Source organism: Hibiscus syriacus, unplaced genomic scaffold, assembly GCF_006381635.1.
Source record: "Hibiscus syriacus cultivar Baekdansim isolate YM2019G1 unplaced genomic scaffold, ASM638163v2 tig00110733_pilon, whole genome shotgun sequence".
Lineage (NCBI taxonomy): Eukaryota > Viridiplantae > Streptophyta > Magnoliopsida > Malvales > Malvaceae > Hibiscus > Hibiscus syriacus.
The window spans coordinates 1,863,914-1,936,002 of record NW_024062845.1 but is presented as its reverse complement, the minus strand read 5'-3'; the positions used below and the strand labels follow the sequence as shown (position 1 = coordinate 1,936,002).

At 34.1% G+C, this 72,089-nt stretch overlaps 2 protein-coding genes and 2 pseudogenes across 2 annotated transcripts; 3 read left to right on the top strand and 1 right to left on the bottom strand.

The window, feature by feature from the left end:
- The first annotated feature begins 44,500 nt into the window (after positions 1 to 44,500).
- LOC120139253 (phosphatidylinositol/phosphatidylcholine transfer protein SFH12-like) lies at positions 44,501 to 45,319 on the top strand. The gene is made up of 4 exons (XM_039154549.1): positions 44,501 to 44,536; positions 44,707 to 44,753; positions 44,930 to 45,190; positions 45,312 to 45,319. The coding sequence occupies exons 2-4, from the start codon at positions 44,726 to 44,728 to the stop codon at positions 45,317 to 45,319; spliced, it is 297 nt and encodes a 98-aa protein (XP_039010480.1). The 5' UTR covers positions 44,501 to 44,536; positions 44,707 to 44,725.
- LOC120139252 (phosphatidylinositol/phosphatidylcholine transfer protein SFH12-like) lies at positions 45,318 to 48,192 on the top strand. Its single transcript, XM_039154548.1, has 11 exons — positions 45,318 to 45,411; positions 45,550 to 45,816; positions 45,992 to 46,069; positions 46,165 to 46,266; positions 46,344 to 46,393; positions 46,519 to 46,618; positions 46,715 to 46,810; positions 46,937 to 47,020; positions 47,290 to 47,383; positions 47,513 to 47,931; positions 48,103 to 48,192. The coding sequence occupies exons 1-11, from the start codon at positions 45,355 to 45,357 to the stop codon at positions 48,190 to 48,192; spliced, it is 1,437 nt and encodes a 478-aa protein (XP_039010479.1). The 5' UTR covers positions 45,318 to 45,354.
- Positions 48,193 to 55,985: 7,793 nt separating this feature from the next.
- Positions 55,986 to 59,988, top strand: LOC120139251 (annotated as a pseudogene).
- Positions 59,989 to 61,139: 1,151 nt separating this feature from the next.
- LOC120139223 lies at positions 61,140 to 62,402 on the bottom strand (annotated as a pseudogene).
- Between the last annotated feature and the right edge of the window lie 9,687 nt (positions 62,403 to 72,089).

Here is a 72,089-nt window from a genome sequence, read left to right as displayed (position 1 = left end):
GGAAGGCTCAGAAAAGAGGATAGTTGTTATATGGTCCTCCTGGCACGGGGAAATCCAGTTTGGTTGTCGCCATGGCTAATTATCTCAAGTTTCGACATATATGATTTTGGGGCTCACCAGTTTGGGGCTAATCATCTCAAATTTTCATAAAATTATGATTAGATTTGATTACCCGATTTTTGTACCGAATTTTATCGAAAATATAATTATTAAGAATATTCTAGTTTTAGACCAAACTGTTCATTTAAGGGATAAAATATATAACTTTTAAATTACATTTTTTGTCCCTGAGCTTTTCAAAGTTTATACTTTAACACCAAACTTTCAAAACATACATTTTAGTCACTAACCAAAATTTAGGATATTACAACTTTCTTCTTCCTTCCATTTTTTTTATTTTTCCTTGCTTTTTTTTTGTTTTTTTCCTGTTCGAACACTTTTTTCAAAGTAAACTTTTTTTGAATGCCTCTTCTTCCTTCTCTTGATTTGTGTTGTTCTTGGAACAAATTTATCTCTGTCATGACATAGGTGATAAAAGAGTGGGAAAATAAAATAAAAGGTTTTGGGTTTTATAATGTGGTGAAAACAAAGAAAGGGATAAAGGCATAAAATTGGTTCACTAATGGAAAAAATAAATGGGTAGAGAAGTGAGTTAATCCGAAGTGCCCTAATCATTTTAAAGCATTAAGTTTAATATGTGGTGTCAATTTGTATTTATAACAAGTTATAGAATATCAAAATTAATTTGGCGCACTCATTCAAATAAATGAGCAAGAATAAGAAGATATGCTCGTTTAGTCTCAAATCTCACAAAAATGGGTAATGTGTATCGAGTCAAGAAACATATCAACCAACTGATTCATGGAATATCAAGCAAAAAATTTTAAGGAAAAATAAAAATCATGTCGTTTTTACTATAATGCAACTTAAATTTGATAAAAGCGTGATCATAAACTTATAAGGTAATCAATGAAACAAAACAATATTCAAGATTAATAACAAGAAATTTCAACAAATCAATCGAGGCAACTCAATTTCAAGTATATAAACAAGCGAGAAATAATTTGATGCAAGTGTTCTCTAAGTTCTCTACCCCCACTTAAAGCATATTGTCTCAATATGTTAAATTAAAACATAGGAGAAGGAATAGATATACTGTAACACAAGGAATAGATATACTGTAACACCCCCAACCCGTATCCGACCCGAATCCAAGTCCGAGGTGTCACATTGACTTCTCAAAGCTTTCTCCTTTACAAATTGGTTAAAATTTAAATTCATAATTCAAGAAAATGAATATTTTACATTAATTAAATCAATTGGTTTTACAAAATAAAACAGAGCTTATACAATTCAAATCTTTAGACTACATGCCAACTACATTCTATGAAACAAATACATGTATTCAAATACATTTCTGATATAATCTTTGGAAAGGAGAATCTGACCTTTCTTACTCCTCTTCACTCCATAATCTCGTCGAAACCCACGTGTGAAACATTCACACGCTAAGTCTATGACTTAGCGAGGCATAAAAAAATGTAATGTAAACTCTAATTCATATCAATGCATAAATAATAATACTATCATATCATATAAAAGCATATATCCTTTCATATAACAAATACACACATGCACATATATCATCATCTTCATTCTTAGCATAATCAATAATTCCTTTTATCATATGATCTTATACTTATCATTTATACACATCATATATCACATATATCACTTCACAAGGAAGTAAACATATTATCATATCAAGTTTATTTATATTATCTCTTTATTAGCCCATGCACATATGTGAGAACTAAAGATATGCGAGTACATAGAGGTTGTGCATATATTCTGTCACCACAGCTCGTATAATTCCCACTAGGGGCACATAGAATTTGTCCCGAAGGACCACATAAAACCCTCGACTATTGGCATGCCAACTATACCCCTAGTATAACAACCCCAACCCGTAGCCAACCCAGATACAAGTCTGAGGTGTCACATTGACTTTTCAACTTTGACTCTTAAAGAAAATCAAGGAAATTTTGAACTTTCATTACAATAAAAGTTGCTGACTTACAAAAGTTTGACCAAAACAATACAAAACCGATCAGAGCATTTGTAATTAACAAATTGTTTACATGCCAACACACTAAATACAACAAAACACATACTTTGCCAATTACTTCTGATATGTTCTTCTAGTAATGTTGTTGTCCTTGCCATTCCTAATTCTGATCTTCTGGTTTCTTGGTACCTACGTGTAAATCACTTACACGCTAAGTCACAGACTTAGTGAGGCATGAACTAAACATTTAACAATAAAATCATGAACATGTACTACTATCAATCTCTTATGACAATGCAATGTACATGTATATACTACACTACAACATATATAAATATGATATGCACAATTGAACTTTAATTTCTTATAAGAGTTTTCATTCAATTATCTTTGAAAACCCATGTACATTATTGAGAACAGGAGGTACGTGAGTACATTGAGGTTGTGCACAATGTTGTCACCACATCTCAAATAATTCCCACCAGGGGCACTGAATATTTGTCCCGAAGAACCACTGATAATCCCTCGACTCTTGGCATGCCAATTATACCTGCAGCTCTCATATGATATAACATGGGCTTAATTATAAGTATTTGTCACATTTAAATCACTTCTATCTTTCTCATATAACACATCACATGCACATATATGTTTCTTTAATCTTTTCATACATAGCTTAAGATTATCCTTTGATGATATCATTCATTACACATATTGTCATATTATAACATGGATGACTTATGCATGTAATCACTATAACCAATATATATATATATCTATGTATGCATGTACATGAATATGAAATCAGGAATTCAACTATAAGAGATAAACTTATCGCAAGTCTTATCTCCATACGCTCTATCTAGAATGTGCACTCACCTTAGCCTTGCTTGCTTTGACATGATCCTAATTCTTTGATTGTTCCGGAACATGATTACGTTCTATACCTACATAATAATGCATTGATACATATCAATATTCTAATTGGTATATTATAATCTTTCATCTCTTAAACTAAAAGAAAAACTACTTTCATATCTTATTTAAGGTAGGTATCGGTACACTCTATAGTGTATCGGTACACTCTATAGTGTATCAGTACATCCCTTAACGGGTGTATCGATACACTACTTGTGTATTAGTACCCAAATTACATTCGAAGTTTTCATTTTAAAGGGTATCGATACACTGCCTAGGTATCGATACCCAAATTACACTTGAAATTTTCCCGTTTCAAGGGGGTATCGATACACTCCTAAAGGTATCTGTACCCTTTGAATATTTGTCTGTATTTTTCTTCTTATATATCGGTACCTGTTGTATGAGTACCGATACACCCTAGCCCATAATTACATTTTGAGAATGAAAATCACTTTATTTCAGCTCAACACTTCCTATTTCATTCCTTACATATTCTTAGCCCACCTACTCATGTTTAAACTCATTTCTACTCAATACTCACCTCTTTAACCTCAAAATCCTATCATTCATATGTAATTCAAGAATTACACCAACTCTATAACAAGTTCTAATTCTAATTCTAATACTTTATATATCTTAATTGAGTTGATGACAAGTCAAATTTAATTTCCAATTCTAGTCATGAACTCTATTCCAAGATTTCATTCAAGAACTCCTACTCTTTAATCTCTCCTAACTCCCTCATCCTTTGAATTTTAGATTACTTAAACATTCCTTAAGCTTATTTATCATCTAATGATTATAAACCAACCTTGAATTCATTAAGAAATTAACTAACCATGAACTCACCTTTGATCTTGGGACCTTCACGCACAAAGAAGAAAGGAGGAGAAGATAACTCTGGAAACCTTGTTTTTGTTTCCTTCACTTCCACATGGTTAATATATAACCATAATTTAATTATTTCCTTGCAATTTACCATTTTCTCCTTCTATTCCTCCTTCTTTTCAATTCAACCCTACATAACATTTCCCATATAAGTCCTTGAACTATTCAATTATTCTACTTTAATAACCAAATTCTGAAACTTTACAATTTAGTCACTAACCCGGTATTGAGGATGTTACACCTAGCTCTCATATCACATAACATGGGCAATATCATTTATTCTTATCATATATTCACATACACTAGTAGAAAAAACCCCTTTAATGACGCGCATTGCGCGTCATCTATGGGTGCGGATGACACATTTGCCTGTCGTTGAAGCCACCGACATTAATTTAAGATAACGCGCAACTGTGCGTCATAAATTTATGATGCACATTTATGACGCGCATTTATGATGCTCATTGCGCGTCATTGAAGCCCCCATCATAAATGAAGACGACACACATTCGTGTGTCATAAATTTATGACACGCATGTATGACTTACATTGCGTGTCATTGAAGCACATGCCATTAAAAAAGATGACACACATTCATGTGGCGTGATTGTATTTCGTAAATTATTATATATATATATATATATATATATATATATATTGTAGATTGACAAATAATCAAACTAAATCACATTTAATGCCTCATAATACTAAATATATATATATCATATTATATATAAGCAATCCATTTGCATACAATATATTCACATTAAGTTACAAACATAATATCCATCACATATGGCTATTTGAAAACAAAAAACCAAGAATGTTCTCAGATTATCACAAGAAGATACTAATAGATTATAAGATCTTAGCATATTAATTTTACTAAAATGGTGTTAAACGATATGTGCATAGATCAACCTGAGCAAGGTCACCAACAACATAGTCTCAGAACAACATAGATCAACCTCTGGGTATGTAGCAATTAGAGGGAATACAACATTTCCAGCACCACAACCAACCTGATTACCAAGGTCACATTAGTTATATAATATATAGAAACCTTACATGAGAATTTAAGAACCTTAGACAGGAAGGGGAACTACTTAACACACACTATAAGGAACAATAAAGTCAAGTTCATATAGGTAGCATATATGTTTTTTCCATGACATTAAGTGCAAACACGCTTAGGAACAAGACCTTTAAGATTTCTTGTTTTGAAAGTATGGGTTTGAATTTGATATTTTAATTATTTTGATCAAATCGAAGCACCACAAGGCAACAAGCTGATTAAGTACCTGTTGTAAATCAAGAAGCATCTTCTCCAAATCTCGTACAGCATTGTGATACTCTTGAATTTCAAACACGATTCTCATTATCTGCAAACGAACCAAAAATTAATTTACCATAACCAATTTCTTCTAGTCACGGACAGTCCCTGTTTGAGATAGTATTAGAAGAGATTACCGAAACCAAGCAGTCAAATAAAAGTTCAATTTAAAAATATTTAAAATATATATATATATATATATATATATATCTGACCATTCCAATAAAGTCTACAAAACAAAAGGAAGGGTGTAGGGATCAAAAACAAGTATTATCTACTATTAGTATAAAGGATGAAATAAAGAAAATTAAGTCAAACCTGGCCCTGTTCCTGCTCCTGAATTGCTTTCTCGAATATTTGTTTGCTATCTCCAGTTGCAATCAATCTTTCAATTGTCTGTACAATGTTCAACAATCAGGCATAGGCTAAATAGGACAGAGAGTCACTGATAACATAGCAAGGGAAGTATACCTCTTCATCTGGTCTTGTGCCTGTCACTAGGAATCATAATAACCAGTGCAGATTAATATTAGCTATCATACACTATTATAGCAACTAATAGTATCATATGAACGTATTAACCTGTGAAAATACGTCGCTCAACAACCTCCCGATACTCTTTCTGGATTCTTTCCCTAAGAATCTGAAATGGCAGGTACATAGACCCTAGTAAGATTAAGAAAATGAGAGTAAAATACATCTTAAAATATCTAAATCTGACCAACCTAAAACTCATCTAGTTTTTCTTTCAACTTCTTTTTCACGGCACTAGCAAAAACATGGAACACAAATTCAAGTCAGGGGACGAGTACAAATTATTAACCGAGGAACACAAATTCACATAGTCTGAAGCCGAAAGGAAAAAAAACAATTACGACCCTCGAATAAGGAACAAAGAAACTTTTCGAGTGGGTACAAGTAGTGAGGCAATGGACATTGAAACACAAGGTTCCGAGGATGGTACAAATTAGAAAGAGACAATTACTATCAATAACATGAAAAATAGCAGGCCTCAAGAGCAAGTAACGACCACTGGGAGATAAATCACATGACTGAACAAATGGAAATAGGAATGAAAAATACCAATAATATTTTGAATACTCACGAGAGTAACGATCCTGGTCCTCAGGAGACACCAATAATGAAATGATACAATGAAAGCGATCACTTGGAACTGCAGAAGAGTGAGAAATTGTGAATTTGTCAACAATTACAGAGATCTTACAAGAAATGAAAGACCCAACGTCATAAGTCTCTTAGAGACGAAAGCTACCGTAAGGGCTGGTGAAATGTTAAAGAAATTAAACATTGATGAGCACTTTGAAGTCTCTGCTCAAGGGATACGTGGATGTATCGTCATATTATGGAACTCGAATGAAATAAAAGTCAGAATTTGTCAAAATACTGATCAATTTGTGCACTGCGAAGTTCAAGAAGATGATAAAAGTTGAGTAACTACTTTTGCCTATGTTCAACCTCACACAAATAAAAACATGTCGTGGATTATGATGGGAGACTTTAACGACATTGCGTCCATAGAGAAAGAGAATGATTTAATACAGATTACATTGATTGCATAATTCAGTTTAGAGAAAGGTGGAACAGATGGATGCAGGCTGGATAGGCGCTAAATTACTTGGATTAGACGTATCCAGGGGAAATTGACTCTTCAAGAGAGACTAGACAGAACACTCCACAATGCTGAACTTTTGGATTTTTTTTCCGAACATTCATATGGTTAATCTTCCAAGACTCTATTTGGACCACAATCCAATCATGGTAAATACTACTTTAAACATACAAATGGAAAAAGAGAAACGCCCTTTTAGATTTGAGGCACTATGGCTTACCCACTGAAAGTTTTATTTTGTTTTTAACAAGGCTTGAAAAAGCAAGAAGGATTCGATTGTGGAAGCTATTGAAGAAACCAATAAAGAGCTAAGGAATTGGAAGGTCTCAGCTTTTGAAAATATTTTTTAGACAGAAACGTCAGTTGTAAAATATATTAAAAGGTATCCAAAGAGTCCTCGATTACATTAACTCCAAGCGTTTACAAGATCTCGTGAATCATTTAAATGAAGAGTACCAAGAAAAATCAACCAGGAAGAGATACTTTGGCTCCAGAAATGAAATATCTAAATCTCAAAATCAACAACCATTGAAGAAGAAAAAAATCAAATAGAGAAAATAACAAGAGTTAACATTCGACGAGCAAAGCAGGAAAGAGCTTGACGAGTTCATCAGTAGACATATCCAAGAGAGCATCGAGATCGACACCTCTGAAACTAAACTTCTTGAACGTTCTCTTTTTCGGTACCCCTGGTGCGGCGTGAACTTTGTTATTAAGGGGAAGAAGCGAGAAAGGGTGAAAATAATGGGGGGGGGAATTAAAATACGAATTTTATAGATGACACAATTAAAAGTGTACTTCGTGTTTTTGCAAATTTTTTGGATTATGACTATTAAATATGACACACATTATTGTAAGTCATAAATTGTTCAGATTTTAAAAAACATGACATTTTTTATGACACACCTATTTTGCAAGTCATAAATTAGCGTGTGTCATCGTTCGTGTATCATTAAAGGTATATTTTATTGTAGTGATAGTTACACAAATCATCACATAACTTATAACGTTTCACATGTACTCGCATGGGTCATATCTCATAGCATATATCACATAGTTCATGTAACATTTTTATGTGCTCACTTAGATCATTATCTTATAACACATATCACATAATATAATTTATCCTTTATTCTCTTATGATCACCTTTCAACTCATATAATTTAAGAATATACTCTTATGCATATTTAATATAACCCTAATATCAATACAATATAACTTATCTTACCGATTTTCATAATCATCTATATCATATAAAATTTATACTAGTTTCATATATTTACTTAATTCATCTTCACATATTTTATTACCTAAACATGTATTCACATATGATTTCCTATATAATTATTATACAACTAATATTAAATGTTAGTATTATAACTTATGTCAGTATTTCCTAGTTTACATCTGATTCTCATTTTATTATCATATATATATATATCAATGCTACTCAACTTATCTCAGTCTTCATTTAATCACATAATCCATCTCATTAGTTCACATAGATCTAATTTATATAACTTATACTTTGTTATCATATTTTACCTAAATCATTATCATACAATAGACTATATGCCATTTAGTTCCCTTAAATGTAGAACATTCCCTAGGGTTCTTATTCACTTAATACATATTCACATAAGTACTTAAGTTTGATAACACATAAATACATTAATTCTTATTCCATAGTTTACCTATTGTTTTTATCTGTTCTCATAGTCATATAGTCATATAGACACATAGATCCTCATTACCTAACCTATATTACATGTCCATATAATCATTGGTATTTATACCGCAAAGTTTATACCACTTCCCCTTGTTATTACTTAAGTCTAATTTATTTACATAGTTCATGATCACGTAACTTATATCACAAAGTCACATCATCACATAAATCATATCACATAGCAAAGAACATAATAATATAAATTCACCTAATATAGTTATCAACTATACTTATTTTTAATGCATTCATAAAATCCCAAAACATGGAAATAGACTCATCGCAAGTCTATTCTTCATATAATCATATACTATAATCATATGAACTCACCTGAGCCTCACTAGTCAATACAAACACTTATGTATCTTTCACATTCTTGTAGCTTCAAATCATCTTAAACTTGTCTTCAATCGATATCTACACGAATAGATGACTTATATGAATATTGAAGTTCGAATTGCTTATAACCAAATCAATATAACATAAGCTCAAATAAACACTTAACTTAGAATTTTATACTCAATAGTATCGGTACTCCCCATATAGTACTGATACTACTCTTCTATGGTATCGATACCCCTCCTCGGTACCGATACCATTTTGACATTCGAAAACTAGAATTTGATAATGGTATCGATACTAGATACTTGGTATCAATACTAGATACTTGGTATCAATACCCCTTCAACCAATACCGATACCACTTTTTAGGTATCGATACTTCTTAAAGATTTCGTCTGATTTTATCATAGGGTATCGATACTGAAGGATCAGTATCGATACCCCAAGCTAAATTTCTACTCATTATGCTTTGAAGTATCGGTACTTGATGATTGGTATCGATACTCCATGCCCAGAATTTACTTATTTTACTTGAAAATCTTCCAAAACTTACTGAATTTCCACTCTACTAACTTCTTCCAATTAATCAAACTCAAATATACTTACTCAAACCATCTTATATCACTTTAACACCTCCAAACATCCAATATCTCATTAGAACACTTGAAACTAAAAATCTTACCAATTATTCAACATGTTCTTAATTCAATTCTATCACTTTGAATCTCTTATTTCAATTCATGACAAGTCAAATTCAACTTCAAAATCCATTTACTCTTTCTTTTTCAACAATTCACTCAAAAACTTATTTTACTTAATCTCCTATAACTTGTCCATCTTTTAGTTTTTACTTATCTTTAAGATTTCTTAAGCTTTCTTAATACCCAATGAATCAAAACCAATCTTAAAATAAAATGAATAATAAATAAGAAGTATAGTCACCTTATACCAAAAACCCACGGTGGAGAGGAAGAAGAAAGCTGAAGAAGGCTCTAGATACTCTTTCTCTCATCCCACGTGTTTAATATCTCCTAAAGAGGGAAGATAAAAAAATCTTTCATTTGCCAAGACCATAATACCCTTCCAATAATCCAACTTTGATGTCAAGTCCCAAACAAAGTTTCTAAAATATATCCTTAAACTTTTGAAGTTATTCTAATTAAACCACTAAATTTTTGAATTCTTATAATTTGGTCACTGACCCTGTTTTTGGGATGTTACAAATCTCCCCTCCTTTAAGAAAATTCATCCTCAAAATTTCACTGCACCAGTAGATGAAGATATTGTCTACTCATATTCTATTCATATTCTCATGTTGCCTCCTCAATTTCATCTTTCATGTTATCATTAATAAACTTGGCTTTCATTACTTCAATTATTCATGTATCTTTTTCCTTATACATCTATATTATGTCACTTATCATATAGACAGTAACATCAATTCTTATTACTCAAAATCATAAATTAATCAATTTCCTCGTCAATCTCTGATTACCTTGCAATAATAAACAAACTTTTATTCCATCATTATTTAAAAATAGCACATATGTCCTTAACAACTTGATCAAGAGAGTATAATCATTCGACTGCATCTTAAAATTCCTTAATACTTATAAATCATCCATTATCTCTCTGAATACATCTACTTAGCCAATAAACATAACCTTAAACCTTCATCATAAATGATTAAGACATACACTTTGTAAAATCAAACAATCTTTCATACCACCTAACGTACATTTCTTACTTCTAATCAAACTTATAATCTATACTTCAATATAATCCTTGTCATACATGATCCTTTAAACTCCATCTTTTACTTTCCTTATTCTATTATTTTTCCATAAATCAAAATCTCCTTATAACATATGTCGTATCTTTTCCTTCATACTCCCGTACTCTTTTCATATCACTTATACTTATCTCTAATTACCAATCTTTATCACATCTTCTTAACTTGATAATCCACTTTACCTACACAACACCTTATTCTTATATATATTCCCTTTTAATATCTTTAACTTTTCTATCCATCTGTATCTTCTTTCAGACATATGAATCCTTATTTCCTTCACTCTATCACATTTTCATTATCAAAATACACAATCATATCTAAATCCACACCATAATTGGTTAGCTTACCCTGACATCATCTTCTAAACCTTTAACTCTAATACACTTACTATCACATAACTTTGTCAGTCAACACCAATTTTTCCAATCTAGAGCGTAAACCTTCATCGAACCATTCATATACATCTTTTCCAGTCGGAATTAACCCATCAATAATTTAATTAACTTATCAAATCCACATCCTTTCTCATACACCATACAATTTCCTTTGTTCAAACTTAACATTCCAACTTCCTTTATCTTATAAACTAATCACTGATGTACCTATTCTTAAACTCTTCTGAAATAATATCCACATTACTAAATCTTCTGTTATTCTCATGATAACATCTGTTCACTATACTTTAACTCGACCGTATAGTAACTAAACTACTTCATCTAACATTTCCACTTTGGAACAATGGAGATCATCTAACACTATTCGAATGCGTTTTAAATTTTCTGAAAACAATCCTTAACTTTTACAAAGGCACTCCCTGAGGTGTCCGCTTATCATCCTGCCTGGTCAAGGCAGGTGAATTACTACCACCATCAGGTCTATCACCTTCTCACTTTGTTTCGAAACTCTCAATATCATACTTTATTATAACGTAATAATCTAATTCTATTAGCAAGACATCACAATCCTTACACTATAAGATCAAAAATATTCACTTTATGTTGGCATGTACATATTTTAAAGCTTGTTTGACTTCGGTTCAGGCCTAGAATCGGCTAAACCATAGCTTTGATACCATTAAATATAAAACCCCCAACCCGTATCCGACCTAGATTCGAGTCTGAGGTGTCACATTGACTTTTCAAAGTGTTATCCTTTACAAATTGGTTATCCTTTACAAATTGGTTAAATTTTAAATTCACAATTCAAGAAAAGGAATATTTTACATTAATTAAAATCAATTTGTTTTACAAAACATATCACAACTTATACAATTCAACTCTTTAGACTACATGCCAACTGCATTCTATGTAGCAAAATACACTTATTCAAATACATTTATGATCTGATCTTTGGAAATGAGAGTCTGACATGCCTTGCTCCTCTTCACTCAATAATCTCGTCGAAACCTAAGTGAAACATTCACATGCTAAGACTATGACTTATTGAGGCATAAAAACATGTAATGTAAACTCTAATTCATATCAATGCATAAACAATTAATATTATCATATCATATAAAAGCATATATCCTTTCATATAACAAATACACACATGCACATATATCATCATCTTCATTCTTAGCATAATCAATAATTCCTTTTATCATATTATCCTATACTTATCATTTATACACATAATATATCACACATATCACTTCACAAGGAAACAAACATATTATCATATCAAGTTTATTTATATTATCTCTTTATTAACTCATGCACATATGTGAGAACTAAAGATATGTGAGTACATAAAGGTTATTCACATATGCTATCACCAATAAGGCACATAGGATTTCTCCTGAAGGACCACATATTTTTCCCGAAGGACCACATAGAACCCTCGACTCTTGGTATGCCAACTATACCCCTAGGTCTCATATCACATAACGTGGGCATTATCATTTATTCTTATCACATATTTACATAGTTACACAATATCATCACATAACTTATAACATTTCACATGTACTCATATGGGTCATATCTCATAGCATATATCACATGGTTTATGTAGCATTTTTATGTGCTCACTTAGATCATTATCTTATAACACATATCACATAAGTTCATATCTCATACCATATAATGTTAACAAGGTGTATTAATACACACATGTAATCACATATCTTATATTATATAATTTATCCTTTATTCTCTTATGATCACCTTTCAAGTCATATAATTTAAGCATATACACTTATGCATATTTAATATAACCCTTATATCAATACAATATAACTTATCTTACCAATTTTCATAATCATCTATATCATATAAAGTTAATACTAGTTTCATATATTTACTTAATTCATCTTTACATATTTTATTACCTAAACATGCATTCACATATGATTTCCTATATAATTATTATACAACTAATATTAAATGTTAGTATAATAACTTATGCCAGTATTTCCTAGTTTACATCTGATTCTCATTTTATTATCATATATATATATATATATATATATATATATCAATGCTACTCAACTTATCAGTCTTCATTTAATCACATAAGCCTATCACATTAGTTCACATAGATCTAATTTATATAACTTATACTTTGTTATCATATTTCACCTAAATCATTATCATACAATATACTATATGCCATTTAGTTCCCTTAAACTTAGAACAATCCATAGGGTTTGTATTCACTTATCACATAATCACATAAGTATTTAAGTTTAATAACACATAAATACGTAAATTCTTATTCCATAGTTTACCTATTGTTTTTATCTGTTCTCATAGTCATATAGTCATATAAACACATAGATCCTCATTACCTAACCTATATTACATGTCCATATAATCATTGGTATTTATACTACAAAGCTTATACCACTTCCTCTTGTTATTACTTAAGTCTTTGTTATCTACATAGTTCATGATCACGTAACTTATTCCACAAAGTCACATAATTAAATAAATCATATCACATAGAAAAGAACATAAAAATACAAACTCACCTAATACAGTTATCAACTATACTTATTTTTAATGCATTCATAAAATCCCAAAACATGAAAATAGACTCATCGCAAGTCTAATCTCCATATAATCATATATATAATCATATCCACTCACCCTAGCCTCACTAGTCAATACAAACACTTATGTATTTTTCACATTCTTGTAGCTTCGAATCATCTTAAAGTTGTCTTCAATTGATATCTAGATGAATATACGACTTATATGAATATCGAAGTTCAAATTGTTTATAACCAAATCAATATAACATAAGCTGAAATAAACACTTAACTTAGCATTTTATACTCAATATCATCAATACTCCATATATAGTAACAATACTACTCTTCTATGGTATCGATACCCCTCATCGGGTACCGATACCATTTTTACATTCGATATCTACAATTTGATAATGGTATCGATACTAGATACTTGGTATCGATACCCTTTCAACCAGTACCGATACCACTTTTTAGGTATCGATACTTCTTAAAGATTTTGCTCGATTTTATCATATGGTATCGATACTGTTCCTTCAGTATCGATACCCCAAGCTAAATTTCTAATCATTACGCTTTGAAGTATCGGTACTGGATGAACAATACCTCTACCCTATGCCCAGAATTTACTTATTTTACTCGAGAATCTTCCAAAACTTACTGAATTTCCACTCTACTAACTTCTTCCAATTAATCAAACTCAAATATACTTACTCAAACCATCTTATATCACTTTAACACCTCCAAACATTCAATATCTCATTAGAACACTTGGAACTAAAAATCTTACCAATTACTCAACATGTTCTTAATTCATTTATATCACTTTGAATCTCTGATTTAAACTCATGACAAGTCAAATTCAACTTCAAAATCCATTTACTCTTTCTTTTTCAACAATTCACTCAAAAACTTATTTTACTTAATCTCCTATAACTTGTTCATCTTTTAGTTTTTACTTATCTTTAGGGGTTTTTAAGCTTTCTTAAGAATCAAAACCAATCTTAAAATGAAAAGAATAATAAATAATAAGTATACTCAACTTATACCAAAAACCCAAGGTAGAGAGGAAGAAGAAAGCTAAAGAAGGCTCTGGATACTTTTTCTCTTATCCCACATGTTTAATATCTCCTAAAGATGGAAGATAATCTTTCATTTGTAAATACCATAATACCCTTCCAATAATCCAAATTTGATATCAAGACCAAACAAAGTTTCCAAAATAGATCCTTGAACTTTTCAAGCTATTCTAATTAAACCACTAAATTTTTGAATTCTTACAATTTGGTCATTGACCCTATTTTTGGGATATTACATATACTCCCCATGTTTAGTGATGGCTACGACTGTGACCTCAGCGAGGGGTACTCGTTTGGGTTTGATTGCCTAAACGAGAAGCTGTCAGAGTACGGATCGATGTGGAAGTTTCATTGGATATGAAAGATCGACAAACAAAATGATATGTGATGACCAATTTTGCAGATTCTTTAGGTACATAAATATATAAAGAAAAATAAACAATAAAAATAAATAAATAAAAATAAAGTAAATAGTAAAAAATGGTTGTCTCCCATTAGAGCGCTTTTATTTAATGTTGTTAGCTCAACGATCTGGTTCAGACTACATGTTTTGACAGATATACTTCCTCCACTTCGTGCATTTTTTCCATCGAAGAAATTACTTATGGGAAGTTATGCAATCATATGATTTCTTTTATCCTTGTAGATTTTATTATTCTCGCAAGCTTTTGTTCGGATCTTTTTTAGCTTTAGAAGTTTACCTGAACTAGATAAATTATCTCATTCACCTAAAAATGGGTTCTTCAAGTGTTCTGAAAGCGATCTTTTTTCCAACTTTAATGCTTGCAAAACATATGGAAAAAATTTAGATTGAGAAGGCATCAAATTTAAATTCTTACCTACCTTTTCTCCTGATGACTGTAAGTCCACGTTAAAAGCAATATATGTTTCAACCTTTAAATTCCTATACAACTCCCAAAGAAATTATGTTCAACATGTTCATTCACGAAAGGTTTAATTATATCGACAAAGCTAACATTAGCCACAGAGTGAGAATGTTTCATTACCTTATAAACATCAAATTTCACCACTTCACCATCAAACTACATAGTGAGATTTCTTCTTCTAATGTTAATTTTAATGTTAGTCATGCTTAAGAATGGACGGTCAAGAAGGATTTCAAAAAAGGTGTTGGTGCGGTCATTTTCCATGTCGATAACATAGAAATCTGCCAAAAAAGTTAACTAATTTACCTTAACGAGTATGTTTTCAAGAAGTACATCAGGATAGATAATGGATCTATCAGTGAGTTGAACTGTCACCCTAGTTTCCTTCAAAGGCTCAGCAGAAAATGAGTTGTAAACAGAAAGAGACATAACATTAATTGAAGCATCAAGATCACATATAGCATGTTTACTTCGTACTTTGTCGATTTTGTAGGTTATAGCAAACATACCTTGGTCCTTTACTTTAGGTGGAAATTTACATTGGAAAACAACTGAGACATTTTCTCCTAAATTTACTATTTTATTCCCGGTAAGTCTCCTTTTGTTCATGCAAAGATCTTTAAAAAATATAGCATATCTTGGTACATTTTGGATTACCTCTAGAAGTGGTATATTAATTTCCACCTTTTATAAAACATCAAGAATCTCTTTTTCCTTGGCTTATTTTTCGCGTTTTACTAACCACGAGAGAAATGGAGGTAGCGTGGCATAAAAGGATATTTTTGGAGAAGTTGGTGATGATTCTTTCTTTTTCCTTTGGGGTCATACATTAATTTCCTCTTTTTCCTCGTGAAAGTTTTATTTTCTTTTTCTTCCTATCCTACGCCAACCTCTTCTCGATTTCTCTTAGATATAGGTTCTTTATTTTTTTTCTTTATTTGGGTTTGTGACAATTTTTTAGGGATTTTCGTCATCACGGTGCCACTCTGAAGGGTGATGACACTAACGTTTTATCATAGGTTCGCCTCAATTTTAGATGGTTGCTTTCCCTACGATTTTATACGTCTCATGCTCTGAGCTAGTTGACTCATTTGCTTATCAAATTCCTGAAGATATGCTTCAGTTCGATTTGAAACTTCTTTTGAGAAGGTACCAACTTTTTAATAATGGATTCAGTGAGGGTTTTGATGGTTGGTACTGTTGTTGTTGAGGTGGCCTCGGTTGATATGGTTGTTGTTGAGGAGGCCTTTGGTTATGCACATACCTGATGTTTGAATGGTCCCTCTACTACAGAATATAGGTATTTGCGTTTGGATTGTATTGTCTTTGGGGAGGTCCTGGAAAATTTCTAACTACATTGACTTGTGCAGTAGAGTCTTCTTGTAACATTGGACAATAATTCGTGGAATGGTATGATATTATGTATATTCCGTAAAGTCTAGCTGTAGTCATTTTAACTGAAATGAGATATTGAACAATATCAGATAATTCTCAATTTTATTTTTAATGAAATTGTACTTATCTCATGAACCCATCGAGTGGGTTCATTCGTAGAGCCAATTGGTGAAAGTTAGCAGTTATAGTTTAGATTAGATTTTTGGCTGCATTAGGATTCATATTAGCGAGTGCTCCTCTACTAGCTACGTCAATTATCTTCATCTCCAAAGAAAGTAAACCTTCTTAAAAGTTTTGAAGAAGCAAACCCGACAGTCTATATTGAAGGTAGCTGGCATAGAGTTTCTTGAATCATTCCCAGTAATCATATAATGATTCTCCATTTGTTTGTTGTACCCCTAAGATTTGCCTTCTTAATTCACTTGTTTTTTTTAGTGAAAAACCTGTTATGAAAAAGACAAGCCATGTCATCCCATGTATTAAGAGAATTAGGAGCTAAATAAAATAACCAATCTTTAGCTGAGTAGGCTAAAGAAAAAATTGCAAAATTTAATTTGATCATCAGATACTCCATGTGGTTTCATGATAGAACAAACCAGATGAAACTTAGTAATATTTTTTTGAGACCTTTCTCTGAGAAATAGGGAGAATATGGATCAAACCCGCTTTCAGCTCAAATGAAATCTTTCCCTGAGGGAAGACAATGCATAATGACTGTTGTTTGGAAGGTACCACAACTAATTCTTGAATTGTCTGTTCCGCCATTGGAATCAGTTCTTCAAAGTCTTCTTCAGCGTCAAAGGATATTTTCATATTAGTTCTGGATTTGATTCGTATTGTTATTGTTCTTATTGTTGCTTCACCTTTCTCATACTGTAAGTGCATGTATTTTTGGACTAGTGCTTCGTTTTTAGGTATCTAATCTACTAGTTCGCCTGGATTTTTCTTGGTCATCAATCAAAACAAACTTTAATCAGTAACTTTTTCGTGAATCTCCGGCAACGACGCCAATTTGACAAGCATAGTAATTGTCAAATAAATAATCCATTTTTCTTAGATAAGTATGCTATAAATGCAGAAAGGGAAGAAGGGGCCTGTCTATAGGGATTCATAAATTCCTAATTTAGATTTGATTTGATGCTAACCAAGAAACATGTAAAATAAAAGAATTAAAAAGAAAGGGATTTTGAATAATCAAGTAAATAAATAAATAAAATAAAACTAAATGAAAGAAATAAAAATAAGAAAAGTAAACTGTAGAAAATTAATTAAGATGAGAAATAGCCTCCAGCTTCGCCTTACCTCAATCCATCTCGATCACTGAAATATATTTTACTTCGCATACCTATCGAGTATAGTCTACAAGGCCTAACCCTTGTAATTTGCTCTTCTCTCCGGTGAACTAATTTCTAAAGCTAATCCTTGAAATTTATCCCTTGTTTAGATTAATAGCGACTATCGATATTAACGCCAACGCTGGTTTAGGATCTAGAAAAGTCCGCACTTAGATTATGGTGTCTCAACGAGAATCAAACCCGATTTTGATTTTCCTTAGTGGATCATTAATAAGTTTGTTCTTAGGGAATTGAATTTACTACAAGCCAACTCTCCTCCCCAACATTAGATCATAATGTCGATCTAGCCAATGCGCACTCTTTATATTGAAGATATTGAGATGCTTGAAGAAAGGCCGATTGTCTTTCGGTGTCTGTCAAAAATTAAGAAAGAAACTGAAGATGTGAATCATTTTTGTAATTCTCAAAAGATCGGATCAAGTCGTAGCTTAGCTATCAGCTAAGAAAAAATTTAGCCAAGTATGATAGAATTCATACTTGGTGTGTGAAAGAGAGAAAATATGAAGAAGAAAATAATTTTATTTAAAGAAACTAAAACAAAGAAAAAGCCATAATCAATTCTATACTAAATTCTGGACATGTTCTCTCAAGCTTCACCCCTAGAGGGTATTTGTAGCTTTGAGATAATCCTAATGAAAATAAAATACCAACTCTCAAGAAAATTAAAACACTTAATTCCTAATTAATTGTAAACTAAAAGTCCTAATAATAAATAATTAAAATCCTAACTGGAATTCTAAGCAAATTAAAATCCTAAATAAATAAATAATAAAATCTAATATGTTTGAATTTAATTAAAACTTTTAATTCCTAAAGAATTGTGGTCTGCCCAAAATTTCTCCTTTGATCTTGTTGACTGGATTATTCAATTGAAGTTGGCGTCTACTTGGCTGTTTAATTGGAGTTGGTGTCAACTACTCCCAAAAAATATGAAAATTTGTTTAGTTTGTCCTTTAATTGTTGTTTCTAAGAAAATAGAGTGATGCATAGATTCGAACATAAATAACCCAAATTATCACTATAAAAAGAGTAACAAGGATTAACTAATAACTAAATGTTAGCAAAATAAAGCACTCATTAGGGCTTCAAAAATAAATCAAAGGAAAAATATCCAATTATTTTTTATGAGTGCAAAAAGCTCGGGCATATTAAATTTGAATGCCCACTATTGAAGAAGAAATGACCCTCCAAGAAGAAAAACAAGGCACGTATAGCTACATGGAGTGATGATAAGTTCTCCAATAAAAAAGAAAAAGAAGTAACCAACTTGTGTCTCATGGGCATAGAAGGTGGTTCTAAGGTAACCTCTAATTCATCTATTTTGAATGAGTATTATTTTGATGAATTGTAAGAGGCTTATCATTAATTAGCCTTAGAATTTGAGAACATAATTTCTAAGCATAAGAAAAATATTTCAAAATTGAAAGATGAAAATGTTCTTTTTTCTAAAACTAATCTGAAACTTGGAAGTCAAGTCCAAGATATGAAAACCAAACTTGAAGAATTTGAAAAGAAAAATCAAGACTTGCATACTTCCTTTTAAAAGTTCATATGATTATCAAAAGATGCTTGATGGTTTTAAAGCTTCTTGTACTATGTTGGAACAAAAAGGTTTTAAAAAGGTGAATGTTCAAAACTCAACTATGTTAAAAATAGCTTTAATTATTACAAACATAGAGGTCCTCAAAGATCCTCATATAGAAAAATAATTAGAAGCATATGGGTCCCTAAAGGACTCATTACTACTAATGATAAGTATATCACTAAAAAATGAATACCGGAGGGGACAAAATTATTAGGAACTAATGTTAATAGACCCAAAAGATTTGGGTACAAAAATCAAAACTTGATCCATATCTATAGGTGGAGTAGCATTGCTACAAGTCATAAAGAAAAAGTTTAAGTCATGGTACCTTGATAGTGGATGCTCAAGAAACATGACCAATGATAAAAGCTGGTTCTTAGAGCTTAAAGCTAAAAGTGGAGGAGTAGTAATCTTTGGTGACAACTCAAAAGGTCACATTAAAGGAATTGGTTATATTGGTAACAACTCTTCTATTCTTATTGAAAATGTTTTATATGTGAATTGGTTTAAGCATAATCTACTTAGTATTAGTAAATTATGTGATAAGGGATTCAATGTATTGTTTGAGTCTAATGGTTGTAAAATTGTTGACATTTTCAAGAAATATGATTATCCTTGTTGGTCATAGGCTAGGAAATATTTACATGGTGCATTTAGATAATATTGACATTTCAACGTATGTTTGGTTGCTAAATATGAGCATAATTGTTAGTTGTAACATAGGAAACTTGGACATCCTAGCATGAGTGTTTTATAAAAAACTTGTTAAAAGCAATTTATTAAGAGATTTGCCTAAGATAAAATATGATCTTGATAAGATTTGTTATGCATGTGCTACGGAAAACACAAAAAAAACTTCCTTTAAACCTATTAATGATGTATCATCTAGTAGAGTATTGCAATTGATCCATGATCTTTTCATGCTTATTAAAACTACTAGCTTGGGTGAAAAATAATATGCATTTGTTTTAATGCCCCAAATCTTGGGTTAGGAGTTTCGGGCTAACCTCAGATGGGCATTGAATAAATTTTTTAGCTTGTAGGAAGCCTTGACCCAAGATTTAGTAAAATTGGGCTTGCATGAGCCTAATAGTGGTGAAAAGAGGCATTTTTAGTTTACAACCAAAATTAGGAGGACCAAGGAAGTAATTATACCATTCTTTAAAAATAAAGATGAAAACCAACTAATATTGGTGGAATCACGTCTGATTTCTCTCATTTATCTTTTACATCACTATTCTCTTGTTCCTCTATTTTTCCTTTCACTCGGTTCCATTGTAGCTTAAGAAATGTAGAAACTTTATCATATTCTGACCCCAATCAATATTCTAAAGATAAAAATCAAACTTAACACCTTTAGAGCTTCCATTTGAGACCCCAAGATCAATCTTAACACCTCTAGAGATTCCATTTGAGACCCCAAGATCAAGTTTTGGCCATGGTTGGAAAAAACGCGTTTGTAGGGGGTTGGAAGAACTAGTTGGTTTTAAGTCTTTTTTTAGATAATTCAAGCCTTATGAAGTATTTTTAAACCCTTCCTAACCTTTAAATTCAGTTAGTAATTAATCATTTGATTCTTACTTAGTGAGGAAAGTTGGAGAAAACTCCAAATTCAAAGGGAAAGAGAAGATCACCTTGGGTTGAACCATGGATGTTTCCAACAGCCTATATTAGCAAGCTAACTCACCTATAACTCAACTATACCACATGTAGCTCATTAACTAAGTTTTGGTAAGTTGCATAAGCAAGCATGTTCATGGTAGAATTCACTTTTTTATGTTATATCATGTTTAAAAGACTTTTTATGACCCAAATAAACTCTCACAAGACTTAAATATCAGTTGGGACCCTCAATAGGGTATCTTGGGGAAAAAGTTGGCATCTCTTTCCTGGCTAAAACAAGGTATTTTTGATTAAGGATACTGATACTAGATTAACAATACTGATAATGTTTCTTAGCCATTGTAAAAATAGCCTAGTTTTAGAGAGGGAGTATCGATACTCATTGGGGAGTATATGTACTGCAAAGTCAGTTTCGATACTTATAGGGTGGTATCGATACTGGAGACACGAATCATATTCCATAATACCATTTTGGTATCGATACTGAGGCCATTATCGATACCCCAACCACAGAGTATCGATAGTCAGCTAGGAGTATCAATACTACCCTTCCCAATCAGCCTTTGTTAAGTAGTCAGTATCGATACCAACAGGTGGGTATCGATAATTGCTATCGATACTTAGGGTTGGTATCGATACTTAAGGGTTAATATTGATACCCATGAACAATTTTGGATAGATAATCCAAGTGTTAATGTTTTAGACTTGAGGGGTCCAAATACATCAGTATAACAGTTGATAAAAGTACAATTGAGAACAGTAATTAATATTATGACAGAAGAAATATTAATAGTTAGGATTACATAAAACTAGCCTTGTTTGATATAAGGGAAACAACCATGAGACTCGAGTCTCTCTTTAGCAGATTAAGACAGTCAATTAGATATCCAAGTTAGTGCCAAGACACTACAGACTCGATAGAGTAAGTTAGTTAGGTGTATGTTTCCAATGTATTTTCCGATCTCACCCCAGAGTATCCAAGGGTATTTCAACACTCTAGAGGGGTACGTTAGCTCTGAGATACAGGACCCTCAGCCGTACCAAGATGCCTGCCACAACTTTGTAAATCGGTATTTTGCATGTTTTAGACCTGTGCCACTAGCCTGCTCATTAAGTGAATGCATGTAGTATAATACAATTATATGTAAAGCACTGAGCTCATAAGCTTAACGTATGGAATGTATTTCTGTACGCAAGTTCTTAGGTGGTCGGTTCAAGAGCATTATTGTTGACAACAATTCTTGTTCAGTGGAGGCACCAAAATACGTATAGCATTACTTTTAGAGGGCATATATTAATATATATCCCCTTTTGTTGTATTTAGTCCTAACTCTATTTTGTTGTAAACTCAACATTGTATTATTCGAATATTTTTTGGAGCTCCCCCATATTGTAAACTTAATTAATATGTTATTTTATTTTCTATGGATAAACCATTATTTTTGTTTTATAAATTAGTTTTAAAGAAGAAAATTTTTTGTAGCCATTTTAGTCGCCCGTGTGACATTGTAATCCATGGATCTTCGGGTCGGACTAGGTTAGGGTGTTACATTTAGTGGTAACAAAACGTTCTGGTTTAGTCATTCCTATGATTCGTGGGTTAGAGTCAGTGTATATACTTGTACATGCCTCTAGAGAGTCAAGAGTACTAAAATGACTAGAATGATGATAATTACCTCCCTTTTCTTTCTAATTTCAGACAAACCTATGGCAGATGACCTAATATATTGTCCGAATGGCAGATACGAGATCAATACCTCATTAGTAGTAGATATAGGTGATGAGTTCATCCTGGATACATCTCAGTAGGAGGTTCCTATAAATGCAGGGGTTGAGGAGGGAATCTTATTAAAGGACCTTGCCTTTGTACTTAGATAGAACACTAGGTCTCTACCTAGTTCTTCACCTACACTAGCTCCCCCACCAGTACTCCCAGCTCTGCCAGTGACCACCCTCCATGAGTCCCCAGTAGAGTGGCTCCTTAGATATAATACCATAGAGTTCTTCGATTCAGGGGATGATGATCCCATAGCAGCAGACTAGTTGCTTAGAGAGAGACTCTGCACCTTCAGAAAATTACACCTTACCCTAGAGGGTAAGCTTAAGTACATCACTACCCTACTCATGTGTCATGCAATAGATTAGTGGGAGACGATTGAGATGGCTATGGATCCAGAGAGGCTGACGTGGGAGTAGTTCCTTACAAGTTTAGACAGAAGTACATCGGAGAGGCTCACACTGATAACTTGATAGAGTAGTTTGTAAACTTGGTTCAGGGGGACCGTATAATGATGGAATATGAGTGCAAGTTTTTTCAGTTGAGTAGACATGCACCAGAGTTGATCTCTACAGAAGAGCACTGCTGTCGTAGGTTCAAGAAAGGTCTACACCCTGATATTCTATCACATATGGATACTGATCCCCCTTAAGTTTTGACAGAATTATCCTTTTAGGAAAAGGAGGTTAAGAGGGTTATGGAAGGAAAGCTAGACAGATTAATAAGACTGTAGAACATACTAGGAGAGCCTCTGAGCCAACAAGGCCATCTCAGATTCTAGCCAAGAGGGCCAAAAATAGTCAAGATTCATCGAGGGCCCCAACAGCTCAGTCCAAGAGATTTAGTCAGATTTCGAATCGAGGAGGCAAATCTACTCTAGGAGGAGACCACTAACCTTAGTCTCATGAGTTAGTGCCAGTGAGTCGGCCAAAGGGTTCACCCATTCTGTTTGTGCTTGGTGCAAGAGGAGACACACAAGGACATACTATTAGGGATTCAAGGGTTTCTACAGTTATGGTTCCTTTGATCACTTTGTCAATGATTATCCGAGTTTTCAAAGAGCAACAATTGTACTGAAACAGAGTTCAATGCCATCAGTTCAGAGATGTCAAGGATTGGCTAGATGTGATTGTACAATGTCTAGACACTAGAGTAGAGGGACGAACATGTTAGTGGCTTGTGCAGAGCCATGAGTGGCCTCCAAACAGAACGCAATGTAAGCTAGGTAGGAGTGCGATGTGACAGATGTGATATCATATATCTTTACAGTCTTCTCTATTCTAGTTACTACATTGATAGACCCTAGTTTTACCTACTCCTACATCTGCTTCAACCTAGTTCAAGAAATATAATTTCAACAGAGGACCTATAGGTAGGTGTTCTGGTGTCAAGCCCCCTAGGTCTAGATGTTCTGGTAGACAAGATATTGAAGTGAAGCCCAGTGAGAATTAAAGGTCAGACTTTCCAGTAAACTTGATGGAATTACCCTTCAGAGAGTTCGACATAGTTTTTGGGATAAATTGATTAACCAAGCATAATGCCAGTTTAAGGTGCAAAGCAAGACAACTTAAGCTTCAGAGCAATCGATGGGATCAAGTTAGTAATTACTAGAGATAGATCCCACCATTCAAAGATAGTGTCAGCTATAAAAAATTAGAGGATGATTGATCGTGGTTGTGAGGCCTTTATGGCTCATGTGATCGACACTCGAATTTCAGTTCCAACACTTTAGAATATCCAAGCAGTGAGAGATTTTCCCGATGTGTTCTTTGAAGAATTTTCTTGCCTATCACCCAATCGTGAATTGAAGTTTTGCATCGAAGTAATGTCGGGTTCAGCTCTAGTGTCCATTGTTCCTTATCGCATGGCACCGACAGAACTAAATGAGTTAAAAGCTTACATTTAGAAGTTGTTCGAGAAAGGGTTCATCCAATCGAGCATTTTACCATGGGGAGCGTCAGTCTTATTCTTAAAGATGAAAGATGAGTCGATGAGGCTATGCATCGACTATAAGTAGTTGAACAAGTTAACCATCAAGAACTGTTACTCACTGTCCAAGATATACGATCTCTTCGAACATCTTAGAGGAACATGCTTATTCTCAAAGTTTAATCTATGGTCAGGCTACTATCAGCTGAAAGTCAATGATGTGGATATGGAGAAGATAACTTTCAGGACAATGTATGATCATTTCAAGTTCATGATAATGCCATTTGGATTCAACAATGCCCAAACAACATTTATGGACCTAATGAACTGAGTCTTCCAACTCTACTTAGATCAATTTGTGGTGGTGTTTATAAATGACATCCTAGTGTATTCCCAATCAGAGATGGAGCATGATCAATATCCCTTTATCATATTTCAGATGCTCAGGGATAGACAGTTGTTTACTAAGTTTGGAAGGTGTAAGTTCTGGCAGCCAAAAGTGTCATTCTTGGGACATGTCGTGTCGTCAGAAGGCATCAGAGTTGACATGTTGCGTGTTGTGAGTACTAAATATTAGACACAAATTATGTGTAAATATACATAATCGCCCAAGTAATACAGTGATGAGTAAGTATCGTCTCCACAAAGATTAGTGGAAATTTATAACTTTAGTTAAAACAGCAAACTAAATTACTTAAGTAAAGATAATGATATTTACAACTAATTATATTGAGTCAAATGAAATGTTTATGGATGATGGTGGGAATATGGTATTAATAACTAACAAATGGAATGGCAAGGTGAGATGATAATTTATGTTGTGGTAAAATGGATGGAAATGTCATTGCAATGGAAATGTTTGCAATATAATCAAGTGAAATGTCAAGGTGAAACAGAATGCAAACACAAGAGTTAAATAGAATGACTTGATAATCCTCAAACGTTAATCTACTATGGGAATGAATGATGGGGGCTCTTTGGGAACTTAAGCTTATATTTTAGGATGGTCCAAGCTTATATCCCTACTTGTTCGACAGAGTTTACTGAAGATACCCTATGCTATCTCTAGTCATAGGTCCTGAAAGATAACAATGCCACAGTAAATTCTCTCGGCCCTAGCAACAACATCTAATCTATAGATTAAGCACTACTCCTATTAGTCATTGAAATCCTAACTTCATTTCTGACAGTGGATTAGGCTCTAATGATTAGCTAAAACCCAATGCTTATGTTAATCATCATTTAGTTTCTCTCGAACACTAAAGATTAATAACTTAGTTTCTATCGAACACTGAGTATTGTACCTGAGAAATGACTGCTTTCATAGCTACTACAATATTAAGTAATTAAAGCCATATGCAAAACAAGTAATAAACACAAAAAAATAACAACCATCCATTAAAAAAAGAACTTAAGAATTCATCACGAACCCCACCAAATAAAGTCTAGTTCATGGTGGAGTTCGAATAAACCATGAAATAATCCATGAAATTCATTCATTCCTTATAACCCGAATAAAAATGGATAAAAAATATAGCAATATGGTGGAGAAAAGCCTTCTGATGTGCACTGTCGGCATTCCCTTGACCACCAAGAATGACTTTAGTGTTGATAGCTCCTCTCGGACACCATACTCACTACTCCCTCAAGCTCACCAGTAGAGGAACACCACAAACAGGATAAGAAAAATAAAGAATGAAGAAAAATTTAGCTCATGCAATCCCCAAAATTGAAGAATAAAGAAGATAATAAAATTGGAGAGCTCCCTCAATTATGGTGTCCTTATCTTTTTAAATCCAATTAATGTACTTAGGAAATTTTACCCAAAATTCCAATGGTACCCTAAGTCACACTTTCCACAAGTGAGGGTGGCAGTGGGCCCCTTTCAGGACACATGCTGAAAATACAACTGTCATTTGTGAAAATATCTACTTTGTCTTTTTCGACTCCCATAAATGCCAAGGTATTTCATTCTGCTTTAGCAACTTATTATGTTGTGCCATTTTTCTCGAACACCCTTTGCATCTAGACTCTTGCACACCAACATCCAAAACAAGACATTTCCCATAAAATAACACAATTCACAAAACAAAATGCCAAGTTTAACCAAATTCAACAAATGCAATTGTATGGTCTTAAATGCATTTAAATGAACCTATATAAGCTTTTAGACAATCAATAACTTAAGTGAAGAGGCCCTAAATATAACCTTTTTTCAGAGTTATCACACCCCCAAACTTAACCTATTGCTTGTCCTCAAGCAATGGATAGCAGTTAATACAATAAAAATATCATGGAAATTTTCAACATCAAGACAATTATAAGGGAGTATCATCTCCACATGGACTGGTGAAAATTTATAAGTTTAGTCAAAGAAGCAAACTAAATTTCTTGAGATAATGATATTTACAACTAACTATGATGAGGCAAATGAAATGTTTATGGATGATGGTAGGATGGAAATGTCAAGGCAAAATGATAGTTTATGTCGTGGCAAAATGGATGGAAATGCCATGGCAATGGAAATTTATGTGCAAATATACACAATCACCCAAGTAATACAATGATGAGTGAGTATCATCTCCACAAGGATTAGTGGAAATTTATAACTTTAGTTAAAGCAGCAAACTAAATTACTTAAGTAGAGATAATGATATTTACAACTAATTATGCTTAGTCAAATGAAATGTTTATGGATGATGGTGGGATTGTGGTATTAATAACTAACAAATTGAAGGGCAAGGTGAGATGATAGTTTATGTCGTGGCAAAATGGATGGAAATTTTTGCAATATAATCAAGTGAAATGTCAAGGTGAAACCGAATGTAAACACAAGAGTTAAATAGAATTACTTGATAATCCTCCCACAGTAAGATACTACGGAAATGAATTATGGAGTCACTTTGGTAACTTAAGTCTTATCTTTTAGGATGGTCCAAGCTTCTATGCCTTACTTATTCGGCAAAGTTTACTGAAGGTACCCTATTCTATCTGTAGCCATACGTCTTGACAGATGAGAATTCCACGGTAATCCTCTCGGCCCAAGCTGCAACATCTAATCTATCAATTAAGCACTACTCCTATTAGTTTTTGAAATCTTAACTTCATCTCTGACAGTGGATTAGGCTCTATTGATTAGCTAAAACCCATTGCTTATAATTATCTTCCTTTAGTTTCTCTTGAACAATAAAGATTAATAACTTAGTTTTTCTAAAACACTTAGTATTCTACCTAAGAAACGACTACTCTCATAGCTCCTACAATCTTCAGAAATTAAAACAATAACCAAAACAAGTAATAAACACAAGAAAATAACAACCATCCATTAAATAAAAAGAACTTAAGCATTCATCATGAACCCCACCAAATAAAGTCTAGTTCATGGTGGATTTCAAATAAACCATGAAAATATCCATGAAATTCATTCGTTCCCTATAATTCGTAAAAAGATGGATCCAAAAGAGAGCAATATGGTGGAGAAAAGCCTTCCGACGTGCACTGCCAGCACTCCTTCGACCACTAAGAACGACTTCGATGGTGATAGCTCCTCTCAGACACCATACTTGCCACTCCCTCAAGCTCACCAATGGAGGAACACCATAGATGGGATAAGAAAAAGTGAAGAAGGAAAAAAACTTGAGCTCACGCACTCCCCAAAATGAAAGAATAAATAAGATGGTAAAATTAGAGAGCTCCCTCAATTGTGGCGTCCTTATATTTTTAAATCCAATGAATGTACTTAGGGAATTTTTCCCAAAATTCCAATGGTACCCTAAGTCACACTTCCCATATGTGAGGGTGAGTACAATAGGTGGCAGTGTGCCTCTTTCATGTGGTTTTACAACAAAGAACATGTGCTGAAAATACAGTTGTCATTTGTGAAAATATATACTTTGTATTTTTCTATGCCCAAAATTCCAAGGTATTTTATTTTGCTTTAGAACCTTTTATGTCGCGACATTTTTCTCACAAACCCTTTTCTCCTAGAATCTTGCACACCAACATCCAAAACATGACATTTCCCATAAAATAACATTATTCACAAAAAAATGCCAAGTCTAACCAAATCCACCAAATGCAACTATATGCTCCTAAATGCATCTAAATGAACCTATTTGACCATTTAGACAATCAATAACTTAAGTGAATAGGCCCTAAATATAGCTTTTTTTAAGTTATCATGACCCCAAAAAATCCATGCCATAATTGAGTGGGAGCCACCTAAGAATGTGTCAGAGGTATGGCATTTCCTTGGCTTAGCTTGGTACTATTGTCATTTTATCCAGGGCTTCTCGATGATAGCTGCCCTACTAACCAAACTGATTCAGAAAGGAGTCCCCTTTGTTTGGAATGAGAAAAAACATGAGAGCTTTGAACAATTGAAGGTCATATTGACGCAAGCCCAGTGCTGACCCAACCATAGTCAGTTAAGGACTTCACAGTTTTCAGCAATGTTTTGTTGAATGGTCTTGGATGCATTCTGATATAAGAAGGTAAGGTGGTAGCTTACGTATCCCGTCAGCTTAAACCACACGAGCGCAATTACCCCACCCATGAATTAGAGCTAACAATAGTCATGTTCACCTTGAAGATTTGGTGACACTACCTCTTTAGCGAAGTGTCACATCTTCACCGATCATAAAAAACTCAAGTATTTAATTACTCAAAAGGATTTGAACTTTAGACATTGTAGATGGGTTGAGTTTCTTAAGGACTATGACTGTGTAATAGATTACCACCCAGGAAAGGATAATGTTGTTGTAGACGCCATACGTAGGAAGTCAATGTTAGAGTTGCAAGCCCTCTTAGCTCAATTGAGTTTGACCAGTGAAGATGCAATTCTAGCTTAGTTGTGCGTTAAGCTAGAATTAGTAGGTGAAGCCAAAAGATTGCAGAGTTTAGGCGACAAACTAAGAAGTCAAGTTATGCAGGTTCACCAGAGAGAGGCCCTAGGTTTTGAGTTTAATTATGGAGATGTTTTCTACTTCAAGGATCAATTATAAGTACCCGTAAATGCTCAATCACGTGGTAAGATTCTCCGTGAGGTGTATAACAGTCCACTCTCAATATACCCAAGCAGTAACGATATGTATCAAAATCTTCGTCAGTTGTTTTGGCGGTCGAGCATAAAAAGAGAAGTATTGGAGTTTGTCTTTAGATGTCTAGTATGTCAGCAGGTTAAAGCAAAACATCAGATTCCCTCAGGTTTGCTATAGCCCATCTAGATTCCTTAATGGAATAGCATAACCATGGACTTTGTGACTGGGTTACCAATGACTAGATAATGACATGACGCAGTTTGGGTCATAGTAGACTGCCTAACCAATTCAGCTCATTTTGTCCCAATTATTATGGACTATACCTTAGAGAGGCTAGCTTAGTTGTATGTACATCCGTGAGATAGTGAGGTTGCACGATGTATCAAACTTCTTCATATCATATAGAGACCCTCGATTCATTTTCCACTTCTAGAAAGCCTTTCATAAATCCCTTGACACCAAACTACAATTCATCATAGATTTACATCCTCAGACAGACGACCAATCAGAGAGAGCTAACCATATTCTTGAGGACATGCTTAGGTGTACCGTTATTGATCTAGAGGGTAGTTGGGAGGACCATATTCCTTTAGTGGAGTTTGCCTACAATAACAGTTTTCAGATGAGCATTCAGATAGATCCTTATGAGGCCTTGTATGGAAGAAGGTATAGGACTCTGCTATGTTGGATAGAACTTAGTGAGGGTAAAATAGTAGGCCAAAACTTGATCAAAGAGACAGATGAGAAAATTCAATTAATTCAGAGCCAGCTAAAGAGGTTTCAGACAAATAGAGATCTTACATAGACTTGAAATGTAAAGACATCAAGTTCTCGGTAGGGGAAAAAGTGTTCATGAAGTTTTCCCCATGAAATAAGTTACTTCACTTTGGGTGCAAAGAGAAGTTAACCCCACATTTCATAGGACCTTACAAGGTACTATATAGAGTTGGACCAGTGGCTTACATGTTAGACTTACCACCAGAATTGGAGTGCATCCACAATGTGTTCCATTTATCCATGCTCAGGATATATCGTGTCGATCCTTCTCATGTCATGCCCCTAGAGTAGATTTAAGTCAACCTAGATATGACCTATACGGAAAAGCTAGTCAGAATCATAGCCAAGGATGTGAGAAAACTAAAGAACAAGAGGATTTTTTTGGTGAAAGTGTTGTGGAGGAACCATGATATCGAGGAAACAACTTGGGAAATCAAGGAGGACATACAACTTTATTCTCATCACATATTCTATATAGGTAAATTTTAAGGAAAAAAGTTCTATTTAGGATGGGAGAATTGTAACACCCCAAATCCTAGGTTAGGAGTTGATCGCGTATAAATATGTGTCATATTGCACTTAAATTTGTGCAAGTATACACAAACGATGAAAGTAATAAAGTAGTGAATATGTATCATCTCCACGGGGATTGGAGGGATTTTAAAAGATTGCTACAATTAGGAATAGGTGTCACTAACTAATCCAAAGTATCTAAGTCTAATGATATAAACAAGGAAAATGCGAAGTGGCAAATGGAATGAACAGATGGAAAAAGTTTGGCCAAGCCAAGAAAAATTGTAAAGAGAAGTGAACAAAAAATGTTTTGTCGTGGCAAGAAAAATTTGTAAAGGTAAACAAATAAAGTTGTTAAGGCTAAATTTATCAAAACTATGTAAATAGACTGACAACCTTGCAAAATCAGACTTTTAACGGAGTACTTGGGTTGGATTTACTATGGCGATAAATTATTCTATGTCTATGATGATCTAGTATGTTATGCCTATGCTGCCTGGCAGGATTTACTAAAGTATTTTAAGACTTTTTCTATGAAAATACTACTCAATGTGAACTACAACCCTTGGTTTGTCAAACTATTGCTGTGGCAATACCCCTCAACGTAAACTGTAGTTTTTCGCCTATCTTACTCAAGTATTTACCCTTTTTAGTTGAATGAAACCTTCTCCTTATCTCTAAGTCAGATTAGAACCTAACAATCCCGAATTATTTCCCTTGTTCACGTAGATCTAACCTAACTCTCTCGATATTAGGTATCAACTCCTAGAAAAATGGCTAAGACAAAAGTTTAAAACAGTTAACAAAACAACGTTCGACAAAAACATACTTTAATCATTTATTAACATTAAAATAAAATATCATCCAAGCATTTCCAACACCAAATAAAACACTTTATGGTGTGGTTAACATTATCCCAAAAATATTCATTAAGTACAAGCCCTTAGGAAAATAAAACATGAAGAACAAGGGAAGAAAAACTCTAGAACAGAGCTCTGTCGTGACATCATACCACTACCATGACTGCTCCAGTAGCTAGCTTGTGTCGAGGGCCTAGCCGCTGCTCCGGTGAAGCTGGCTATATAGGACACCAAGGACGGACGAGTGGGGAACGGTGGAAAAGAGTACGTCGTGACCGCCTTTTTCCAAGCCTAGGGTATTTTCTCTATATGATTTTGAACACTTTATGAAGAGTTATAATGGGTACTTATAGTGGGAATTTCTAGGGTTTAGTGCCCTTGGAAATTCCCTAAATATCCTTAAAGTTAAACCCTTTTTGTGAATAACATAGCAGCTGGTAGTGGTCTAGTGGTGGTCAAATTCCTTGATGAGTGCATGATTGCACATTAGGTGAATAAGACAGTTGGTCAAGTGACATCATCAGTCTCGTTAGACTTGCAAGATAAAACTCACCTTGGCAAAAATATGTTCCTTACTGTCATCATCTTATGTTCCACTAGCCCTACAAAATTAATTTGTCTCGGCAAATGAATTCATCCTTTGTCATTTCCTGCATCATCACAACCAACAAACAAACTTTCTTCTCAACAGCATCAATTTTCCAAATATACTTTGCCTCGGCAAAACTTATCCACCACATGCTAATATGTCCTAAATACAGCTAAAATGCTAATTCAATGGCTTTTAGACACTCAATAACTTAAGTAAAAAGACCTAAAATATAGTCTTCTTACAGAGTTATCAAGAGCTTCAAGCTAACCCGAGATGGGTTTTGGATAAATTCTTTAGCTTGTATGAAGCCTTGACCTGAGATTTAGTGAAATTGGGCTTGGATGGAGGCCAATAGTGGTGAAAATAGGCATTTTTAGTTTGAACCAAAATTAGGATAACCAAGGAAGTAATTATACAATTGTTAAAAAATAAAACGAAAACCAATTAATATTACGTTTGATTTCTCTCATTTATCTTTTTCTCCACCCTTGTTTTCTTCCTCCATTTTTCTCTCCTTTTATTCTATTATAGCTTAAGAAAGGTAGAAACTTTAACATTCAGACCCCAATCAACATTGTAAAGGTAAGAATCAAACTTAACACCTATAGAGCTTCCATTTGAGCCCCCAAGATCAAGCTTTGGCCATGGTTGGGAAAAAGGAGTTTGTGAGGGGTTGGAAGAACTAGTTGGTTCTAATTCTATTTTCAGATAATTCTAGCCTTAGGAAGTGTTTTTAAACCCTTCCTAACCTTTAAATTAAGTTAGTAATTCATCATTTGATTCTTGCTTAGTGAGGGAATTTGGAGAGAGCTCCAAAGCTAGAGTGAAGGAGAAGCTCACCTTGGGTTGAACCTTGGACGTTTTTAGTAGCCTAGATTAGTAAGCTAACTCACCTCTAACTCAAATATACCACATGTAGCTCATTAAGTAAGTTATGGGAAGTTGCATAAGCATGAAGCATATTCATGGTAGAATTCACTTTTTTATGTTATATCATGTTTAAAAGCCTCTTTATGATCCATTTAAACTCTCACAAGACTTAAATATTAGTTGGGACCCTCAATGGGGCATCTTAGGGAAAAAGTTAGCATTTTTTGTGGCCAAAACAAGGCATTTTTAGTAGGGTATCGTTACTAGAAGAATAGTATCGATATTGTTCTTCATCCAGGGTAAAAATAGCAGAGGAAGTATCGATACTGCATAGTCAGTTTCGATACCCACAGGGTGGTATCGATACCATGGACACAAATCAGATTCAAGAATACTATTTTGGTATCGATCCTTAGGCTAATGATGCCCCAACCTTAGAGTATCGACACTACCATTCCCAACCAATCTTTGCTAAGTAGTCAATATCGATACCAACAGGTGGGTATTATTACTCAGCGTTCACTGACAATTTTGGATAGATAATCCAAGGGTTAATTGTTTAGACTTAAGGGGCCCAAATACATCAGTATAACAACTAATAAAACTACAAGTGAGAACATTAATTAATATTAGAACAGTAGAAACAGTAACAGCTAGGATTACATAAAACTAGCCTTGTTTGACACTCGATAAGTAACCAAGACACTTGATCTCTCTTTAGCAGATTACGATAGTCAGTTGGATATCCAAGTCAGTTCCAAGGCACTTTAGTAGCCGAATGGGCACAGATGCCCTAAGACTCAATGGAATAAGTTGGTCAGGTGTATGTTTCTGATGTAGTTTCAGATATAACCCCAGAGTACCCGAGGGTATTTCGGTAGGCTAAAGGGGTGTGTGAGCTCTAAGATGCAGGACCCTCAGCCACACCATGATGCTTGCCACAACTTAGTAGATTAGTGTTTTGCATGTTTTAGACATATGCCACTAGCCAGCTCATTTAGTGAATGCATGTAGCTCGTAAGCTAAATACATGGAATGTGTTTCCGTGCGCATGTTCATAGGTGATCAGTTTAGGAACATTATCATCGACAGTAGTTTCAGTTTAACGGAGGCACAAGAGTACGTCTTTGATTACTTTTAGAGGGCATGTACTATTATATAGAACATATTGTTGTATTCAGGCGTAACTTTATTTTATTTTAAACTCAGTATTGTATTATTCAGATATTTCTGGGAGTCTGGGAGCTCCCTGTACTATAAAATTTATTACTATGTTATTTTATGTTCTATTGATGAACCATTATCAGTGTTTTATAAATCATTGTTAAGAAGAAAATATTCGGTAGCCATTTTGGTGGTCCGTGTGACATTGTAATCCATGGATCTTTGGGTCAAAATGGATTAGGGTGTTACATTTGTGTTGGTAGATGACTATTCTAGATTTAATTGGGTTCCTTTTTTAAGTACAAAAGGTGAAGCTTTGGAAAATTTCATCACTTTATCTAAAATAAACCAAAATTAAAAAGGTTGCAAAATTTCAAGTGTTAGGAATGACCATGAAAGTAAATTTCAAAATCTTGGTTTTGACCATTTTTGTAACTCAAATGGAATTAGTCATAATTTTTCAATTCCTAGAACCCCTCAACAAAATGGAATTGTTGACAAAAAAATAGAACTTTAAAAAATGGCTAGGACCATGCTTTGTGAAAATAATTTGTCAAATTATTTTTAGATGAAGAAAAAAATATTGCTTGTTATGTGATTAATAGAGTAATGATTAGGCATATTTTAAAGAAAAATCCATATAAACTTTTTCAAAATAAAAAGCCTAACAATAGTTATTTTCATCCTTTCGGATGCAAGTGTTTTATTTTAAATATTGGAAAAGACAATATTGGCAATTTGATGCAAAAAGTGGTAAGGGAAATTTTCTTGGTTAATTTTCAAATTCTAAAGCTTATTGAGTTTTTAATAAATGAACTCTAGTGGTAGAAGAGCCTATACATGTTTTCGATGATAATCCCTTTCCGATAAAGGATTCTTATGTTGGTGATGATGTAGGTATCTTAAATCCAAATGAAGTTGGTGAATCATCATTGAAAGAAATAAATAATGAGGAAACTCAAGATACTGTCAAGAATCTATCTCTAGAGGAAAGGGAGGTCTCATGCCCAAGGGGGAACAACTATGTCAATGATGATGAAATTTTGGGTGATATATTCAAATGGGTAACTAATAGATCTTCTCTAAAGAATATTTGTAATTATGTTGCTAGTAATAAATCTAGGTACTAAATGGGTTTATAAAAACAAACTATAAGAGAATGGTAACATAGTGAGAAATAAAGCTAGACTTGTTGCCCAAGCCTACACTCAAGAAGAGGGAATTGATTTTGATGAGACATATGCTATCGTAGCTAGAATGGAAGCTATTAGATTATTACTTGATTTTGCATGTTTTAATAATTTTAAGCTTTATCAAATGAATGTTAAAAGTGCTTTTCTAAATGACTTTATTAATGAATAAGTGTATGTTGAACAACCTCCAAGTTTTGAAGATTCAAAATTTCAAACCACATTTTCAAACTTTCAATAGCTTTATATGGTTTGAAACAATCTCCTAGAGATTGGTATGAAAGATTATCAAACTTTTTAATTGAAAAAATGTTTTTTCTAAAGGGAATGTTGATACTACATTTTTCATGAAAAGAAAATAGAATGACATATTAGTAGTACAAATTTATGTTGATGATATTATATTTGGTGCTACTAATGATATTTTTTGCCAAGAATTCTCAAAGTTGATGCAAGGTGAATTTGAGATTAACATGATAGGGGAGCTCTCATTATTTTTGGGACTCCAAATCAAGCAAATGAAGGATGACATCTTCATAAATCAAGGTAAATATATAAGGGATATGCTCAAGAAGTTTGGCTTGGATAATGTAAAACTCAAGCCACTCCCATGAGTACTTTAACAAAGCTTGACAAAGATGAGAAATGTAAATGTGTAGAAGTTAAATTATATAGGTCAATGATTTGTTCTTTGCTTTTTCTTACCGTAAGTAGACCGAATATTATGCTTAGTGTTTTCTTGTGTGCTAGATATCAATCTTGTACTTAATAATCTCACTTACATGCCATTAAGAGAATCTATAGATACCTTAGAGACAATCCTAGTTTAGGACTTTGGTATCCTAGAGACTCAAATTTTAGCTTTCGTGCTTTCTCGGATGTGGATTTTGGAGGTTGCAAATTGGATAGAAAAAGCACCTCCGCTACATGTCAATTCCTAGGAAACATGTTAATTTCATGGATTTCTAAGAAACAAAATAGGGTTGAATTATCAACCACCGAAGGGGAATGTATTTCAGCCGTAGTTCTCGTGCACAAGTTTTATGGATGAAATAATAACTTTTAGACTATGAAATTGATGTTGGTACCATTCCAATTAAGTGTGACAATACTAGTGCAATTTGTCTCACTAAAAATCTTATCCAACACTCTAGAATTAAACATCATTTCATTAGAGATCATCTCCTTAAGAAAGATGTAGTTCTAGAATATGTTGATATTTTGCATCAAATAGCTGATATTTTTACCAATCCTTTAAATAAATAAAGATTTTGGACACTTAAGAAAGACTTAGAACTTTCTAGCATTCCCTAAGTCTTAGTTTAAAATTTTGAATTTTTATGCTTGTAAATGAAGTTTTGGTTTAAAATTGTTTAGTGTAAAACTTGATTAGTGTACATTCTTGAGTGATTCTATATGGTTATTCAATGCAAAAATTGTGGGAGATATGCATGTCATTTCATGACCTTTTGGACTAATTTTGAACATCTCAAAATTTATTATGTATGAAAAAATAAAAAAAAAATCAATAATCTTTAAAATTTCCTTGAATCCATGTCATACTTATTTAATCATATTTTAGCATGATTCTAAAGTCCATATATGCCTCATGCATGATAGATTCTTATTCTGAATGATTTTCTTACTCTAAATTAGTCAATTTCACTTTTTAAGAGCAGTGGTTCCCCCTCCTTATTATTTCGAAACCAGTAGAGCATAATCTTTTTCTTGAGCTTATGGTTTCGAAACCCCTTTTCACAGGATTTAAAACCCCTTTAAAATTTTAAGGGTTTTATGCTTGAATCTCAAAATCCCTCTGTTATTATTTCACTTGGTCGTTTGATCTTTCTTCTCTAAAACCTCATTCCTCTTAATCCAAATGCCAGTCCAGCGCACCTAAGAGCTCCATTTCATCCTCTGGCCATCGTTGTCCACTTCTATCATCACACATTGCCATCCTTGCTTATTATTTCTCTATTTTCAACAGTGTATTCGCACAAACCCTAACATGCAAATTTTGAAAATCTTCATTTTAAAAAAAAATCAACTATATTTCAAGCTTATTTTTCTTGCTTAAATAATTTGCCTATATGTTTTCCATCAATCCTTCATGTTTATCTTCACAAATTTTGAAAAATTGCCTAAGTTAAGGTTTCGATTTTTTCTTTAGAATTGTGTAAAAATTGTTTATTTACTTAAATTGGGTTGATATTTGAAATTATATATGTGTTCTTTTTGTATGAGGTTTACCCATTTATCCATATCTTTAGAAACCCAAAAATTAAACTTGCAATCCTAAAACTTTTGAAAGCTCATACTTCCCTAATCCCAAAGCTTTTTTTTGATACCTCAAACACTATATCACTTGTCCCATTCGTCCCAAACGAAATTTTTGATTCTTTATTATTCTTTTATTCATCTTAGTTATCTTTCATTCATCATATTCATACACTCTTGTTCTTATTTAAGTTTTCCAGTAACATCAAATCAAAAACCCTAATTTAGGCGATAAACTCCATTTTAAACTAATCTTGTTCTTCATCGAGTCTGGATCCTTAGACTTGAATTCTTCAATTATGGGTTACATTATCACTCCGCTGCCATCTCCTATCATTTTACTAAAGCAATCTATTTAGCTGATTTTTAAGATGTTCCATCTCCAAGAGTGACATAAGCACTATTGGATTTTATATGATCTCATCTTATCTAAATCAAATATCCAATTAATATTAGTGTATCCTTCTAATATGATAAGAGATCTACCAAACATAATAATTAATATCATAACTCGTAGTACCATAGTCTGGAGAAAATAGATATCAGATTGTGTATTTTTCTTTCATGGCTGGCCATGACTGAAGGAGAGTCGAACAATCGTGCACCGCTAATTCAACTAGTTTAATATGTTGCTGGATCAAAAGCCACTAAATATCTAACTTTTGAAATTTACACGCAACCTCGATGTAGTTTCTAATTTTGAAAAATCTATCACAATATACTACTATAACTAATACTAAAGAAACAAGACATTAGCTTAGTGATTGAACTAAATTACCTCAATGGTTAAAACAATGATTATTATTTATAAAGGTCCTGAGTTCGAACACCTACAAATACAACAGGAAAGATTAAACGTTAATTATAAAAGATTTAAAAGATTTTAGACCGGATATTACCTTATAATCACTTTTAGCACATTATGTTCTTGGACTTGATATTGCATGTAAAGGCACATATTAACTCATTGATTACCTAACATTTTAAATAATTATAAGTTAAATTATAAAATTGTTTGTATACAAAAGATAACTTATATTAGTTTGTAATCTAAATAAGATCGTAATTCATAGACTTATTATGAGTAAATAATTCATGTTAGGAATATTATATCATTTAAAGACCTTATGAGATAATTTGTCTTTGCTATAAGAATGTATTGACTCTAAAATAGAGACATGAATGTGTTAGTTTGAAGTGAAAACACATTAGACATGATTCAATATGGATTGATATTGCGTATCGTAATAACTTTTAATTAAAAAGTTTGAGTTGACGGAAAAATCAATGCAAACGGGTAAAAATAAAAAAATTTGTGAAAGCGATGGTTTCAAACCAACTGCAAATGATGATATTTCTAGTTTTTCATTTTCGACTTTGCATTTAGAAGCTAAATATATTTACCCTTACTAATACATGGACTCCATTTATTTAAAGTATAAAAAAATTTAAAATTCAATCTTTTATTAATTATGTATTTATGTTTTATTTCAATAATTTAATACTAACATCTTTAAACAAATAATTTATCGCTTGATAATTTATTTTAATTACTTAATAGTAAATACAATTTATGATTTATATATTAAAATATTAATAGTAAGTTATTATAAAAATATATTTTTATTATAATTATATTTTTATTTATACTTTTTTTATTTTTATTATAGTTTAAACTGATATATTTTTTATATAATCATAATTTCTTTTAAATTTATTTATAATATCATGAACCAATTTACCTCAGTGGTTAAAAGAATTATTGTTGTTCTTAGAGGTCATGGGTTAGAGCACCAGCGACTACAGCAGGGTGATTGAACATTCATTGTAAAATGGTAGAGAATATTTAGAACATATACTACTTTGTAATCACCTTAGCTTAATAATAAAAATATTTATAATATATAACTTTTCATTTTTTAAATGATAAATATATCATTTAAATTATTTTATTTTAAATTTTAAATGGGTGATCGTTGTTAAATTAGAATCATTAAAATATTTTTTTAAATTCAAAAGTTAAAAATTATTTGATAATATTATTTTTCTTAATAAAATATTTTATATATAAAAATATTATTAATAAGTTATTTTAAAATACTTTTATATTTTCATTATAGTTTAAGTATATATATATTATATATCATAGTAATAATATATGTAAATATAATTCAAATGTTATATTTTTAATTTACAACATAATATCTAAAATAGACATTTTATATTTTCAAAATCATTTTTTAACAACAATCCGAAAAATTAAATTTTAAAATACTCTTTTGAAAGACACTTTTAAAAGTTTTTTTACCACACTTTTAAAAGTTATTTTTCAAAAATAATATCAAACTGACCGCTTGCGTCCTATAAAATATATTTACACTTATCTTCAAGTAAATGTAGATATGTGTAAATGTGATTTGCATGCTTTGAAATATAAAAAATTGATGTCTTAAGATAATAAGTTAAAGGTTGATATTTGGCTATGTATCTAATACATGATATAGGTGCAACTACATCTATTAAACACCCTGCCATGTATAAATGTTCGATCGAATAGATGATGCCACATTATGATAGCAAATAAAATTAGGTGCATATATGCAAATAAAACCAACAATTCAAAATCAAACTAAAAAAAATTGTCTCATTCTAGAAATTGGTATCAATACTTTACAAAAGTGTGTCAATATCTTGATTTGGGTATGATACAAACTACACGTATCGGTACAGGTTTGAGTTTTGAAGTTTTTGAAAAAAATATATGGTAACTTTATTATATTTGTTCCGTTTAGTACTTAAATTTTATTTTTTTTTCAAAATTATACTTAAACATTTAGTTTAAGTTTTATTTTGATATCATGTCGTTAAAATCTTAACAGTATGATGATGTGTCACCATAAGATAATGACATGTCATCATTAGAAAATATATCATATCAACAATTGTGTTAATATATTAACGCCTGAGTACCAAGCTAAAACCTAAACTAAATTTTAAGTATCATTTAAAGAAAATAAAATTTAGATATCAAAACAAAATAAAAGTAATAATTTAGGTATTAAATGTATAATTTATCTAAAATAATAAGTACCATGTGACTTAAAAATGCGTATCAACACCTCTCTAAAGGGTATCGGTGCCATGTAGAGCACTTATAAGAATGGCTACATTAAAATAATTCAATTGCAACGCCTTGAATCTTTCAACGAGCACAAAGTGGTGTTATTGTATAGTGTCGAAGATTTTAATCAGATACAAACCTCAAATTTTAAGATAATACTTGTATGGAATGAAGAATGAGAAGACTTAAGGCTCAATTACATCAAATTGAGGCATGGAGGACTAACTGGAGAAGCTGAGCAATTTGTGGGATAAAACTGCAAACAAGTGATGAGTATTGATACCTATATAACTCTAAGGATATCGATAATGAACTAAAGTATTAATACATAAGAGTAGGTACCATTTATTTATTAGGATAAGGATGAATATTGATGATTAGACTCAGCTCAGAGGTGTATACTGTAAACCCTATATTTGACTTAAGTTTACTGATGACTTAAAACATGTTAGTATATATATATATAACCCTAGGTTCCTATCTTCGCGTGGTTTGAATTTTTTTATCTTTTATTCAATCGATATTGACATCATTTTTTATGTTGGTTGTCGATTAGTATTCTTTAATTTTCTATTATATCTTTCCTTCTTCTTTGTTTTTTTAATTTTTAATAACTATATTCTTATGACATATTTTTCCCTATCTTTATGATATATTTTTATGTCTTTTGCCACATTCTTAGTCTTTTTTTATTGATACGGCCGTTCTTTTTGTTTTATCTTTTTCTTAGGGTTAGATTTGACGACGCCTTGACTGATCAAGATGACGCTTATTTGTTATCATGTTGATTTTCTCTACTTTGGATCCTCATATTGGATTTGGATATGCGGTTGTATTTGTTGATAGTTTTCTCATGCCGCTCGACTCTGATACACGGTTTGTCAATTTTCTTTCAGTAATTTTGATCTATTTATGTGGTTCGTCGTCTGATGTAGTCAAATCTATTAGTGTATATCTTTGTTCGAATTTTTTGGTTGGTTTTTTATCTTTTCCTTATGTGGTCATTGTATAATCTCAAGTGGTTAGTTTCTTATGCCAATAGTTATAAGAAAATATATTAATTATATTTTTAATTTTTAATTATGATTCTAAATATTTTATTATAATTCTATATATTTTTCTCATAATAAAATTAAATTAGTTGCTTCTATTGAGGTAAAAAGAAATATTGTTTTCTTACGAATTAAAAGATATTTATTTATGGATTATGAATTTTAATTAAATCTTAACCATTTATTTATTAAATTTTGATAACTTTAAATTAGTGTTAAATTTATTAGTTTCAGATGGAGTCAGCGTTCTACCCATATATATATATAATTTGAAGTATGGATGGCTTAAAACAGACATGACTATCTCAAAATTATAATGATTTAGGCACTTAGGGAGGGGGCACACAAACCTTTTATAAGATTCTTAAAGAAAATATTAAAGGAATAGCCCTTGAACAGTCAAAGGTTTCATAAAAATTACTCAAAACTTATAACAATTATGATTTAACCTCATGAACCTTACATTTTTCAATTTAATCCAAATTTTAGAATTAGTCTATTAAAAATCCGATTAAAACTTAGAAATTTTTACCTTTATTTTATGGTGTTACAACTCTCTCGCCCATAAAGAAAATTATCTTAGAATTTTTCTCTCTCTGATAGTCTCTTAATATTTTGTTCTCATAGTTTTGTAAGCTTCAAATTCGATTCCGATATTTGTTAACACATTCATCCCAAGACCTATAAATATTAACATACAAATTTTAAATTTATATCTACCAAACTCGGAGCTAAAAACGTACGCCTATGAGATTTTAACAACAAAGTTAATATTAAGGAAATACGACATACTTAAAGAATCAGAAAAAAAATATTGATTTTAAGATCGAATTCTCTTATGAAAATTTCATTGAATTTAAAAATTATATTTGGGGACCTAAGCTTGATTTAAAAGGCATGATCTAATCCTTGGAATGATAAATTAATGGAATTTGGAAAACTTACCTTGACCCTGGAAAATGATGTTATTTGGATAGAAAACAAGAGAGAAAATGAGAGACAAGTTGAACGAAATTTGAGAATTCGTACAAGATATGGAAAGTGTGGAAACAAGTTGGTTATGACTGATTTTATTAAAAGTATAAAATATATATTTTACATATTATTAATTGTTAAAAATAAGGTTTAAAATAAAAAAAATAACTAACTTTCAGTTAAATGGTAAATCACATTCAAGAGTTTACAAGTTTTTTCCTCTTTTAATTTAGTACTTAATAATTATTGTCCATGTGCTTTTGCCCTTGTCGTCAATCAGTGGAATTGTATAACAAGAAATAAATTTACCTAAGCCACTTTGGCCAATCTTTATTTGGCTTCCATTACCATTACTTTGTACCCTTTTCCCACCACCTTCAATAATTCAATGATCCAAAAACGATATAGCGCTGAAATTCATAAACAACGTACAGTGAACCAAAACAATCGTACAACTAAAAGATGGAGCTAAAGAATCTAAAACCAAAACCTGGTATGATTTTGCCGTTTGTGGGAAAGGATTTTGAATGGAGAGGCCTTGCATTTAGTATTCAAAGCCAATTCATATGTTGACACATGGTCAAAGAAAGATCATGAAAAAAGGAAATGCCAAATAAAGAAACAAAACAGACCAATTTCTTATTTTCTTGCAAACATTAACATGAGGAAAATGTTTGGTTTTTGATTGACATGTCTTGTCATCTGTCTCCCCTGCCATTTTCGAGGGACGCTAAAAATACCCATTGAGAGAAAAATTAGTTATCCTTATATTATTCTCCATCCCATTTTGCAGAGGTATATTCTTTCTATAGTTTTAGTTTTACTGTTCCTCATTTTTTTTTTATCTTTGAATGCTTTGGGTGGCCAAATTTAAATATTATACTATGTGCAGGCAATTTGAGGAAGTATAGATATAATAAGAGTGCATAAATTTGCCTGCCCTTTACTGTTTTCACACCCTTCAGGAACCCAAAGCCCCTGATCATGTCTGACATTCCACCTGGAAACCAAGGTAGGGCATGAATCATTGTACGATGTTGATGTTTTGATTTTATAGGTGGAAGTTACTGTTGGATGTTTCATTCATGAATCATGTAATGATTGCTAAATCTTTAATATATGGGGAATATTTGGGATGATTTTCAGTTTTGTCACTATGGTGAACGTTGATAATGATTTCTTGTATAAAAATTGATGCCTCAGAGGAAGAAAAATACAGAAGGGGGTCATTCAAGAAAACAGTCTCTACTAGGTTCAGGAATTCAAGGAAAAGGAGGAGCAGTAAAGTACTATCTGTTGAAATCAATGACGAGCGGGACCCGGAGGAGCAGCAGTCCGTCGAGGCCTTGCGTCAGGCTCTTATAGCGGAGGACCTGCTGCCTGAAAGCCACGAAGATTATCACACCATGCTCAGGCGAGTTTCCATCCTGTTTCATCATTGGTGTTGTAGTATGTCACTGTATTGAAATGAACACCATGTTAAGGCAACCAGCCTACCACAAATGCTGTTGCTGCTGTTTTGGATTTTGGATTTGTCTTAAACTCTAAATGTACCCCTCTGAAAATGCAGGTTCTTGAAGGCCAGAAGATTCGACCTCGAGAAAACAAAGCAAATGTGGACCGATATGCTCAGCTGGAGGAAGGAATTCGGTACCGATACAATTCTAGAGGTATTCTTAAAATGAGCTCTACACAACATATAATTCTGCTATTTGTTTATGTATCCTCTCAAATATTGTCTTTTGAAAGTTGCCCCTCAAAATGACTTTCTGGCTTAGTTTCATTCCATTTTCTGCTATTTGTTTAAGGACTTTGATTTCAAGGAGAGAGAGGAGGTCTTGAAATATTATCCCCAAGGGTACCATGGAGTAGATATGGACGGACGACCAGTGTATATAGAGAGAATAGGCCTAGTCGATGCAACCAAGCTCCTGCAAGTCACCACCATGGATCGCTATCTGAAATACCATGTGAGGGAGTTTGAGAAGACCTTCCAATTTAAATTTCCATCTTGCACTATTGCTGCCAAGAAGCACATTGACCAAAGCACAACCATCTTGGACGTTAATGGAGTGGTAAGGGGAACAAAGAACTATACAGGAGTTTGATCAAAGTTTCCAGTAATCACTTTAAGAAGGCTTCAAAAGCACTATTTCTAATCATCCTAATCTTATTTTCAAAATTACAACTCATGTATTCGGACAATATAATAAGTCACTCATGAGAGTGTCCTCGGGCTTAATGACACAGGGTCTTAAAAGCTTCACCAAAGCTGCTAGGGAGCTCATTACTCTTCTTCAGAAGGTTGATGGTGACAATTACCCTGAGGTACCGGTTTTCTTTTAGCTGAGTGTTTGTTTTGGTTGAGACTTTTAACTGTACATGATGGATTTGCGATGTGCAAAATTTTGTCTTTCTTGCAGACTTTGAACCGAATGTTCATCATTAATGCTGGTTCTGGATTTAGAATGTTATGGAACACTGTTAAGTCTTTCCTCGATCCAAAGACCACAGCCAAGATCAATGTAAGCTTCCACTTCCTCTCACTGAATTTGCTTGTTTTGCCAATAGAATCTAATATGTATAATCTATTATGTACCAGGTTCTTGGTAACAAATTTCAGAGCAAGTTGCTTGAAATAATTGATGCTAAGTAAGTCCAATCCTTGCTTAGAATGTAGAAGACCAAAACAATATCCACTGTTCTGAACATTTTCCTGCTGTTGCTTTTTTTTTTTTTTTACTTATATGTCATTTCCTGTTGCCGCTCCCCATCAGCGAGTTGCCAGACTTTTTGGGAGGTACCTGCACTTGTGCTGATCACGGAGGCTGCATGTTCTCCGATAAGGGCCCATGGAAGGATCCAGAGATTTTGAAGGTTGATCACTACCATCTTTTTTATTCTCAGTTGCAGTCATAATGATTCTCTTCTAAAGTTTGTTCCCCGGAGTGTAAATAATTCTTTGACTTGCAGATGATTGAAAATGGTCAACACAAACCCGGGAAGAAATCTCAGGCTCAAAGCAGTGAAGAGAAAACAACTGTAGAGGATGAGCCTGCAGTCCCAAAGGTTCGACTTGCTTTATCAGCTAGGACCTGCATCTTCCTCTTTTTTCATTATATATTCAATCTGCCCCTAAATTATTAAGATCTTGTGTGTTTATCGTCTATTCTGAGTAGTTTTTGGTTTACGCAGGCTAGTGAGTCCTTGGAAGCTGAGGTTGTTCCAGATACAGAAAAGAAACCACCTGTAGAGCCAGCAGCTCCTGTTAATGGCAATGTAAGTTAGTAGCAGCCTTCTTGCACAATATTGTCTATAATTAAAGATTTCAGGCTTTGAGTTATCATCTAGTGGTACCAACATAGACCATGAAGGTGATCCAACTTGTAAAATATGTGCATACCTTTGTGGACGTGATGTCCAATACTGACAAAGTACTCGAATTTGTAGCAATCTTGAGCACTAAATTTATTTTCTTCTTCCTTATGGAAATTTGTTTTGTTGTGGATTTCCCCTTCCATTTTTCTTTTGATAAATAAATCTCATAGGTCGAAACGATCAAAACTGAGGAAGTTGCCCCGGGGGTTGATAAAACTGTGGATTTGCCAGTGCAGAATGAAAATGCTGCTATTGTACAGAAAGGTACATGCTTACTTTTAGCCTGTTACATCTAATATTCACACATACGCACATAATGCGGCTTAAATGTAGATGTTTTCTCCTAATGTTACTGATTATTCATATCGATGTGTCTATACTTCATTATAACAGGTAATGAATTGGCTATTGTTCCAAGGGTAGAATCTAGGAAAGAAGCTTGCATGATTTCTGATGGGCTTAGCTCTCATTTTTTCACCGGTGTCATGACCTTTGTTATGGGCATCGGCGCAATGATAAAAGTGACACGAAACATGCCCAGGAAACCCACTGATAAAAACAGCTACAAGAGTCAAGTTGAGTGTGTAGGCATAGAGGCTAATAGCCAGCACCCTTCATCCCAGGTGCCCCCACCAGGAGCCCTCTCCACTGAAGAATTGATGTCGGTCATGAAACGTATGGAGGAATTGGAAGAAAGATTAAGTGTTATTAACACGAAACCTACAGCACTGCCCCCTGATAAGGAGGAATTGTTGAATACTGCACTAATCCGAGCCGATGCCTTGGAGCAAGAGCTTATGGCAACCAAGAAGGTAAACATTGTTGCTTACAAAACCTTGTATGGAACATGTAATTCACCAGATTAACACAAACTATAATAGTTCCAAGTCAATCCTAATCAAATATAAGTTTACACATGTAGAAAGAACATGCAGCATTGCACTTAAAAGTGATTGCCAATGCCCTTGGTTTTTCTTTCTCAGGCTCTAGAAGACTCGTCTGCTCAACAACAGGAACTCGCAGCATACCTGGACAAAAAGAAGAGAAAGAAGAAGAAAACCTTGGTAAGCTAAACAGACTTTGGTATTTTCCATTCATTTTTTTTCCTTCTTTGGTTTGCTTATGAACAGTATAATTGACATGAAGTAGAACTTGATTTGCTGGTATCCCAGTTCTGGTAATCACTGAAAAGCTGGATGCGGACAAGATTACTTCAGAAACTGGTGATGGGGCGATTCGGTTTCATAAGGCCGCCCCCCAAATGCACTCTAGCCTTCGTTCATTCAACTCATCAGATGAAAATGTAAAGTTTGGTGCATGTTTACATTAGTTTAAATCTGCTTGTGCTGATGAATGTACATCTAACTTGTTGGCAGTCACATTTCAACTGTGTATTCTTTGTATTTTTGTTCTCTTTATCTTCCCTGTTTAAATCTTTCATCATATATTAATGTTTGCAGTTTGGAACCATTGAGAATCTTCCATGCATGTTTTAGGCACTTAACTTTCTATGTTAAAAACGTTGTCACTTTAATGCACTTGCCTACATTTCCTTGGAATATCTTTCATGTTGATCAACGTTCATTTCATAATAATCTTCTATTATTCCCCACCCACAGAATCAAATCAAATACAGCAACGTTGTTAAAAACAAACCACCAATGTCGGATTACATGGAATTAATGGATCATAAGGAACTTCCAACCTTCAGCTGTTCTAAAAACAAAGATGAATTTCCTGAATTATATTTAGACTTTGAAGTAATCATTGCAAAAAGGTTGGCTTAGGGAATCTTTAAATATAAAAATTGTCAAGGGACCAGCTCCTTTAAAATTGATAATATTATTAGTTTAATTAATATAGTTTTTATTGTAATATTTAAGGTAGACGGTCACTGTGTCTTCAATTTTTCATCCCCAACTATGGTTGTAATTTTCATTAAAGTTCAGTGATGAAAAGCTTGAAGATGCTAGATACTCTGTTCGTTTCTAAAAACAATGTAAATTTCACCCCGCTTCAAAAAATATTTTTTCCTCACCTTTATTTCAGTCATTTCTTTTTTCCAAGGCTGTCTCTTACTGATAGTAATTTAATAGTTGAGTGACCTAATTGAAAAACGTTTCAGTTTAGTGGTTAAAATATAATTTACGACATAGTTTATTGACTATATAGGTACTTTACCCTTAAATTTAAGCACTTAACAAATAGTAACTTAAGCTTAACTGAACACTCGAGGAGCCCTAAGGAGGTGGAAAATGTTTTTTTTTATAAAAAGTAAGGTCTCGTTAAAAATCCCCTTCATAACCTTCAAGCAACAAAGACTCAACGGACATTGGAAGGAGGAAAAGAGTGCGTTAGAAATTTTATTGCATAAAATCAAGTACAATAAGATCATACTACCACCCAAAAACGATGGCAGCCCACTCAACCCATTGCAAAACAGCAGTACCTACATGAATATGTTTATACCCTACAACAAAACCAACTCATATGATGATCAACCATTACAAACAAAAAATCATTCCTAATGTTCCCAAAATACCAAAAATAGAAAAACAACAACCAAATTAATTCTCCATCATTTAACCAATCCCTTGTTTGGCAAGTTTATCCGCTTCACAATTTGCTACTATGGGTACATGACGGACAATGACCCATTTATTGACCATTATGTTTGCAATGTATTTAAGAATGGATAGAAACATCGGAGTGGAGATAACTGGATTTTTTATCCATTCCATGCCACTGCACTATCAGACTCCAAAATAATCCTTTGATTAACCGACAAATCCGAATCTAAGAACAGATTCAAACCTCTATTCATTGTCATCAATTCTGCCATAATAGGACGACCGAATCCACATCACTCCTTTCCCGTCTCTTAAAAGTCCACCAATTCCTCCCTTCGACCACCACCTGTCCATAGCACCATCTACATTCAATTTAACAAAACCCGTAGGTGGAGGAGACCAACTGACTACCTTTTGCGATATCTTTTCGTCGAACATAACACGATCAGCTAGCGGTAGATCCCCCACAAGACTATCAAAAGAGATCATCAATTTGGGAAATTTTGAAGAAAACCATGATGCCACTGTATACCTTGACAGAAAAGATAACAAAGTGAAATCTAATTTCCCATTATTAAAAATAATATCATTCCTCATTTTCCAATTTGACCACAAAACCGCTCTTGGGATGAAGGTCCAAACACATGAACGTGGTACAAGATCAAACCAAACTGAAAATAAGGCCACAGGGCACTCTGTAATTGCAAAGGAAACCTCCCACCGGCGCAAGAAGCTAGTCCATAACTCCCAAGACACTTTACAAGAAAAGAATAGATGAGAAACCGTTTCTTGAACCAACCCACAGAATGGATAATACGGATTTTCTATAACTTGCACCCCACATTTTATTAACTCTACCTTGACCGCAACCTTCTTGTGCACCACTTGCCAAATAAAATATTCAACTCTAGGAGGAGCTATACCAGCCCAGACAGTTATTTTCCAATGAAAACTATCGAAAGAGTTTCCAAAAAAAAATTCAAGATATGATTTCACTGAAAACCTCCCATCTCCTTCTCCCACCCATACAAGAGTATCATCCATCGATGATGAAGGATTTAAATTATAAACAATGCCATAAGCTCGTTCCATTGCATCAACTCCCAATCGGCAAGATTTCTCCTCATGGCAATATCCCAGAAACAGCCTGATGAATTATTTTTCCTGAAATTGGCTATCTTCCCCTCCTTATTGATTAATAATGCAAACAATCGAGGAAACATACCCTCAAAGAAACTCCATCCAACCAAGTGTCATGCCAGAACCTTATTGACACCTCATTGCCCGCCTTCAGCAGAAAGTTACTTCACAAACATTCCCCAAACTCGTCATCAGAGCAAGAATTCTTCACAACCCTTTTCCATATCCAAGAAGCTTTGTAAGAGGCTGAACTATCTACCCCCATATTATTCGGATTAATATTGTTTTTGCAACAAATTATCCTTTTCCACCAGGAGTTTTTATCGTTAGCAAACTTCCAGGTCCATTTTCCTAATAAAGATCTATTCATAAGATCAAGATTTGGAACCCCAATCCCTCCCAACTCTTTAGGCTTGCAGGCAATTTCCTAATTAACCCAATAAATTTTTTTTAATACTCAAATTCCCCCAAAGAAAATTTGCCATAATTAGGTTGAGCCTCTTCAAAACACATCTTGGTAATCTAAAAATCGACATGAAGTATATTGGCAAGGAGCAAAGAACCGACTTAATCAACACCACTCTACCAGCGATGGATAGTGAGGCAGACTTCCAAGCGGATATTTTTTGTAAAACTTTTGAATTATCGAATCCCATAGAGTAACTGAGTTTTTCTTTGGCCCAAGCGGAAGACCCAAGTATTATGTTGGAAAAGAACCCACTGTACACCCTATTGCTGCAGCCCACTCTGAAATAACCATCATTCACGTTGATTTCGAATAACATGTTCTTTAAAAGATTAATCTTCAATCCTGACATCAATTCAAAAATCAGAAGCACTCTTCTCACATTTTTCAGTTCCCTAATAGACGCATTACAAAAAATTAACAAATCATCAGCGAATTGAAGATGAGATAGCTGAAAAGAATCTCTCGGACTCCCAATCTCAAAACCTTTAAACAAACCTAACCTCATAGATTTTGACAACATCAAGCTCAACAGTTCAACAACCAAATTGAAAAGGAGCGGGGAAAGAGAACAACCCTGACGAAGACCCTCATAATCTGAAATTCAACAGAAGGAGAACCATTCACCAACACCGAAATGGAAGCCGTAGAAACACACATTTTCATCCAAGATCTCTATCTCTGACCAAACCCCATGCAATCCAGTAATTTCAGTAGCAAATTCCAATCGATTGAGTCATATGTTCTTCTGAAGTCAACCTTAAACGCTACTCCTTGAAGACATTTCCTCCTCAAATAGTCAATTCCCTCATTCGCGATAAAGGAACAATCTGTGATTTACCGACCCGGAATAAAAGCAAATTGGGAAGGGCCAACTACTGCATCCATACATTGTCTTAACCTTCTGGATAACACTTTTGAAAAAATCTTGTATAGTCCACCCACCAGACTTATTGGCATAAAATCCCTGATGGTTCCCGAATTCAATTTTTTCGGGATTAAGGTAACGAAAGAATGATTTACCCCTTTATCCCAACTTTTCCCGACAAAGAAATCACAAAACAACTTCATTATGTTCTCTTTTAATTCATTCCAAAACTTTTTGAAGGATCTCATTGTCAATTCGTCTGGTCCAGGTGCCTTGTTTCTATCAGACGATGAAATTACATCCCAAACTTCTTCCACTGAGAATGGTCTCTCTAAAAACGAAATATGATCCGCTGAAATCCTGGAGAAATTAAACTCCATCGCCTTCACTTCCACTATAGGGTGTTTATTGAACGCTTCTTTGAAATAAGTAACCACGCTCGCTTTAATCTCATCAAGATTCATCGTCAAATGTCCCCCCCACTTTCAGCACTTTAATAACATTTACCCTTCTCTGTTTGCTGCACACATATGGAAAAATCTAGTGTTGCGATCACCCTCCAAGCACCACTTGACACGTGATTTCTGTAACCACACTACCTCTTCTTTTTTATATAGATCCCAAAGCTTCCTTCTAGCCGGAACCAAAGATTCCATGGAGATAGAAGTGGAACCTTGTTGCATTTGCAGCTCCGATTCATGAATTAATTTTTCCAACTCCACAATTGATCGTTGCATACTGTTGAAACTGACTTTAGACCATTCCTTCATTGTCGGTTTGGTGCTTTTAAGAATACTGTAAATTCCTTTTCTTCTACTACTCAACCTTGCTCTCTGGAATTCCTCGACCATTCTATCCTTGAGACCATCTTCATCCAACACATAATTGAACAATATGAAAGGTTTCAGCCCCCAATCCTAGGCCTTACTTTCCAAGCTAATTGCATTATGGTCCGATAACAATCTCATGAGCAAAATCTGATTCACAAATGGCAACACCAACAATAAATTAAAATCCACTAAAAACTTGTCCTGTCTGAAAAATGTTGGATTATCCCTATTATTGCTCCAAGTAAAGTTACCACCCGACATATGGAGATCATTCAGACTAGATCTCTGTACAAACTCATTAAAGATTGTCATCGAGAATCTGTTGTGACCTCTCCCCATTTTCTCTTCTTCAGACAGGTATGCATTAAAATCTCCTCCCAAACAAATAGGACCTTCCAAAACTCCTCAAAAAAGATTCTTTTTCCATATCAATGGAGGTCCATAAACGTTAATAAACCAACAAGAAATAGACATTTCTTTCAGAATACCTTTAACTGCAAGAAACCTACCCTGTACATATTCTGTCTCCACCTCCAATTTACTTTCATCCCAAAGCGTTAACAATCCTCCTGATGATTCAACTACCAGAGATTTTGCAAAGTCATTCAAAAGATTTCCACCCAACCTCCTCCTTAAGGAATGAATGATACTCTCCAGCTTCGTTTCTTGTATGAACATTAGCATTGGTCTCTTTTGTAAGATAATATTCCTCACAGCCTTATACTTTTTTTCCTGCCTAACCCTCGCACATGCCACAAAATTATACTAAAATTTGACATAAATAGAACGGAACAAACACCCACTTCCCACATAACATCAGAGTGCATCTGCCATCGTAGTTCCTCAGTCACTACATTCGCCTTCTCCATGAAAACTTTTTTTCCTCCTCAGAACGTAACACCCATCAATTTGCTTACTTCCCAACTAGCTCGAGCTTCTTCATCCTCATCCGAATAATGCCCTAATGACTTTGTTTTTTCCTTCCTTCTCTCATTCGAATTGCTCTTCCCATACTTCTACTATATACTCTCTTGTAAATTTTATTTCCGATTCGGTTGCTTGACGCCTTCCTTTCTATCGAGCGACCACGGTTTGAAGGAGAGCCCACTAAACTGAATTTCCTATGAGCATCCAGCTGAATCGAACCTCCTTCGATGTATCCTGGAGTGGTCCTTAAATTGGAAGTATTTTTATTTGGAGAATTATTTCTGACAGACCTAGTCTCACTATCACGAATCTGCTCGTTATTCTCCTTATTTGTACCCGACATTTTCTGCATCATTAGACTTGCACAAATGTCTTGCTTTGTAGAATCCATCTCCACCGAATTTAGATATCTTGGAACCAATTCCTCAATAATTCCGGAAGCAGAAGCAAGGACTCCACCTGTCCTCAAATCTGGATCACACGGAACCGAACTCGCCTTGTTCATCATTCCAACCTCTTGGGCAACATCATCCCTCAAAATCCCCTCAACATTGCATTGATTCTCCGATGTTTCACCAACCCATTCATTAGAAAATTCTCCATCGCTCTCATTAATCATTACCTCTAAATATCCATCAGTCGATAGCTCAACTTTGACTTTTATAACATATAACCTGTCATTTGTGTTTATTGAAATTGACTCCGGAAGATCAAACGAACTGTCCACTCGAATTACCATCTTTACTGTTGTACAATCTAGCTTCATCAAGGTTTTCTTCCTAATCTCTACTCACTCCCCCCACTGTGATCCCAGGCTTGAAAATAAGACATCATTCCAACAATTAAGAAGAACTCCGATTAGCGAGACTTCACAAAAGACCAAAGGGCCTCCTTCTTTCTATAATATTGGTCTCAACCAGTCGAACCAGTAATTAAGCTCCAAGGATTTATCACTCAGGGCCTTCAACTTGTCCTCCTCCGATAAAAAAGTAACTAGAAAATAATTATTGGCTTACCCCCATTTCGCAACATTATCGACAATACCTTCACTTTGCAACGCTCTTTGAATTAATTCCACGTTATACGATTGTTTATGAATACTTGTCATCGACCACTTTAGCCATTTTCTCTCCTCCACCGGAATGAAAACATTATAGGGCTCTTTCACAACTCTGTTTCCCTTCGTTTGTTTATTCGGTACTAAAACCTCGTTGTACGATCTATCATCTCTAAAACTTCCAGAATACTCTCGTCCCTTCCTCGAATTTCCTACTACGCCACCACCAGTCTTCTCTACAATCCCATGAACATTTTTTAACCTCTACCGCCTTTTTTTTCTATGATATTTGGTGACCCCACAGGTACCCTCAAACCAGCAATCCAGGAACCATTGGTTTTCTCAATGGCATTCCTCATACCATTTTCAGTCGCAAATTAGGTGAACGCAAATGTAGCAGTTTATACCTTAGTTTATTCAAGGCATTCAGGATAAAGATCCTAACAACATGATCATGACATAGGAGCAAATCCCTTACTTCTCTTCTAGATACCTTTTTGGATAGGTTATTGACGAAAGTTGTCCATTCTTCACCAGAGGAAGAGCGACTTTTCATACGGCATATCGCTCTCTCTATTCTGCTCACTCATATTAAAAAAACAGCAACCAAAACTTTGATAAATGCACCACCAATGAAACAATCACCAACAAAGATATCTTATGCGCAGCCAACCACCAACAATAATATCGGACAACGAAACAGCAGCTCCTATCGGCAAATCAATTTGCAGCAATAACTATACGGTGAATACAACCAGTTTGACGCCAACGCACATATGGAGAGTAGAAGACGATGAATCTGGTTAACATATTGAAAAATAGACTCCTTGAAATCAGGGCAGTACGCTGTTTTTACCCAGTAACTAAGTTAAAATTCCCAAAGATAGCAAAAATAGAGGGCTAAGATGTTTCTGAGATTCCCATATGTTGTGTTTTGAAACGAAAAGAACCAGAGAAATAATTTTCTGGGAATGCTGATGTCTCCGGACGTCTTAAGCGGCGCCAACCATGGTGGAACAGTGGCGGAATGGTTTTGTCAGAGCCTTCATAGGTAAATTTCCGGTGACTGACAGCTTGTTTTGATAGAGAAGTAGGTGGGTTATGGTCGCAAGTTCCTAGCGAACACTGTGGTATGGTGGTGACGAATATGGACGGCGGAGGCTGAAGAAATCGGCAGTAAAAGACTTGTAGATCTACGCCGCTTGGAGGTGAATCTCTAAACAATAAGCTGGAATATGGAATTGCAATAAACAGACGGTAATTCTTGAGAGAAACAGTGTCGAACAGAGGTCGAAGTGCGGCGGTGGACGGCGACCGGCAGACGGTGGGCGGCTGATGACGGGTGACTGTTGAAAGAAATTCCAACCTACCAAGACTTCATATTAGGGCGATCAGTTGAGGTTGAAAATGATAAAACCTTGAAAACCCTAAAAAATGGTAGTTCATATGGGAATCGCAGTCTCACTCTCCCAAACTCCGTTTATTCCTCTTCGATTCTTAAACAAAACCCTCGGTTCAATGCAGAAATCTCAAAGTTCAACTCAATCTGTCTTAATCTCATCTTCTCGTTTCGTGGCTCAAAGAAGAGGTGGAAGAGGTGTCCCTTAGGGTTCTGATTCTTCGAGTTTTAATCGATTCCGAAGCTCCGGTGAGTTTTAGAGCTTTAAATGATTACATTGAGGTTAAGCTTGTTTTGCTTCTTCCTGTTGACCATCCCATCGTTTTCACATTTGATGTGTTGTTGGATTCATCTGAAAATGGTGATAATGCATCCTCATTCGATGCTACAAAGTAGTTGGTGATGGATACTGGTTAGTTCAGTTTTTAAGTTCCATTTAATTGTTATTTTTAGTATTTAACGTTATACTCTGGAAGTAAAAAGCAAAAGCCAGTGCTTTTGACAATAAAAAAATAGAGATCTTCATATGGCATTCATTGACCTTAAGAAGGCGTATGATAGCGTTCCCCGCGATACGATCTGGAAGACCTTGGAAACGAGACGGATCCCAACTGTATATATCAGGGCGATTCGTGATATGTACTGTAGATCTACTACATACGGCAGGACTACAGTTGGCGACACCGAGGCTTTCCCAGTGGAAATCAGACTCCACCAAGGGTCGGCTCTTAGCCCTTACATCTTTGCCTTGATTATGGACAACATCTATTGTGCGACACCAGACGGTGTTCCATGGTATATGCTTTTCGTTGACGACATTGTCCTAGTTGCTGAAACAAAATCTGAGCTAAATAGTAGACTGTTTACCTGGAAGACTGCTTTGGAAGAAAAAGGTCTAAAGATCAATATTGAAAAGATAGAGTATTTATGTTCAAACTTCAGTGGGAACCAAAATGATGCAGATGTAGAAGTATGCATCGAATGACACGTTCTCCCCTCAAAGGATTGTTTCAAGTACCCGGGATCTATGATACATAAAGATGGGGTAGATGATGACGTTACACATTGTATAAAGGTGGGATGGTTAAGTGGAGGGTTCCAACTGGATTTTTGTGTGACAAGAAGGTGCCTCTAAAACTTAAGGGAAAATTTTATAGAATGGCAATAAGACCAGTGTTGTTGTATGGATCAGAATGTTGGGCAATCAAGAAGGATCACGTAAGGAGGATGGAGGCCGCAGAAATGAGAATGCTTTGATAGGCATGTGGTAGGACTCTGTGGGACATGACACCAAACTCTGCAATTAAGATGTCTATGGGGGTGGTGCCTGTATCCGAAAAATTGAGGGAGGGAACACTACGGTGGTTTGGGCATGTCCTTAGGTGACAACTGTCGGATGCGGTCAAGAGGGTAGAGTTGATTATAGTCGACGGTGCCAGAAGGAGAGGATGACCAAAAAGGAAGTGGGTAGACTGCTTGAGATCTGATATGAAGGATTTACCCTTATCGAGGACATGACCTCTGATAGGAAAGTATGAAGACTTAAGACCAGGGTAGCCGAGTAGTGTGGGTCACAACCATAGGGTGTAGCATCTATGTCTTCTTTTTAATGCCTTTGTAGTTAATTTATAGGACTTCTACTTTTTATACGTTTTTGTCATTGGAATTTATGAAGGCTTATAACTAGGGTAGCGGAGTAGTGTTGCCTTAGTTTAGGTTTTAACCCATTTGACCTTATTCCTTCTCGTAGCTTGCTATCGCTGACTTATGTGTATCCTTCTAACGTTTCTGTCTATAAGCAGAGATTTTTACGCATGGATTTATTTGCAGGGATTTCTTCCCATTACAGACGCGCATATGAAGACTGCATATGAAAACTGTTCAACTATATATTTATTGATTTATTTATACATGCATTGTATTTTATCTTTATTTTTATTTTCTCACTGCCGGAGGTCTTCCACGGAAGTTGCTCTCAACCTGGCGTTGGGGGCAGCCTACTATCCCCACATCCCCTTACCCCATTGCATATGGGAATAGGGTTTTGTTGTTGTTGTTGTATTGTTTTGATTAGAGAACTATGACAACTGGGGCTGATTTAGTTATTTTACTTCTATATTTTATATGCAAAAACTATTTTTTGGTAAGACTTTACATTTTTTTGCCATTCCTTATGGCAGCTGATTGGATGCTTAAATCATTCTATTCTTGCCTCATTCCTCTCTGTCTGTCTCTCTCTCCTTTGTGTGTGTGTGTGTGAGATTTAAAGAGTCTGTCATCAATGGAAGGAGAAGTGCAGAAATTGACTAAAAGTCCTCTCAGGTAGTTCACATGCTTTCATTTCGATGCGCTAATTAATATCAGTTTCAAATATATTTACTGTTTGTTATCTCTTTGCTTGTTACCTTTTTGTTTATATTTATTTTTTGAATTTGGTTTATTTATGTAGAAAGTTCATGGAAATGCCATCAATTGACTGGCGAGAGGTCGCTGATAATTGGTTTGGAAATTGTTGCTGTTCAATTGGGGGTATAAGTGAGAAGTTGGTGACTAGATTTGGAAATTCCTATAGATGTGCAAAGGGTGTGTGTGCCTTTTAAACCTTACAACTGTTCTTCTTTGCAAGGATGATCTTGTGACATGTAAACTTTATAATGGAACCAACGAAGACCAGCCTGGATTAGATTTTGCTAGCGACTCTGGTTTGAGTGAAGATATGTTAAGTTCTCAAGAGAGAACGGATGACTTATGCTAGAAGTTGAGCTCTATTCATCTTAAGAATAATAGTTTTATATCAACTGTGCTAGTTGATAAGGAGGAAGCTAGTGGTAGTGAAAGTTTTTATGCATTACCTGTATCAATTTTCTCTGAAACTTGTACAGTGGAGCAAAACACATCAAAGCTCTTGGCTAATCAAAAATTGTTCCTTGGTGGTTTTCTTGGAAATGTCTTTATGGCTAAATCCTACAATCTCTCGATGGATATTGATTAGATGGAATTTGTATGCCCTAACTGTTTATCACTCCTGGGAGCTTGTCCTTTTGATAATGATGCTGCACCCATTGATGGTGCAGTTCGATTATTCAAATGCTACATTTCAGCGTGTTCATCAGCTGGTGGATCAGGGGACTTATTCAGGTGAGCACAAAACCGTTTGGCATTTAGGCACAATTACCATAAAGATATTTTGTTCTGACTTTTGCTTATATATGAGTCATTATGGTGATTAGATACCTGTGAAGTGTTGCTTTATTGGGATTGAAAAGTTTCATACTGTGGGCTTAAAGTTTGCTCGTCATGAACAGGAAATAAAACTTGGAAAGAATGTTCACTAATCAGCTACTGGAAAATGCGAAAGATGAATTGTCATTTCGGACTTTGGTTAGAGATTTAAAAACCAAGTCTCCCTTGTTGCAAATCGTTCTGCTAAATCCAAATTCTTGGTGCTGTTCTGGTGATTGCTTGTACACGGCTAGTGCAGCAGAATCTACTCTGAAGTTAGATTTGCTCCCTGCTATCAAGGTCAACTTTTCTGATTGTGGTGAAACTGCAGCATCTCAGTTAAGGTCCAACTCAATTGAGCTCATGATTGTCTCCTTCTTCCTTTTTTAGCAGGATAAGCTCATTAGTTTTCTGAATGGCTTAATGGATTGCATTAGTTGTTTTATGTTTAGGAAGCTTTTGATGCTTTTGGTCTTATGTCCTGCCTTTGTTGACAAGAATTGGGTTCTCATTTTTTCCCCATTGGTCCATACATTTGTAAATTAGGGGAAATTGAAACAGGTAAGAAAAGCAAAGTCAATGATACTACTGATAAATGAATTTTACATGCTTGACTTGGCACTAATAAAACTTGCTTGCTTGAAGGATGAAAAAGAAATATCTGTTAGAATTGGATGGTCAGCTTTTACAAGATTCAGAAATATATATGTATCTAATAGAATGTTTGGACACCTGAAAGAATTCATTGGTATCATTACTGTATCTCTTTTATTCAATGTCTATTTCATATCCGTGTTCAAGAAGTCTGTCAATGCCCTCCAACATTAACTTTTGCATTCATTTTATTTCCCCTAAAATAGTTTTCTAGTTCAGTGAATTGATTGTATCTCTATTTTCATTGGGAATGCATAGAATTCATCAGTATTAAATTTTGTTTCAATGCATTAAAATTGTTTTCCCACTTCTGCAGGGTACATGAAGATTGGATAACAAAGAATGTAGGGGGATGTAGTTTGAATGTTTGAACGGTAAGTAGATGAGTTAGTTGGATATCTATCATCGGCAAAAAAAATACTTCCACCTTCATATAACTTTCTCCAGGGTTTACCTCTTTCATTGTTGCCACGATAGAGATTATTTGTTATGCAACATTCGATTTAGAAATGAAATTTAACCATGAATATTGTCACGAAGCCCATCCTTGTGATGCTATAGAGTCGAGTCATTGTAACTACAAGTCTACAACAACAGAATTACTTGTGAGCGGTCTTTCATTTTGCAAGTTTCTTTTGTGGTTGGTTTGAAGTTTCACTATTTTAATGCCAAAAATCTAGTCGTCTTCATGACATTCATTCCTTTTAAGTCAAGCAGTGACGGATCCCAAAATCTAGTTGTTGTGCCACCTCAGCTGGAGTAACCTCGATACTTCTAATCAAATCATCAATGCAGCCAAACAGTTTGTCATCTTTGATTCCAATATAGGAGGATGCAAGTTTCCTGAATCCTGCTGGAGAACAATATCCCATGTAAATATGCACATCCATTCGCCCTGGTGATTTGTGGTAAAGATTATGATTCTTTCATGCCCACAGATTGACAACAATCCATCAATGAAGTTGAGTAAGCCTGACAGTGTTACCTGCAAAATCATGTGAAATAGAGAACCGAAAGGCTTGTTTCAACTTCAACCAAACCAAGTAAAGAAACAAATGAATTACCCCGGGATCGATACTCATCGGACGTTTGAGTTCATCTTCATCCTCTTCGTCGCTGTTTTCATTGACCTTGGTTCGATCATGCGTGACTTCGGTGCCACAATCAATGTCTTCAATAAGCAGAATTCTCATTGACTGGTTTGTGGTGGATGTGAGTATGTGTCTGGGTTCGGAATCGCTTCTGACGCTTTGGAACTGAAGATCATATACGTTATATCTCATGTAATTTGCAATTGCAGCAACTAGTGATGATTTCCCTGTTACTGGTGCACCATACAAAAGATTCCCACGTTTCCAAGCCCTGCCAACGTTCTCGAAAAACTCCTTGCGATCCACGAATGTGTCAAGATCCTTCATTATGAATTCCTTAAGCTCGGGCTCCATTGCCACGGTCTCAAATGTCGCAGGGTGGTTGAAAACTGTCGGCTTCCACATGGAGCAGTCTTGATCATATGTATAAATGTCGAGGGTTTCGCTCTTGCTCATAATCGCTTGTGCCGTTTTGTTTATACAAGGGAGGTATATTTCCTCAACTCTTTCTCTATCACTTTTCTTGTAGGTCAAGTTGAAGAATCTCTTATTAGGGAGGTAGATTTTCTTTGTTTCGATCGAAGATAAAGACCATTTCAAGCTCATGCCATCGAAATCATCGGTGATGGTGCAATCTACAGGGATGCTTCGTTTTGGTGGTTCCATGGGGTCGCTGGACTCATCGAAACCTACAAGAATACTGTCGCTGGAGGGTCCAATTATGGTCGGCAAATACACCTCAGCGGCTCTGAACATTTGGTTATCACCGGCGTGCCATCGGTCTTCGATTACGAAGATGAACTCGGACGAGAAGTTAGCAGCTGTGAGATCGTAAATTTTTTAGGTGATGTAGTTTCTCATCCTTTCTGGGACCATCTCATTTAGAATTGTACGGATTAGCATGGGCATGGCTGAAATGGAGGCGTAAGCGGAGAGAAGAGTGGACAGAGAAGGTAACTCTTTCAACATTGTTGCCATTTTCTATATCCCCTGTTTGGAAACTAAGAAAAAACAGGAGAACAAAAGAAGAGAGGAGGAAAAATTGAATGGAGCGGTCGAGTGAAGAGTGGGTTTGGGAAGACGATGCAGGCCAGGCAGAGGGTTATATAGAATCGTGTTGATGAGTCATCCAGAAAAAGGGGAAGTTCCTGGATATTAACACTAACGGGGGGAACTGGTTGACTGGAACAGGCTAATGGCCCCAGTACTGCATACAAGACTAATTTTAAACAATTGATGTAAAAAAGGGTGAATTTCTTCAAGAGGAACAATTTATGTGGTTGAAATTTGGAATTGATTCGGCATTAAGAAATTGATTGTGGTTTGGAGATTTGAGTGAATGTTAATGCTGTTCATTGAGGCCTTTTTCATTTTTGCTGTTTTTTATATAAAGAATGATTCCATGGGGACGGCTGCGTTTGCGTGCTTTTAGTTTATTCAAAAGTCCAAATCACATAAGCACTTAATATTTGGAAGTTATGCTGTGAGTCGGTAAAAAAAAAAAATTAAAAAACGGTATCACCGGTTAAAATTTTAATCGGTAATGTTATATCATTTAACCAGAAATATTATCAAGTACAATAATATATTAGGTAGCGCTTATATAATAAATTAGACATTTAACCGGAAATATTATCAAGTACAATAACATATTAGGTAGCTCTTATATAATGTAATAGGTACCGCTTATATTGACCTATTTTCGAAGTAAACCGGTATATTTATACCGGTAACATTACAAATTTACCTATTACATTATTATTATCGGTTTCGATGTTTTTTAGATCGATACAATTTTAAATGTATCGACACTTTATGCTTGCACCTGGTTGAGCATTCATATTTCATTCTAAAAAAATATCGACACAAACTAACAAAGTGTCGATACATTATTTAGACTTATTCTCTCATAAAACCAGTATATTTATACCAGTTACATTGAAAATTTACCTATTACATTATACTTATGGGTTTCGATGTTTCCGGGATCGATGCTTTTTATAAATGTATCGACACTTTATGGTTGCACCCTTTTTGGCATTCATTCTGGACCAAAAGTATCGACACAAATTTAGCAAGTGTCGATATTTTATGTTGACCCATTTTATCATAAAACCGGTATATTTATATCGGTTATATTATAAATTTACCTAATACATTATAATTATCGGTTTCAATGTTTTTGGGATCGATACTTTTAATAAATGTATCGACACTTTATGCGTGCACCTCGTTTGTGCATTCATATTGGACAATAAGTATCGAAACAAATTCACAAGTGTCGATACATTATGTTGACATGTTTTCTATTTAACCGGTATATTTATACCGGTTACATTGTTAATTTACATATTACATTATAATTATTGGTTTTGATGTTTTTTGGGTCGATACTTGTATAAAATGTATCGACACATATTTAGGTAGTTATTGTACATACCTAATTATGTACTGCGAATTTAATGTTGTACACACCCTTTAACTACCACTACCAATACCACATCCTATTGAAAGCAGCACGATTGAAACATGTTCAATGAACCTTTGCTTACATCTCCATCAACTCCGGGAACACTGAACTTGCACAACAAAATTTTTGCCATGGATCATACTGATGCAGACAATGTTAAGCCAACCGAGGAATGCCATGAAGTACATAATGTTGATGAATCTGACAGATTGGTTGGTCAGCTCTTCTGTTCACGTGATCAAGCTTGGTACTTTTACAAGAGATTCGCACGGGATGGGTTTAGTGCACGTAAGGGAACAACACGGCTTGACGTGGAAGGGAATGTGAAGACACAAGAATTTTGTTGTTCCAAAGAAGGGTTTCGAGTATCAAAAGTCAATACTGTTGATCGTCAACTTATGGGCACTTATGGGTGATTGAGAAGGGAAATACACGTCACTTATGGGCACAAGCCTATCTAACCGATCATTTCTTTGCCAATATTCGCTCAACACAAAGATGCGAGTCTATAAATGCTTCACTAGCGATTGCACTGAAACACAAGAAGATATATTTAGATGTTCGTGCAATTGAAGATGGAATTAGTAGAATGCGTATGAACAAGTTGAAAGCGGATTACTTAAGTTCCCATACGAAGCCCTTCCAGATCACAAAACTGGTCGACCTTGAAAGCCATGATGCTGCAAATTTTACCCGCGAATCTTTTCGTACGTTCCAAGATGAACTTCTACGGGAGACATTGTACCGGATTGAGTAAGAGATTCAGTCCTTATCAAATGAATGTCAACATTATATTTTGTCAAAGTACAAAGAAAAAAATAGGAAATTTGAAATTAGTTTTGATTCTCGTACGAAAACCCTAATTTGCTCCTGCAAAAAAATCAAGACCATTGGACTTCCGTGTCGCCATCAACTTCACATTTTGAAGCACTTGGATTACACATATTTTCTCGGACTTTGATTCAAAGTAGGTGGACTAATGATGCGAAGGCTTTTGCACCCAGTTATGTTGACTTGAATGTGTCTCTAGAAGTGATGCAAATGGCAAGGTTCGCTGCTCTACGTTCAACGTCAAGTAGGTTATGCTACATTGCATCAAAGACAGACGAGTCTTTCAAAACTGCAAGAGATGAGATGAAAAGACTAATAGAATAATTAGAAAACTCATTTGGTTTGAATGATTCAATCAACCAGAGCATTGTAGTAAACAACGTTCGTGACCCTCAACGAAAACAACAAAAGTGAAAAGAAGTACCGAAGAACAAGGTCGAGAAGAAAATTAAGCGATGTGGGTACTGCAACGGTGAGGGACATAACAAACTAATATGTCCTCAAGTCAAGCTCAGTTTGAATACAAGCACACAGCCTACATCAACTGATTTTTTCGAAGACGAAATGGAATGACAACGATCTCCATATATCGTAAGTGTCGAATCAAAATAAAAAAAGTGTCGCTACATGTTGTAGACATATTCTCTTATAAAACGATATATTTATATCGGTTATATTAAAAAATTACCTATTATATTATAATTATGGGTTTCGATGTTTTTGGGATCGACACTTTTTGAAAATGTATTGACACTTTGTGCGTTCACCCTTTTTGACATCCATTCTGGACATAAAGTATCGACACAATATTAAAAAGTGTCGATACATCTTGTAGACCTATCCTCTTATAAAACTGGTATATTTATACTGGTTATATTACAAAATTACCTATTACATTATAATTATGGGTTTCGATGTTTTTGGGATCGACATTCTTTGAAAATGTATCGACACTTTGTACGTTCATCCTTTTTGGCATCCATTCTGGACAAAACGTATCGACACAAATTTATATAGTGTTGATACATGTTATAGACCTATTCTCTCATAAAACATTTATATTACCTATTACATTATAATTATGGGTTTCGATGTTTTCGGGATCGACGCTTTTTGAAAATGTATCAACACTTTATGCGTTCACCCTTTTTGGCATCCATTCTGGACAAAAATTATCGACACAATATTAAGAAGTGTCGATACATGTTATAGATCTATTCTCTCATAAAACCGGTATATGTATACCGGTTATATTACAAAATTACCTATTATATTATAATTATGGGGTTTCGATGTTTTTGGGATCAACACTTTTAATAAATGTATCGAAACTTTATGCGTGCAACCCTTTTGGATCGACACTCTTTGAAAATGTATCGACACTTATGCGTTCACCCTTTTTGGCATCCATTCTGGACAAAAAGTATCGACACAATATTGATAAGTGTCGATACATGTTGTAGACCTATTTTTCATAAAACCGGTATATTTATACCGGTTACATTGAAAAATTACCCATTACATTATAATTATCGGTTTCGATATTTTTGGGGTCGTTACTTTTTATATATGGATCGACACATTATGGGAAACTTTAAGTTTAGATACATTATAGAAAACGATTATAAATATACCGATATTTTTAAGTATGGAAACTTTGTTGTGGAGATCATAGAAAACATTTCTTTAATAATGTGTTTCGATACATTTGCACGCAGATGTAAAATACATTAATAACTAGTATTGATATTTCAACAATCCTCAAATGTATCTGTATACAGAGAATCAAATATGGAATAATTAATGAAAATATACAAACAATATAATCAAACCAAAAGATACATACACAACAATGTTCAAATAATGTACCGACAACGAAATTAATCCGATGAAAAAGGGTTATTTCTAACGAAGTTCGGAATATTAGGCGTCTTCAACAAATTTTCCAAATACTCTCGTATGTTCCGTCTTTTTCTGAGGACATACATAAAATTTTCAATTATCAAACTAATGAGGTGTAATTTTACTAACAATAAACTAAATTCGCATAAGCATGAATAAATTTGTGTCATACCTAGAGCACTGTCGTTCGAATGGGAAGCAACGTCAAAGGTGTGTGGACATATGTAATTGTATTTCTATATAAACGCATAAATTGTTAATCAATCAATGTATGAACACATGTTTAACTGGAAAAACATATTGCTTAAATGCAACTTACCCGATTATAAATCATTTTTTCCGTTGAATCATAGACCAAAAGTGTAATTAGCTTTTTAAAATCAGGACACGCGTTCCAAACATCATTGAGATCTTTACAGTAGGTAACGGTATCGTATGTTTTGCATTTTGCTTGATCCTGTTCATAAACAGTCAAACATAAATATGTAGGAATCATAGACAAAGAAAAGTCAGCAAACTGTAATGACATTCATCTTACCTAAACGAATAAAAAATGCTCAGAAAATAAAGGAAGTTTCTCAAGTACACGGTCGATGTTATGCCTGAGATTGTAATCAAGTTTGAATGTTAACGTTCAATTATATATTAATGATTTTGGCTACAATAATTCAATTGCTCAAGAGTTATAACCTCGTCTTGGAAGACCAAATGACAACAACAAAATTGTTTACACAAAATTTTATAAATTCAAATAATCCTGTTCTGAGGACAATATCTACAACATGAAGAAAATGAGATTAAAGTTCTACGCTTATATGTTAAAATAATGGATACAAAAGAACAGAATTAAAACCTGCAGGCAGTCTTGGGATGTAGGCAAAGACACCATTGAGATAAAAAATTAAAAGTTTTCTTGAAGGCGGCGTTGCAGACACGATATACTTGTTTGGATCATCATCATCATCATCATCGTCATATTCATCGTCATCTTCATCTTCATTGACCGCTTGGTTGTCCATATCTGTTAAAAGAAAATAAAATACATTTCAGAACGTGTAAATGTTTAGAAACATAAATAATGAATTACCTAACTCGTTTGATGTCGTTGACGTAATTCGTCACACAATATGAAGACTTCATCGCGCAATGATGAAATATCGGCTCGCATTCCACTCACAAGGGAATCAATATGCTCCCAAAAATTGACAATGTATTCCATCACGATCTTAATTGTGACATCCTCTCCAACTGGAGCTTCTGGAGCTTCTTTCATCATTACTTCTCCAATTGGTTGCTCGTCTTCATGGCCAATGGGGTCTATTTTCTCCCTCTCTTGATTTAATCTGACCTCCTTAACACGCTTCCAACTGAGTTTTTTAACAAAATCATATCCCGATTTTTTAATAAATAACATGTCGATCTTGCGGGTTAATCAAACAGCGACGTCATGCGAAAAATCAACTTCTTTCTTATTCAACAGATGGGTGATGACACATCCATATGGTAGTGAAGTTGAAATTGTTGCTCTCTTTGTGACTATATATACAATTGTATTAAATATCAGTTTAGCAATGTTTGGAGCCGTTTTGGATTTGGATTTATACTTGCTATCCACCAACAATCGCTATCTCGAAGCGTTGAATGTTTCCCCCACTAGGTCGGATATACCATGTGAGCATTTTGTGAAACACTCTCGACTCTACATCTAGATGAATTAGGCTATTTCTAGCAACCCGTTGTATTGTAGTATCTAAATTATTTTCATCTGAATCCCCTTTATTCTCGACACCTAGACCCTCCGCAATAGTTTTCGGAGATATATATATTTCCTTCTCCCATGACATGGGTATTAATTCCTATTATATTAGTCTTATTAGGCTCGTGCTGTAAAGAAGCATTGTTGTAGAAGACTTTAACTAGGTTGGGGTAATATTTTGTTTCTACACCAAGGAATTCAAGCCAATCCCAAGATGTAAATGTGGATTTAAAACTAAATGCATATTTATCATCAAACAAGAAACCCAGGTCAATGACACGTTCGGGACGAATCTTCCTTACTTTAAAACTCATCTGTCATATTTGTTTCTCCATATCGGATCTAAAGTTCAGATTTTCGAAGGACCTAATTTCCTAAGAAGAAACGTTTGTTTGAGAAGGAGGTTATGGTTAAGAAGAACTGGGTTGAGAAGAGCTTTGAGAAAGACTACGCTTCTGACGCTGATGTTTTGGAGCCATTTTGGGTGTGGATGCTATTACAATGGAATACAAACACATTCAGGAAAAAAACTCCAATATAGAAATCAATCAAACCCATAAAATATCGATAAATGTACATGAATATCTGATCATCACTGTTATGATAACGCTAGTATTCGTCAGAGAGGAAGAGTTCTCTTCTATCTTTAGGTTTAGGGTTTGTCGGTTTAGAGTTTGTATCGATTTATATATAAATAATGAAGGGGGAAACACGTGATATTTAAAATAGTATCGACATAAAATTAAAAAGTGTTGATACATGTTGTAGACATATTCTCTCATAAAACCGATATTTATACCGGTTACATTGATAATTTACCTATTACATTATACTTATGGGTTTCGATGTTTCTGGGATCAATACTTTTTATAAATGAAACGACACTTTATGGTTGCACCCTTTTTGGGATTCATTATGGACCAAAAGTATCGACACAAAATTAAAAAGTGTCGATACATGTTGTAGACCTATTTTCTCGTAAAACCGGTAAATTTATACCGGTTACATTGAAAAATTACCTATTACATTATACTTATGGGTTTCGATGTTTCTAGGATCGATACTTTTTATAAATATATCGACACTTTATGGTTGCACCCTTTTTGGCATTCATTCTGGACTAAAAGTATCGACACAAAATTAAAAAGGTTCGATACATGTTGTAAACCTATTCTCTCATAAAACGGTATATTTATACCGGTTACATTGAAAATTTACCTATTACATTATACTTATGTGTTTCGATGTTTCTGGGATCGATATTTTTTATAAATGGATCGATACTTTATGGTTGTACCCTTTTTGGCATTCATTCTGGACCAAAAGTATCGACACAAAATTAAAAAATGTCGATACATGTTGTAGATCTATTCTCTCGTAAAACTGGTATATTTATACCGGTTACATTGAAAAATTACATATTATATTATACTTATGGTTTCGAAGTTTCTGAGATCGATACATTTTATAAATGGATCGACACTTTATGGTTGCACCCTTTTTGGCATTCATTCTGGACCAAAAGTATCGACACAAAATTAAAAAGTGCCGATACATGTTGTAGACCTATTCTCTCGTAAAACCGGTATATTTATACCGGTTACATTGAAAATTTACCTATTACATTATACTTATGGGTTTCGATGTTTCTGGGATCAATACTTTTTATAAATGGATCGACACTTTATGGTTGCACCCTTTTTGGCATTCATTCTGGACCAAAAGTATCGACACAAAATAAAAAAGTGTCGATACATATTGTAGACATATTGTCTCGTAAAACCGGCAAATTTATACCGGTTACATTGAAAAATTACCTATTACATTATACTTATGAGTTTTGATGTTTCTGGGATCGATACTTTTTATATATGGATCGACGCATATGCTTACTTATTTTTTGGAAACTTTTCGTTTGGGAATGATACTGGACAAAATGTTGGAAACAAATCAGTGTTTATTAATTTTTCAGTAAAAAGTCTATTTATACCAACTACATTGTAAATTTTCCTTTTACAACAATCTCCATATATCGTATGTATCAACATGACTCTTAATGTGTATAAGAAACATGTACAACAACCTACTGCTAGCTTTTTCATCTCATACATAATTATATTCACATACAAAATTATAAATTGTATACAAAATTATAAATCTTATACAACATTAACCCTACATTTACATCATTGCATCCTTTTGTTATTCTTGTGTATCATGATAGCTTTTGTTATCTCCTGTCTTCATTGATTTTGATTGTGGCTTACGAGATCGTTTAATATTCGCGATCGATCCCACTCTCCAACAAACTATATTCAAATTGTCAGAACGTTAAGTATTGTAAACCACAACATTCAATCTACGACTTTTAACAATTTTACCACAAACGAATTTTTAATTCCACTTTTAAAATCACCAGTTGCCCCTGTAGAACTGATCAATTCCATCCACATCATCACATACATGCCGCAATCATATATGTTACAAAATTTGAAAACCACGCATGTCAATTATGAATCTTGCATAAATTAAGCTTTCTATTTATGATAATATCTCATACTCATTCAATTGCTTATTCTTCTTATGCTCCATAAATTTGAAATTTTTCAAGAGGAAATTTCGTAGAGATCCACAGTATTCTACCCTAATGCGTTTCTTATTATAAACATCTAATATTTTAATCTGCATTAAAAAAATATAAAGTTATGATCCAAAACAATTATGCATTATAATTTACATAATGCCCTTTCATACATACATACATACCAATCTCTTAGCATCCTTCACTCTCTGTTTAGCTACTTCAGATGTAAACATACTATCATATATTGTTACAACACGATCTACCATATCCAACACCAACAGATACCAATGTGAATTATGGTAGTTTATTGTGATCATGATCTGCAAAAAATTTCACACCCAATTTGACAAAATTCAACATTCTATATCCGAAAACATCATTTGCAATTTGTATGGTGTCTTACCTTCTCACAGTCGGTGAATTTAACATAGTTATCCAATATGGGACCCCAAAAGGTAGCAATACTCTCAACACTTTTGTTGTTGGGATCCAACGCTGTTGCTGCAATTACGCAACAATCATTATTAATTTACCGTCTATAACACTACTTTTCAACATTTATTAATTTAACTCACCGCTAAGTGGTATGGAATGTAACCAATCCTCTGGAGTGACTTTTTCGAATCGCAGCATACTGTCCAGGCGAGCAAATCAATAACCTAACAAAATTAATTACACAATCATAACATATTCAATAGGTTTTAACATTTTGTATTTTCTACTTACCACACCGCCAACCCATTCTGTAGGCTTCTACGTTGCAAAGTCGTATACACTAACGATTTGATTTCCCATTGAGATTACAGAATATCTGTATGAATCATTAGGATTAATATGTTGTCATGAAATATTTAAATATCACTCAAAAGCAATATATTTCACTTACCCCGATTCTAACCCACTATTCCATAAATAATCACAAATTGCAGCTTCGATGTCATCAATTCCGCTTGGAATATCCGCTTTTTCAACCTATAATTTTGCATACAAATTTTTGTCACAACAACATGATAAAGATCAAATTAAGTTTTCTTTTATTCAACTTACCTTCTGCTCCTTCTTCTTGGGTGCAAGACATTCTAAATCCAAATCTGCATCTATAATATTCTCCGGTGTATAGATGACATCGACATCCTTCCTCCTCATTTCTTCCATCTTTTCTTCTTCCTCTTCCCTCTTTTCTTCTTCATATTTTTTCAGTTC

What these genes read in the sequence shown, in the direction of transcription:
- LOC120139253 (XM_039154549.1), top strand. Translation starts at nt 44,726, where the DNA reads ATGTCTGACATTCCACCTGGAAACCAAG. An exon ending in CATTCCACCTGGAAACCAAG is followed by an intron (nt 44,754 to 44,929) that starts GTAGGGCATGAA and finishes TTTCTTGTATAA; the next exon opens with AAATTGATGCCTCAGAGGAA.
- LOC120139252 (XM_039154548.1), top strand. Translation starts at nt 45,355, where the DNA reads ATGTGGACCGATATGCTCAGCTGGAGGAAGGAATTCGGTACCGATACA. An exon ending in TCTTGGACGTTAATGGAGTG is followed by an intron (nt 45,817 to 45,991) that starts GTAAGGGGAACA and finishes TTAATGACACAG; the next exon opens with GGTCTTAAAAGCTTCACCAA. An exon ending in CAGCTCCTGTTAATGGCAAT is followed by an intron (nt 47,021 to 47,289) that starts GTAAGTTAGTAG and finishes TAAATCTCATAG; the next exon opens with GTCGAAACGATCAAAACTGA.